General features: G+C 34.4%; 2 protein-coding genes and 1 non-coding gene across 3 annotated transcripts; 1 reads left to right on the plus strand and 2 right to left on the minus strand.

The window, feature by feature from the left end:
• Positions 1 to 2,874: 2,874 nt before the first annotated feature.
• LOC110661796 (uncharacterized) lies at positions 2,875 to 5,729 on the plus strand. Its single transcript, XM_021820558.2, has 4 exons — positions 2,875 to 3,114; positions 4,444 to 4,516; positions 4,594 to 4,649; positions 5,467 to 5,729. Exons 1-4 carry the CDS (start codon positions 3,056 to 3,058, stop codon positions 5,570 to 5,572), a joined length of 294 nt encoding a protein of 97 aa, XP_021676250.2. The 5' UTR covers positions 2,875 to 3,055; the 3' UTR covers positions 5,573 to 5,729.
• Positions 5,730 to 24,768: 19,039 nt separating this feature from the next.
• On the minus strand, positions 24,769 to 29,941 carry LOC110661797 (protein ABIL2). Its single transcript, XM_021820559.2, has 10 exons — positions 29,220 to 29,941; positions 28,513 to 28,633; positions 28,061 to 28,143; positions 27,813 to 27,963; positions 26,182 to 26,281; positions 25,965 to 26,057; positions 25,833 to 25,875; positions 25,666 to 25,754; positions 25,430 to 25,554; positions 24,769 to 25,250 (listed from the first exon to the last, which is right to left on the minus strand). Exons 2-10 carry the CDS (start codon positions 28,597 to 28,599, stop codon positions 25,080 to 25,082), a joined length of 942 nt encoding a protein of 313 aa, XP_021676251.2. The 5' UTR covers positions 28,600 to 28,633; positions 29,220 to 29,941; the 3' UTR covers positions 24,769 to 25,079.
• Positions 29,942 to 53,392: 23,451 nt separating this feature from the next.
• LOC131178033 (small nucleolar RNA R71) lies at positions 53,393 to 53,499 on the minus strand. Its single transcript, XR_009147164.1, has one exon. It is a non-coding gene; the product is annotated as a small nucleolar RNA R71 (small nucleolar RNA).
• Between the last annotated feature and the right edge of the window lie 18,590 nt (positions 53,500 to 72,089).

A 72,089-nucleotide genomic window follows, 5' to 3' on the forward strand; every position in this document is an offset into this window, starting at 1 on the left:
GGGAATTTAAGGGAATTAAAACTTGGGAGGGGAAATCAATGAGGGGAAGAAGTGGAAGAAGAAGAGAAAAAGAGAGGAGAGGGTGGTGGCCTCTTATGAAAAAAAAAAAAGAAATGAAGAAGACATTTGTCGTCTTATATATTTTATATATATCCCCAAAATTAGCTTATTAAAATTATAAATTTTAATTGTGTCATAAAGATAATTAAACTTAAATTTTTATTCCCTTTTTTTTTTTACATTTACAATTAATTTTTCTTTTTAATTAAATAATTAAATTTAACTATCAAAAGCCTATAAGTCTTTCATTTTAATTTTGTCATAATGGAAATGAAAGTTTAAGTTTTCATTTCTTAAATTTTCCCTTACATATTTTTACTTGAATTTTTCTTCAATTTTTATCCCATAATTCAATTCATTAATTTCATTTAATTTAATTGACATTTTGGTCAAAAGTCAACTCTTGAGGTGAATTGATCAAAATGCCCCTCATCGGGTCATAATCCTTCTTTTTATAATACCCGATGAGTCCTTAGTTTTTTTTTTTGTTTACTAGAATTTTTATTATGTCTATCTCAATTAATTTTCTATTTATTTTTTGGTCCTCAAGGTATCTTTGAATAGTATTAGTCACGGACCAAAAATGGTACTATTCATAACTCGGAGGTTCGGGGTGTTACAGGGCAGCATCACCTTCAACTCCCACTTCAATTCCCATGCATTCAATCAACTCCCAAACATACCAATTAACCAATTCAAGCCTCAATTAGGTCAAATTGCATCAATTTACTATTTCCCCAATTTTTTTCCCCAATTTCCCTAATGTCAAGAACCCTAATTTCCAGTAGCTTTAAATCATGAAATCAAAGTATATACAACACATTTACATACTAAATTAAACTTAAATACACTTTTAATTTCATCAAAATCCATCAAACCCTATACATACTCAAGGTGGCCAAATTTCCCTAGGTCCCATACATATTTAATTTTTCACTTTTCTTTACATAATTTCCTCAATTCACCACTCATTTAAAGAAAAGGATTAAATTAACTTACCTTATGTGGAGCTTTCACTCTTCTTAATTTCCACTTCTTTCCTTGATTTTCTTTCTCTAATCTTTCTTTCCAATGTCTAGTTAAGGGTTTTTAGTGGAGAATTTATGAAATTTAGGGTTAAGTTGGGAGTTTGGAAGCTTGATCAAGCTTGGCTATAGAGGAATTTTGAGAGAAATTTTAAAAGAGAGAGGGACAGCATAGATGTAGGAAGAAGATGACTAATTGTCTTCTTTTTAATTTTGTTTTTATCCCTTTTTAATTATCTCAAAATAGTTTAATTAATTAATAATTTCTTTATTGCATCATGCTTACCTAATGGGTGATGTCATAAAGCTTTTCATTTTTGAATTTTTCCTTTTCTTTTTCCTTTTCTTTTCCTCACCTCTTCTCTTTGAATTTAATTTTCAATATTTTAATTTCTTACATTTTGTTGGACATTTAGGCCAAAAGTCACCTCTAAAGGTGAATTGACCATTTTGCCCCTTACCGGTTTAATCCGTTTCTCCAATAGTATTTAATTGTTTCTAGAACCCTGGTTCAATTATTTGAACTGGTTCTTGGTTCTTTTCTGTGGTTTTCATAATACCCTTAGCTTCGCAATAATTCTTAGGCCTGGGGTGCCACAATGTCCCACTCGAAAATAGGACAGCGACTGACATCGTAGTCACTTCCTGTTTTGGTCACCCATCGCTGTGGCCTCGACTCATTTAACCCATCATGCCTAGTTTTCTTGATTTGCATTTAACCTTCATGTAATGGCCATAAATTTTTGTTCGTGACTTTTCTAGGTGACTTAAATATGGTTCTAAGCCCCTTGACTGTCCGGACAGACACCGGTCACCGAAATAGTAAAATATATAGGACTATGCATGTAGGGGTGTTACATATAATACTTATGCAAGAATGTTCTGTTACTCATGTTCTTAACAACTTAATAATAGAACATCCAACAAGGTATTAAAGGACCTTTTCAATTAAATATAAACAATTTATATTAATAGAAAAGAATATTTGTCTTTATTGAAGAATAAATATTTATAAGATACAAATAAATGATACGCTTTTTGGCATATTACTAATAATCTCCCACTTGCACTAGAGTCATTCATTACAATATCTAAGATCCATCTTCTCAAGATATCGGTCTAGTTGTGTTTGTTTCATGGCTTTTGTGAATGGATCAGCTTGTCAACTGATCCTATTTTCTGCATAGCTACATCGCCACGCATAACTATTTCTCTAATAACGTAGTAGCGCCTTGCTATGTATTTGAATTTTTGATGTTACAGATGCAGTATCACTTCAAAATACCTGAATGTACAGTTTGATTAACCAAATAATAAGTATCTTAAATAACTCTATCAGCTAAAAATAAGTATGCCACCTTATTCGAGATTATGAATCCATTTTAATCAGATTTTCTTTAATCGAATTCCACTTTAATTAGATTTTCTTTGTTAGATTTCTTTAAAGATAACAATCATCTAAAATCCCAACAAGTTTCTATCTAAGGAATTCAAGGAATTCAACCCTTTATAGTCGTATTTGTCATTTCTCTAATCAATTTTACACGCTTCTCTCACACCAACAATTATAATTTGTGCGTCAGATGGTTCTTACGAGGAATGACATTTGACCCATTTATTTACTATAGCTACAAAAGTGTTAAAAATTATTTGTTTATTATAATTAACCTTTAATTTCTGTCTATAAAAAAAAAAAAGAAACAAATTATAATTCGCATTTGTTTATAAGTTATAAATTATAATAATATTGAATTTAAAAAAAAAATGGACGATTTTAATACTATACCAATATGGTTAAAGCTGAGCTCCTTGAGCTTTTTATTGAAGTATCGGGATACCACAAAGGCGCTCGCTACAAACCGTGAACAGCTTAAGCCTACTTTGAAGCCACCACCGCCGTCGCCGTGGCCCGTGGTTGTGGTTCACCATTTTGAAGCAATCGTCGTTGTTTTTCACCGACCCAAGAAGTGATGGCTGCAGCTGTAGCTTCCAACTTGCCCAACAAACAAGCCCAATGGGATTTCAGCTGGTGACTCTATCTAATTTCACTGCTTTGTTCTTCTACGTGAATTTTCCTTTTAAGAGTTACTTGACATGGAGAAGTCATATATTTGGACAATATTATCTCTGTGATATAGGCATGTTTTCTTCATAATTTCTAATCAATTTTGCATTTGATATTTTTTTGTTGTTTTTCTAAAATTGATGTATAGGGCTACTGGATGAATAAGAGGTATCTTTCCATTTCTTGATTGAGAGAAATAATCTTTGATGATATGTTCTTCTTTATGAAGTAATTCTTACCAGTGAATTGTGTGTTACATCAAATGTTTAGGGCTGTTATAAGTTGCTCAGAAGGGCAGAATTTAAACTACAAATGTTATAAAATGTGTAATTTCAGTTTTCTGTCTTTGAGTTTTCCATTGTAATTGGGTGTCAGAAAGTTATCAGCGAATCAATCTTGTGGCTATTTGAATGATTTTAGGGTAAATCTTGAGGGTTTCAAGTAAAATAGATTTTGGAATGTTTACTGTGTAATAAAAATAATATTTGGTTTTAAATTTGTAGTTATCAGTGGTTTTTCTCCAAAGCATTCTGTCACATTTGAAGGGGGGAACAAATCCAAGAAGTTATGAAATCTCTTGACAGTGAGCTTTTTCATTTTCTCAAATTAAAAAAAAAATAAAAGAAAAAAAAAGAAAACCAAGTTTATTTTCCAGTGTACAGAGAAGTAAAAATACATTAAAGGGAGGTAGAAGAAACCTACTTATTTATTCAATTAGAATGATTATTTTTAGAATACTTAATGTTCTCTACATAGTTTAATTTTCAAGTGTGACAGCTGTAGAGGGATTATGAGGTAACCAACCAGTGCAGCCCTTGGACATTGTTAGAAGGGATTAGATATTCTTAGCATGCTTTAAGGTGTTATCAGCTACAATCTTAAGGCCTTGAATTTATTATATCAGAACTTCACTAAATTCTCGTAACAATTGTTGGATTCCAGTCTATTGTTTCCTTCAGATTTGCTGTTCAAAGATGGTTATTCAATCAGGCCAGAGATGTGAATTATCCTGTACTAAAATGATATAATGTTGCTGATTTTGAAAAATGAGCTAGCCTATATAGAATCTCTATGTTGAAAGTTCTAAAGCATATGGCAAGATGCCCTTGATTTCATAAGATTTGAATAATCCCAAAGAATTATATGAATATGGTGACCCTTTATTATTATCACCTTCCCTTTGACATTATATCTATTTAATTTACACAATACTACGATATTAAGATATATTTCTTTACCTAACAGAATTTCTTTATATGACATTGTTTGACATAAATAAATAATCACCTGCAGTGACTTGGAAGTAGATTTTGAGTCCGAGGAGAATGCTGCCATTGTCCATGCAGCCCTAGCAGTCGATAAGGAGGTGATTATTAAAATCTCTTTCTCCATTGATTGTTCTTTTGCTAGATTTTTCTTTTAAAAAAAAATCTTCTAATGCAGTTGCAGCCAGACAAAGTAAAAAGACACATGTCAATCTCTGGTGGGAAGTTATCAGTGTGAGTTTATTTCTGTAATGATTGATATATTTTCTATATTTGCTATTTAAATATAGTGACTAAATCTTCTGGATTTGCTTTCTAAAATAGTATTGAAGTTTGTGATTGGTATAATTTACCTTTATATCAAAACAATGAATACCCAAATTAAATTGAAAGGACTAAAAGAGAGAGAGAGAGAGAGAGACTACACATTGAATTTAACTTATTGTCAACCATGGTTTTAAGAGATTTAAATAACTTTATAAGTTGAAAAATTCTTGTTTGCTTCCATTTTGTCTAGTCATTACAGGTCATGTTTAAAGGAATATTTAAGGAAGCAACTGTAATTAGTTAAGATTTTCTTTTAGTAACTGAACTTGAAATGACCAACTACAACTAGTAGTTAACCATTTTAATGTAATGTCATGTGATAACTGACAGTGGCTGTGTATATCTGCTGATTATTACTCAATATTTCTAATCTATCTTGCCAAATATCTTTGAAAACTTGTTCTACGTCAAATAATTGACCTTATAAATTTTGGTTAGATGGTGCCTTTTTTTTTTCCTCCTTTTCCTTCCTTTCTTCTTTTGGTATACTGAAATTTGAATGAGCTAAACAATAAAGGACAGCTCTCCCATCTCACTTAGCTGGATTTTAACCTAAACCCTCCTGATAGACATTCCAAAATTCTTATAGCCGGGTTGACCCCTTGGAGTCTTGATTTTCGGTAGATCTGTGACTGTTCTATATTTAATTGGCAGTCAATCCAGTTAATTTGATAGTCTCCCACCTTCTAATTAATTTCTTTTTTTTTTTCCTCATTATTGACAGGCACTTTGAGGCAGTGGAGGCGAGATTTCTTCGAGCATCATTTTCTGCTTTCACGGACATCCTTACGCTTGCAACTAAAACAGTTGAAGAATTTGGGAAGGAATGAAATTGTAATATACAATTATTATCAACAAATTAGTTGTACTGTTATGTAATTGTAATTGATACCTGCCTTTCACTGATTTCTTAAAATATTAATATGCAGTTTTTTCAGTTCAAAAAAAAAGTATATATGCATTCCACTCTGATGGGACTTTTGTTTATTTGTGTTTCTGTTTCACATGCATTTGCACTGCTACTTCCAAGCCTGGCTGGAATTGGGTTGGTCCTAATCAGATCTAGGATTTTCACATTTGACCTAGGTCTGGTCTGATCCAAGTGTAAAAATGTATAATAAATTATTTTCTTAAACATATTTTCAATCAAATGGGGCTTCAAGAAAGACAATTACCAAGTTCTCCTTATTTCCTCACAAGATCACTTGCATTTTATTAGTTTGTATCATTTGCCAAAGTTTTATGATTATTTGCTAAATCAGACCACATTCTGATGTTTACACCAGACACACGATAGAATCTACTAAAGGGTGTAGGGCGTTCATCGAAAGCGACGCGCCATGCCAGCGCCCGGGTGCGGTGTTAAGTGAGCAAGAGTTCTGTAACACCCTCTCGGTAACCACTCCGTACATCCTACTGTTCCGGTGACCGGTGTCGGTCCGGACAGCTAGAACGTCCAGAAAAATATTTAAACTAAAGTCAGGAACCATAATTAACTCAAATATTAATAAGAAAAATTTAGTAAAAATTTTAGAAATAAAATACAACCAAGTTAAACTAGCCGGTGCCCTAGCGATGGGTAACCAGAGGGAAGTCGCGGTTCTCGCAACGAGGAGCCCTAGACCCGGGGAAAAATTTATAAAATAATTTTTGGGACTCCAGAGAAGGGTTATTGAGGTTCCCATGGCATTAGAATGCCAAGAAAATACCTAGAAAAATTTTTCAATCGGTACAGACAATTTTGACCCGTTAAGCCAAACGGAGGGCATTTTGGTCATTTTGCCTTCAGAGGTGATTTTTGGCCGACTTGTCCAATTGAGTAAATAATTAATATGACATAAAATATGAAGAAACATTACTAAAAATGAAATTGGAAATGAGTAGTGAAAGAAAAGAAAAGAAAATGCAAAATAATGCAAATAATGACATAGTATGATGTCATTTAAAATTACCAACCAATCACCATTAAGCAACTATTTGACTAACAAATAAAAGAAGTTAAAAGAAGACAAAAATAACAAAAAAAATGCAGCAGCCATCCCTCCTTTCCCATTGCAGCCGAAATCCCTTCACCATGCTCCTCCATTTTTGGTTCTTGAAAGCTTCAAATTTCCATGCTTCCTCACCCTAAAACCCATATGTCCCTTCATCAAAAATTAATCCCACACCTAGACAAAGCTTTTGGCAGCCAAGAAAAGGAAGAAAAGTGAAGTTTTGAGTTGGGAAAAATCTGCCCTATTCAAGGTTAGTGCACATATATACTTAAATCTCCTTTATTCCATGTTAAAGCCTTAAAGTGAGCAAGAATTTGTCACTTAAATGAATGAAATTTATGCTTATGCATGCCTTGAATTTCGGCAGCCCTAAGGAAGGAACAATAAGGGAGTGTTTTGATGGTTTTAATGGACTTAGCATGAATTGGAGATTATGTTTAAGTTATATATCTACATAGATGTTGAACTAGTGTGCTAATTGAGGTTTATGGGTAAATTGCATTGGACATTAGGGTTTTGAGGAATGAAAAATTAACTTGGCTTATCAAACTGTTAAAGAACACTCTAATGGTCAATAAGTGACCATTTGAGGTATGTTGACCACAATTTGGACTGAAAAATGGTATGGCAAAGTCAAGGTGTGAGCTGCCCTAGGGCGACAAAGAAATGGACTGAAATTTCAGTCAATTACACACCATAACTTTGTTGTGTTAGTCCAATTGGTGTTTGGCCAATTGGACATGAAACTAGGCTTATAATGGCACATTTTTGCTGAAGAAACCATGCCCAAAAGACCAAAGCAAGAGGACCAAAACTTGGCCCCAATCCGGATACCGCAATCGATTCTCAGAATTGACCAAATGAGCGATGAGCAAGAATCGCTCATTTGGCCATAACTCACTGTAGATTTGGTCAATTAACCTGAAATTCCCACAGCAATAGTGTCCAATGGAACAGTGAAGTTGACTCACAAAAACTGAAAATTCTGCTTGTGTTGGTTTAAACTTTGAAATGGTATAAACGCTTAATGCCAACAAGTTTGGAATGCCAAATGTGGTATGTTGGGAGTGCCAAAGTCAATGTACATATTTTTATTCTAAAAGTCAACATTTTTGTTGACCAATAAGATGAATAGTGACATTAAAAATTTGAAATTCACAAATTGAAGAATTTAAAAGTTTCAAATGCCCTAGTATACCTAACAAGATTGGTTTTGATAGTTTGGCATGCCAATAGGGTTCAGTTAGCAGTACTGCACATGGCAAAAATGCCATTTTGTGATTTCATGGCTTTTAGCCATTCTGACTTTGTATTGAGACTTGGCCTTGTGCCTGATACTATTTACAGCTTGTTAGCTATTCTGTTGCACACCGGGAGATGCATATGTGACCGATGGTGTGACGGCCCGAGGTACTAGGTACCCAAAGGCGCTACCCGTTATCCAGTCCAGTCGTCTAGTGTAGGTTACTTGGGGCAACCAAATGAATAAAAGTGAACAACGTTAACGAAATAATGGATATACCAATACCAAACAAAGAAAACATACACATTCTATACACATTCATTTTCTTGCTATTTTCTTCTATTATATTATTGCACCACTAAGTATTATTGCTTAGCGCGTTGCTTTTGCCACGCGTGTAACACCCCCGTTGTATAGCCTGGTATATTTCACTGTTCCGGTGACCCGTGTCAGTCCGAAAAATTAATGGGATTAGGGTCACACTTAAGACAATTTGAGAAGCCATAAACACAAATAATTAGTAATGTTTAATTAGTTAACTATAAATAAGAAAAACAGAACATAAGAGGTTAAACGAGCCGAGAGTCACAGCGATGAGTGACCTCCTGAACGCATCTGAAGTCGCTTTTAAACTCAAATTTCAACCGTAAAAGTGACGCTGCGGTCCTTAGGACCCTTATGAACACAAAGTGGAAAAGAGGAAATCACGAAAAGAACTGTTAAGTCACCAAATAATTAGGTCGTGAGCCTAAGAAATATTGGATTATTTGCAAACCGATGAACCTACGAGAGGCAATTTGGTCAATTGACCGAGAGTCGACTCGACCTAATCACAAATAAAATCGGAGAAAAGAAAATTTTGGAATCGAGAATTAAATTAAAGAACTAATAGAAAAAAAAAAATAAATAGAAAAAAAAAGATGGAAAAGTCAAAGTGATGACATCATGAATGATGTCATAAAGGCTTAATTAATTAATTAATTTATTTGGGATTTTTGTGGTCTTCTTTAAGCCAAAATTAGACAAAAAAAAAAAAGAAAAAGACTTCATCAAAAACGTGAACCATTCTCTCTTCCTCTCCTCACCAAAAAACTCCCATGAAAGCTTGATACAAGCTTGATTCCACCCACTTAACCTTATTTTGTCACTAAATTAATTCATAAAAACTTGTAAACTTCACTTGGGGAAGCATTTGAAGAAGAAAAGAAAAGGAAAAAGGGAGTGAAATTGAAGAATTAGAGCTAAAAATTCTGCTCACTTAAGGTTGGTACTCTTCCTTCATTCTCTCTTTGAATTTATATTTAAGTAGCTAAGTTACATTTGTAAGCAACAAATAAGTGAATAAAATCAAGCATGGTGGACCAAATAGAAGTGTGGGCAGCTAGGGTTTAGGTTTGAGGATGGATTATTTTGATACAAATTATGAATTTGTTTAGTGTGAATGAGTGTATAACTTCTAAGTATGCAATTAGAATTCAACAAGTGAGTTAAATGCATGAGATGAAGTAGTTAGGGTTTGAATGTTAGGTTAGTGAACCAAAATTTGGAGAAATGCATAAATGGCATGTTTGACCTATTATGAAGTGAAATAATGGTCAATTATGATCAAATGGATTGTGTGGGAATGGTAGGAAATTAAACCAAATTCGTAGGTTAATGGTCATGCTGCTGGCAGCATGACCAAACCTACTTTGAAGGACCAAAACTCAAATTTTACAAGCCTAATGGATATGCCACCAATTGGAGATGAAAATAGACATAAAAGAGCACAATTTTCATTAAGGAACCATTGCCAAAAACTGACCAAAACTTGGTGAAACAATTGACCAAAGTGAGTTGATAGCAGGCTGCCACTGCACTAAACTGACCAAATGAACAGTAACTGTTCATTTGGTCATAACTCGAGCTAGGTAGGTCAAATTGACCTGAAATTTTACCAGCAATTAGATATGATATAGACCTAAAACTTTCATGAAGAACACCAACCCAAATTAGGCCATTAACTCATTCAAATCATTGAGCAAAGTTAAAATTTCTGTACTGAAATTCTCCAGATTTTTAGTTGAGCAGCAAAGTTTGGATAGCTATAACTCTCTCTAGAAAACTCGGATTTAGGCGATTCTTGAACCGATGGAAACCTAAGACATAGTACAACATTTCATATGAAGAAAGTGAGACCAAATTATGAACTTAACTTGATCAAATAATTGACCAAAGTTGGACCAAAAACCTGCCAGCACCTAAATTGCAGTATGAACAGTGCACGTGAACAGTAAACTTATTTTGGCCATAACTTGAGCTACAAAACTCCGATTGAGGTGATCCAAAATTGAGAATACACTTAAGACAATAAGGAACATTTTCTATGAAGGAAGTTTTGTCAAATTCCAACAGTAGATCGACCAATGGAATAGTGCAACTTTGGAAAACCAAAACCGAAAATTGGCAATTTTGCCAAAATGACCTAAGCTTTAAACAAATGACCAAAACCAACAAGTTTGGTGACCAAAATGTGGTATGTGGGTGAAGTTGGAGTTCCCATACCTATTAAGCCTTAGAAAGTCAATAATTTGACTTGAATAGTGCAGTGAATAGTAACCCGAAACACAAAATTTCGAGAACGTCGAATTTAACACGTTAGAGTTAGGTAAATGTGAAGCTAAGTTTATTTTGAATTTATTTTAAGTTCTAGTACTGAAACATTGTAAAATTGTGTGTTTCAGTTGAAAAAATATCGAAGGAACCCGAGGAACCGAGTCGAGGCTAAAGGACGACTCGTTTGAGGTTTGTGCACAATATTACTATGCTTTAAAAAAAATTCATTGATTAAATGAATGAAATATGCATTTTATTGTTGCTTTGAATTGTTGAAAGTATTGTGACCTTACTTATGATGTTTTGATTCAAATTGTGAAATTTATTGTGTATATTTGAAATGACAATGTTTAGCAAATTGTTAAGATAAGTTTTAAAACCACAGTATCACGACCATATGTTTGAACACCTCACTAGCACGACTTGTGGGGGTAATTAGTTTCGAATTTTGATTCCTTCTCTGGAGAAGTGTTGAGTTGTGCCAAGAGAAGAGGATGTGAATGGATATTCATATATTTGAGCTAGCTAGCCTTGTGACATGATTTCTCTTTAGCCTCGGCTATCGAGATTCATGTGATTTCTCTTAGCCTCGCTATTGAGATTCTATTTGTTTCAATGGCATGATTTAACCGTGGGTTTTATGAATTGTGATTTGATACTTTGAAATAAACTTGGTTTACATGTTAAGTCTTACAATGCATGATTGTATTTAATTTTCATGTTTAGTCAAATTTTTGAATGAATGTGCTTTAAGTTTTGCATAAAGATTATTTTAGTATATTGTGCACCATCGAGTCTTAGTACTCAATGATAGCTTTATTCTTGCCGCAGATACAGAAATTAGAGGAGCAGCAGATCGAGTCACGAGGTGTGTGAAGTCATCACTGAAGTCTTCGGCATAATTTATACCCTAATCAGAATATTTCTTTTGATATATATATTGCACATAAATGTATGGACATGTACATGGGTCTTGAGCACTTGTACAAAGTTTGTATAAAAGTTGTAATAAATTTTAGTTTGGACTTCTGAATGTAAATTTTAGTATGATGAATATATAAATTGTTTATCTTGAATGGAATATGAATAAATGATATTGATGGATGATTTTGAAGAAATTATTGAACTTGTGAATTTGAGAAATTGTTTGAGATTGAGTTTGAAATTAAAGTAGTGGTTGAGAAAAACTTTTAGAAGTGCTTTTTACAGGTATTCGAAGAACGGTTTTCTCAAAATACAGAGGAAACTCTGTCAAAATTTTTATAAAATTTGCGGAAAACTAAAATGGCCAAAAATATTAATTAGTTTTAATTTCAACTAAATGTTTTAAATACTTATTTGAAATGCTCACCACTTGTCAAAGATAAGAAAATTGTTTTAAAATCCCTTGTAGGGTACTTAATGAGTTATCGGTAGGTGAAGTTCGGTAGTTCATTAGGTATTCTACGGGATCATGTTATGCCTTACAGAGGGGTAAGGTGTGACATGTTTTAGTGGTATCAGAGCAAGTTTTTGAATTATGTTTTCAATTGTGAATTTGTGTCTTTTCTTTGTTAAGTACAACTGCTCAATGTCCATATTTGTTACATACAAAGGCATTACATCATGAATATGAACTAACGGAGGGAAATCTCCTTGTGTTACTTGTTCAGAGATACCCTAACTTCACTGAAATGGAAGAAGGATCGCTCGATTGAGCGATCTGCTGAAGCCGAGGCACAAGGGGAAGCCCAGCTTTACCGAATGTCGTGGGTCAAGAAGACCAGCCCACAAATGCCGCAAATTCTCGCGATTCGCAGACAGATAGCGGCAATGTTTCAACAAATGGTCAGGTATGCCCGCTCAAGCTCCACCCCAACCACTGTGGCACAACCACCGCCTCCATGGACAATATGATAAATTATTGAAGTATGGGGCTAGAATTTAAGGGTACAGAGACCCACTTGAGGCAGAGCAATGGCTTGAAAGAATGGACAGAGTATTTAAGAAGTCAGACCGCCAAGATGAATTAAAGTTTGAGTATTCGTGGTCTCTACCGCAAGGGGATGCGTATGGATCGGTGGAAGACCATCCCCACACTGGCGTAACCACCGGTCGACACGGGATGACTTCATCAGAGAGTTTAGATGAAATACATCCCGGATGCATATGTTAATCAGAAATTGCAAGAATTTTTGAGCTTAAAACAAGGAAATCGATCAGTGGCGGAGTATGAGAGGGCGTTCTCCGCCTGAGTCACTATGCGAGAGTCTCCTTACTACCAGTAAGGCAAGGTGCAAGAGATTTGAAATGGGTTTGAAGCCCAAAGATACGGATGCAAGTTGTAGGATTTCGACACAAAGAACTTCTCGAGCTTATGTCTCAAGCACTTGAATTGGAGAGAGTTGAAGCGTATAAAACCAGTGAAGGAAAAGTCGAGAAATTAGAAAAAGACAAGGGGGAAAAATCAGTTGAGCAGAGTTCGTGCTACCTCCGGAAAGAAAAAGAAGTTTAGTGGACCCAGGGTCGAGGTGGCAGACGGCAGAGGCAGATTTTTCCGGTCGAGACCCCCTAGGTCCGGTCGCAGCCTGCTGTGGGTTCACATTCTGCCCGCCCCTGTGAGACTTGTGGCAAGATTCATGGGGGGGAATGCTATTGGGCCATCGGAGCCTGCTTTAACTGTGGAGGCAAGGGCCATGTAGCTAAAGACTGCATTAGTGCTCCATCTCTGAGATATGGTCCAGCTCCTACTACTGCTGAAGGATCTATTCAGAGTCCTGCTCCTAGAGGTTCACAGTCATTTGGCAGAGGAAGAGGCAGAGGTAGAGGCACTACTTCAGGCAGTCAGGGCACAGTTGGTCAATCAGCACAAGGAAGTGCTTCAACCAGAATCTACGCAATGAAACAGCGAGAAGAGGCTGAGACTTCTGATGTGGTAGCTGGTACATTCTCTATCTCTGGTCAAGATGTATTTGTATTGTTTGATCCGGGTTCAACCCATTCATATGTTAGTGCTAGCATAGTCAGTTCACTTGCTGTTCCATGTGTGCAAATGGATTTTGAAGTGCTAGTAACTAGTCCGTTAGGATAAGAAGTCCGAGTCAACAGAATCTATAGAGACTGTCCTTTGGTGATCCAAGGACATGTTTTCCTGTCAGACTTGATTGAAATGCCCTTTAGAGAGTATGATATCATCTTGGGCATGGATTGGTTAGCCAGGCATCATGCTATGATTGACTGTAGACTGAAGACAGTCACTTTTGGTCTCCCTTTGTACGGTGATGTGGTAATACACGGGGAGAGGCATTTACTGCCATCAAACATCATTTCGGCTGCACTAGCCAGAAGGATGATTAAAAAGGGGTGTGAAGCATACTTGGCACATGTGATAGACACCCAGGTGGGGAGTCCAGCACTAAGGGACATCCCTACGGTATGTGACTTTCCGGATGTATTTCCTGATGAATTGCCAGGATTACCTCCAGAAAGAGAGGTGCAGTTTGAAATTGATGTTATGCCTGGTGTGGACCCAATCTCCATAACGCCATATAGAATGGCACCTGCAGAATTGAAAGAGTTGAAAGTGCAGTTGCAAGAGTTGCTTGACAAGGGCTTTATCCGCCCTAGTGTGTCACCTTGGGGAGCGCCAGTATTGTTTGTAAAGAAGAAGGATGGCACTCTCCGGTTATGCATTGATTATCAGCAGTTGAATAAGGTGACAATAAAGAATAGATATCCATTTCACCGAATTGATGACTTGTTTGATCGGTTGAGGGTGCAACGTGTTCTCCAAAATTGACTCGAGATCGTTATTATCACCGAAAGTACAAGAGCAAAGTATTTCTAAAATCGCCTCGTAACCCGCTATGGCCATTATGAGTTCTTGGTCATGCCATTCGGTTAACTAATGCTCCTACGCTTTTATGGATCCGATGAACACTATTTTCGCACCATACCTCACCGCTTTGTTGTGGTATTCATAGATGATATATTGGTCTATTCGAGGAATGCGTAAGAGCATGATAGGCATCGCGGATTGTACTGCAGACTTTGAGAGAGAAACAACTATATGCCAAATTGTCGAAGTGTGAATTTTGGTGAAAGAAATATCTTTTTGGGGCATGTAGTATCGTAAGAGGGCATTAAGGTAGATCCAAGTAAGATTGAAGTCGCCTTAATTGGAGGCCACCTAAATGTCACAGAAATTCGTAGTTTTCTGGGTTTAGCTGGATACTACCGTAGATTTGTGAAGGGATTCTCCATGTTGGCATCTCCATTGACCAAGCTGCTTAGAAAAGATGTAAAATTTCAGTGGACGGATAAATGCCAGCAGAGTTTTGATGAATTGAAGAGATGTTTGATCAAGCTCCACCCTAACTTTACCCCGGGTAAAGAATATACAGTTTATAGTGATGCTTCTCACAATGGGTTAGGCTGTGTGTTGATGCAAGATCGAAATGTCATTGCCTATGCATCACGCCAGCTAAAACCGCATGAGAGGAATTATCCAACACATGATTTGGAGCTTGCAGCCATTGTGTTTGCTCTTAAGATCTGGAGACATTATTTGTATGGGGAGAAGTGCTACATCTACACAGATCATAAGAGTTTAAAGTATTTGGGCACCCAAAAAGAGCTGAATTTGAGACAGAGGAGATGGTTAGAGTTGATAAAAGACTATGATTGTCTGATAGACTATCAGCCAGGGAAAGCTAATGTTGTGGCTGATGCCTTAAGTCGCAAGACTATGGCAAGTCTACGGGTTACTCCTTTGTCTTTGGTACATGAGTTAAGATCATTGCATGCTAGTTTAGAGATTAGTGATGATGGGCAGACAGCAGTTGCATGGCATGTACAGCCAGTGTTGATTGATCAGATTAGAATGGCTACTCAGAATGATCAGAAGTATCAGAAGTTGATGGAAGAAGTCCGACAGGGCAAGAAACCAGAATTCTCAATCAGAGATGATGGTCTCATCGCTACACAGGCGTAATGTGTGTTCCTAATGATGTTGATTTGAGGCGATCATTTTGAAGGAAGCACATGAGTCTCCTTTGCCATGCACCACGGTGGAACAAAAATGTATAGAGGGCTAAAGGAGCATTACTGGTGGATGGGTATGAAGAGAGATGTGGCAGAGTTTGTGTCCAAATGCCTAACTTGTCAGCAAGTAAAGGCAGAGCATCAAGTACCCGCTGGGTTGTTACATCCACTACCAGTACCAGAGTGGAAATGGGAGAGAATAACGATGGATTTTGTGATGGGACTTCCGAGGACACAGAAGAGTCATGATGCAGTATGGGTCATTGTTGATAGATTGACTAAATCTGCTCATTTTCTGCCAGTCCGGATGGACTACAGTTTAGAAAGATTGGCCAAGTTATACATCGATGAGATTGTGAGATTGCATGGAGTGCCAAGATTCATCGTGACGCATGCAGATCCTAGGTTCACTTCTAGATTCTGGGGTAGTCTTCAGAGAGCCCTAGGAACTAGATTGAACTTCAGTACGGCATTCCACCCACAGACAGATGGCCAATCTGAGAGGGTAATTCAGATCTTGGAGGATATGCTACGGGCTTGTGTGATTGAGTTTGAGGGCAGTTGGGATACACACTTGCCTTTGATTGAGTTTGCTTACAACAACAGCTACCAATCAAGCATTGGGATGCCTCCATATGAAGCTTTATATGGCAGAAAATGTAGAACCCCGTTGTGTTGGGATGACGTGGGTGAAAGAAAGATGATTGGACCCGAAATTGTTCAACAGACTGAAGAGAAAATCCGGGTGATCAGAGATCGACTTAGAGCTGCATCAGATCGTCAGAAGTCCTACATTGATTTGAAGAGAAGGGATATTGAGTATGCAGTGGGTGAGAAAGTTTTCCTCAAAGTTTCTCCTTGGAAGAGAATTATGAGATTCGGCAGAAAGGGGAAACTAAGTCCTCGTTTCATTGGGCCATATGAGGTTCTGGAGAGAGTGGGTCCTTTGGCATATCGGTTGGCACTACCTCCAGAGTTGGAGAAGATACATAATGTCTTCCATGTGTCTATGTTGAGGAGGTATCGATCAGACCCATCTCATGTACTACCAGTAGAAGAAATAGAAGTGAATCCAGACCTCACATATGAAGAAGAACCCATAAAGATTCTGGCTTATGAGGTGAAGCAGCTACGGAATAAGCAGATACCGTTGGTAAAAGTGCTGTGGAACCATCATTCAGGCCAAGAAGCTACTTGGGAACGAGAGGAGGACATGAGGAGACAACATCCACAGCTGTTCAGAGATTGATACCAGGTAAAAATTTCGAGACGAAATTTATTTAAGGGGGGGAGAATTGTAACACCCCCGTTGTATAGCCTGGTATATTTCACTGTTCCGGTGACCGGTGTCGGTCCGGAAAATTAATGGGATTAGGGTCACACTTAAGACAATTTGAGAAGCCATAAACACAAATAATTAGTAATGTTTAATTAGTTAACTATAAATAAGAAAAACAGAACATAAGAGGTTAAACGAGCCGAGAGTCACAAATGATGAGTGACCTCCTGAACGCATCACGAAGTCGTTTTAAACTCAAATTTCGAACCGTAAAAAGTGACGCTGCGGTCCTTAGGACCCTTATGAACACAGTGGAAAAGAGGAAATCACGAAAAAGAACTGTTAAGTCAGTCAAATAATTAGGTCAGGGAGCCGGAAGAAATATTGGATTATTTGCAAACCGGGATGAACCGGCGAGGGGCAATTTGGTCAATTGACCCCGAGAGCTGACTCCTGACCTAACTGTCAAATAAAATCGGAGAAAAGAAAATTTTGGAATCGAGAATTAAATTAAAGAACTAATAGAAAAAAAAATAAATAGAAAAAAAAAAAAGATGGAAAAGTCAAAGTGATGACATCATGAATGATGTCATAAAGGCTTAATTAATTAATTAATTTATTTGGGATTTTTGTGGTCTTCTTTAAGCCAAAATTAGACAAAAAAAAAAAGAAAAAGACTTCATAAAAAACGTGAACCATTCTCTCTTCCTCTCCCTCACCAAAAAACTCCCATGAAAGCTTGATACAAGCTTGATTCCACCCACTTAACCTTATTTTGTCACTAAATTAATTCATAAAAACTTGTAAACCTCACTTGGGGAAGCATTTGAAGAAGAAAAGAAAAGGAAAAAGGGAGTGAAATTGAAGAATTAGAGCTAAAAATTCTGCTCACTTATGGTTGGTACTCTTCCTTCATTCTCTCTTTGAATTTATATTTAAGTAGCTAAGTTACATTTGTAAGCAACAAATAAGTGAATAAAATCAAGCATGGTGGACCAAATAGAAGTGTGGGCAGCTAGGGTTTAGGTTTGAGGATGGATTATTTTGATACAAATTATGAATTTGTTTAGTGTGAATGAGTGTATAACTTCTAAGTATGCAATTAGAATTCAACAAGTGAGTTAAATGCATGAGATGAAGTAGTTAGGGTTTGAATGTTAGGGTTAGTGAACCAAAATTTGGAGAAATGCATAAATGGCATGTTTGACCTATTATGAAGTGAAATAATGGTCAATTATGATCAAATGGATTGTGTGGGAATGGTAGGAAATTAAACCAAATTCGTAGGTTAATGGTCATGCTGCTGGCAGCATGACCAAACCTACTTTGAAGGACCAAAACTCAAATTTTACAAGCCTAATGGATATGCCACCAATTGGAGATGAAAATAGACATAAAAGAGCACAATTTTCATTAAGGAACCATTGCCAAAAACTGACTAAAACTTGGTGAAACAATTGACCAAAGTGAGTTGATAGCAGGCTGCCATCGCACTAAACTGACCAAATGAACAGTAACTGTTCATTTGGTCATAACTCGAGCTAGGTAGGTCAAATTGACCTGAAATTTTACCAGCAATTAGATATGATATAGACCTAAAACTTTCATGAAGAACACCAACCCAAATTAGGCCATTAACTCATTCAAATCATTGAGCAAAGTTAAAATTTCTGTACTGAAATTCTCCAGATTTTTAGTTGAGCAGCAAAGTTTGGATAGCTATAACTCTCTCTAGAAAACTCGGATTTAGGCGATTCTTGAACCGATGGAAACCTAAGACATAGTACAACATTTCATATGAAGAAAGTGAGACCAAATTATGAACTTAACTTGATCAAATAATTGACCAAAGTTGGACCAAAAACCTGCCAGCACCTAAATTGCAGTATGAACGATTGCACGTGAACAGTAAACTTATTTTGGCCATAACTTGAGCTACAAAACTCCGATTGAGGTGATCCAAAAATGAGAATACACTTAAGACAATAAGGAACATTTTCTATGAAGGAAGTTTTGTCAAATTCCAACAGTAGATCGACCAATGGAATAGTGCAACTTTGGAAAACCAAAACCGAAAATTGGCAATTTTGCCAAAATGACCTAAGCTTTAAACAAATGACCAAAACCAACAAGTTTGGTGACCAAAATGTGGTATGTGGGTGAAGTTGGAGTTCCCATACCTATTAAGCCTTAGAAAGTCAATAATTTGACTTGAATAGTGCAGTGAATAGTAACTAAACACAAAATTTCGAGAACGTCGAATTTAACACGTTAGAGTTAGGTAAATGTGAAGCTAAGTTTATTTTGAATTTATTTTAAGTTCTAGTACTGAAACATTGTAAAATTGTGTGTTTCAGTTGAAAAAAATATCGGGAAGGAACCCGAGGAACCGAGTCGAGGCTAAAGGACGACTCGTTTGAGGTTTGTGCACAATATTACTATGCTTTAAAAAAATTCATTGATTAAATGAATGAAATATGCATTTTATTGTTGCTTTGAATTGTTGAAAGTATTGTGACCTTACTTATGATGTTTTGATTCAAATTGTGAAATTTATTGTGTATATTTGAAATGACAATGTTTAGCAAATTGTTAAGATAAGTTTTAAAACCACAGTATCACGACCATATGTTTGAACACCTCACTAGCACGACTTGTGGGGGTAATTAGTTTCGAATTTTGATTCCTTCTCTGGAGAAGTGTTGAGGTGTACCAGTAGAAGAGGATGTGAATGGATATCCATATATTTGAGCTAGCTAGCCTTGTGACATGAGTTCTCTTTAGCCTCTGGCTATCGAGATTCATGTGATTTCTCTTAGCCTCTGGCTATTGAGATTCTATTTGTTTCGAATGGCATGATTTAACTGTGGGTTTTATGAAATGTGTTTTGATACTTTGAAATAAACTTGGTTTACATGTAAAGTCTTACAATGCATGATTGTATTTAATTTTCATGTTTAGTCAAATTTTTGAATGAATGTGCTTTAAGTTTTGCATAAAGATTATTTTAGTATATTGTGCACCACTGAGTCTTAGTACTCAATGATAGCTTTATTCTTGCCGCAGATCTGAGAAATTAGAGGAGCAGCAGTGAAATTCTTGAGGTGTGTGAAGTCATCAGCTTGAAGTCTTCGGGTATAATTTATACCCTAACTGTAAATATTTCTTTTGATGTATATATTGCACATAAATGTATGGACATGTACATGGGTCTTGAGCAGCTTGTACAAAGTTTGTATAAAAGTTGTAATAAATTTTAGTTTGGACTTCCTGAATGTAAATTTTAGTATGATGAATATATAAATTGTTTATCTTGAATGGAATATGAATAAATGATATTGATGGACAGTATTTTGAAGAAATTATTGAACTTGTGAATTTGAGAAATTGTTTGAGATTGAGTTTGAAATTAAAGTAGTGGTTGAGAAAAACTTTTAGAAGTGCTTTTTACAGGTATTCGAAGAACGGTTTTCTCAAAATACAGAGGAAACTCTGTCAAAATTTTTATAAAATTTGCGGAAAACTAAAATGGCCAAAAATATTAATTAGTTTTAATTTCAACTAAATGTTTTAAATACTTATTTGAAATGCTCACCACTTGTCAAAGATAAGAAAATTGTTTTAAAATCCCTTGTAGGGTACTTAATGAGTTATCGGTAGGTGAAGTTCGGTAGTTCATTAGGTATTCTACGGGATCATGTTATGCCTTACAGAGGGGTAAGGTGTGACAACGCGTAGGTACTGGAGATTCCGATCGTGAGCCCAGTAGACCACAGACTGGGTGAGTCCATCCTGCAGTTCTGCACAGTGTCCTTGTCACCTCAACTTCTGCAGTGCATTGGTAGGACATTAGGTGTCATTTTGACATTTTGTAACTTAACTTTGTTTTTCTCCTATGTAATTAAACTTGTGTAATGTATATTGATGTTTATGTAAATTATGAAAATTGTACTTGTGAATGGAAAAGTAAATGTTTACTTGTGATTTATATGTGATCATCACATGTGATGGATGATTGAGAACTGGAATTGAAATGTTGTTGAGATCTTAATATTGAAATTTTGTTGATAATTGAAGTTGGGATTGTTTGGAAATTATTTGGAAGTGTTTTTAACAGGTTCTGAAGAACTGTTTTCTCCATTTTTAGCCGGTACTCCGCCGGATTTTCTATAAAATTTTCGGAACCTCAAATAAATAATACTTTTGATAAATGGCTAAAATAAATTATATTTCATAAATTATATTCACAAGCATGGTATAAATTAATTAAGGTATATTAGAATGTGCCGGTATACCGTGTGGCATTACTTACTCAGGTATACTGTACACGGGTACGGGGTGTCACAAGTTCCCACATCATGGACGGGTGTGGGTAAAGAAGTTAGTCCATAGGACAGATAGTAGAATAAATAGTAGAACAGAACACAAGATAGACATAGAAAACAATAGAAGATATCATAGAAGGAGACCAATTAGGAAGGAGCAGGATAGGAGGAGGATTAGGGTTGGTACTTGGAATGTTGGATCACTTACAGGAAAATTAATGGAGCTTGTGCATACCTTGAAAAGGAGAAGGGTGAATATTGCTTGCATTCAGGAGACTAAATGGGTAGGAGAGAAAAGTAAGGAAGTGGGTAATTCAGGGTACAAACTGTGGTTTACCGGAAAGGAAAGAAATAAGAACGGAGTGGGCATAATCATAGACAGGATAATGAAAGATGCAGTAATAGCTGTGAAAAGAGTAGGAGATAGAATTATACTAGTAAAGCTAGTACTAGAAGGAGAAACAATAAATATAGTTAGTGCTTATGCTTCGCAAATAGGACTAGACAGTGAGAGTAAACAAAGGTTTTGAGAAGATATAGATGATTAAATGCAAAGCATACCGAATGAAGAGAATGTTTTCATTGGTGGAGATTTGAATGGGCATGTAGGAAGTGATAGACAAGGTTATGAGAATGTTCATGGAGGTTTTGGTTTTGGCAGTCGAAATGAGGAGGGAAAAAGCATCCTGGATTTTGCTATGGCATACGACCTAATACTAGCAAATACCTACTTTATAAAAAGAGAGTCACATTTAGTGACTTTCAAAAGTGGGCAACATAGAAGCCAAATCGACTTCCTCTTAACTAGGAAGACAAATAGAGCTCTATGCAAGGATTGCAAGGTCATTCCAGGAGAGGTTTTAACAAGTCAACATCGGTTGGTGGTCTTGGATGTTAAGTTTAGGAACAATTCAAGTAAGGTCAAAAGAAATAGTGTAGCTCGAACAAAGTGGTGGGAGTTCAAAGGAGTAAAGCAAGTGAAGTTCAAAAATGAGCTTCTCGAGTCCGAAGTATGGAAGCTGGATATGGAGGCCAATGATATGTGGATACAGATGGCATCAAAGATTAGAGAAGTAGCTAGAAAAGTACTTGGAGAGTCTAAAGGACATGGACCACCCTCAAAAGAGAGATGGTGGTGGAATGAGAAAGTACAAAAGGCAGTGAAGAGAAAAAGGGAATGGTATAAGAAATTACCTAAATGTGATAATAATGAGGCATATGAACAGTACAAGATAGCAAAGAAAGAGGCAAAAAAGGCAGTTAGTCTAGCAAGAACACAGGCCTTTGAAAAGTTATATAAGAAACTTGGAACTAAAGAAGGGGAGAAAGATATTTATAGATTAGCAAGGAGGAGAGAAAGGAAATGTCAAGATCTCAATCAAGTTAGGTGCATTAAGGATAAAGAAGGAAAAGTGTTGGTGAAAGATGAGGACATTAATAGTCAAAATGGTAATAGCATGAATATAGATTATAGAACAATAGAAAAGAATGTAAATTATACTAGAAGGATTAGATCTTTAGAAGTAAAGGAAGAACTTAAGAGAATGAAAGTGGGTAAAGCCTGTGGACCCGATGAAATACCAATTGAAGTGTGAAAGCATTTGGGAGATATGGGAGTGGCATGGTTAACTAAATTATTTAATAAGATTATAAACTCAAAGAAAATGTCTAATGAATGGAGAAAGAGTATTTTAGTATCTATTTTTAAAAATAAAGGAGACATACAGAGTTGCTCAAACTATAAGGGAATTAAATTAAACTCATGAGTCATACTATGAAGTTGTGGGAGAGAGTTGTGGAGCATCGACTATGTCATGATACTTCTATCTCTCTCAATCAATTTGGTTTCATGCCTAGTCGTTCAACTATAGAAGCGATCTTTCTCATTAGAAGCTTGACGAAGAAATATAGAGATGTGAAAAAAGATCTACACATGGTTTTTATTGATTTGAAGAAGGCTTATGATAGTGTTCCAAGAGAGGTCTTATGGAATGTGTTAGAACAAAAGAGGGTATCTATTAGGTACATACAAGTATTGAAAGATATGTATGAAGGAGCAACTACTATTGTGCGTACAGTGGGAGGGGACACAAGAGATTTTCCGATCTCAATTGGATTACACCAAGGATCAGCCATAAGCCCTTACCTTTCTACATTAGTTTTAGATGAACTGACGAAACATATACAAGAGAGTATTCCTTGGTGCATGATGTTTGCGGATGATATTATTCTGATAGATGAGACACGAGAAGGAGTCAATAGAAAGCTAGAACTTTGGAGAAGTACTCTAGAGTCAAAGGGTTTTAAGTTAAGTAGAACGAAGACAGAATACATGCATTGCAAGTTCAGTGAAGGCAAAACTAGTGATAGGGAAAGAGTTAGTTTGAATGGAGTGATACTGCCCCAAAGTAATCACTTTAAATATCTAGGCTCAGTCTTTCAAGTAGATGGAGGATGTGAGGAGGATGTTAGTCATAGGATTAAAGCCGAATGGTTGAAGTGGAGACGTGCCACGGGAGTTTTATGTGATCGTAAGATTCCCAATAAATTAAAAAGAAAATTTTTCCGTACAGTCATACGACCAGCTATGTTATATGGTAGTGAGTGTTGGGCACTGAAAGAGTCGTATGCATCTAAGATAAGAGTTGCAGAGATGAGAATGTTAAGGTGGATAAGTGGCCATATTAGACTAGATAAAGTCCGTAATGAGAGTATTAAAGAAAAGGTAGGATTGGTGCCAATTGAAGATAAGTTGAGATAAGGGAGATTGAGCTTGTTTGGTCATGTGAAGCGTAGACATACGAAGGCTCCAGTTAGACAAGTAGAGCACATTAGGTTAGAGGATAGAAAGAAAAAAAAAGGAGTAGGCCTAAATTGACTTAGAGGAGAGTAGTACAACATGACCTAGAAGCATTACACATTTCTGAGGATTTAACCCAAAATCGTTTAAAGTGGAGAAAGCGAATCCATATAGCCGACACCAAATTTTTGGGATAAAGGCTTATTTGAGTTGAGTTAAGTTTCACGGAAAATTATGAATTTTTCTTTTTAACAGAGAATTTCATTGATAAACTGAGCAGAGCCCCACTGAGAAGCATGCAAATCATAAGACAAAGAAAGAAGAGACATGGAAAATTATGATTGACAAAATAAGATTTAGATATTACTTTATTATATTCAAGGGGTGACCAACTTTGAAGATGATCCATGATTTTTCTTCTTGTAAATACACTATGATGTTCAATTCACACCTATCATGGTATTCTTAGTCAGCAAATGGACTAGCTCTATAATTAAACGGTTTAACATATAAGCATGCTTACCATTTCTTTTTATCTACAATCATTGCTCACCATTTGTAGAACTAGAATGTACTATAGTACAGTTTTCGCCTAATGGGTATGAACTAGGGATGGGTCCTTAAACTTCATTTCATTTGTCTATATTTGACTGCAGGATAATGCCAACAGGTGACTCATTTTTTTAACAGCAAACACGCATATAGATTGAAATTAATACTATGATTTTTCAACAAAAATATAAAATTTTAATTATCACCACTGCAACATGCAGGTCTAACACTAGTATATTATATGTAGAACTAATTACAAACAGGCAGAATTTCAATAAAGGAATAAATTAACATTCCTTGACATAATTTCAAATCAAAATATGCATTACTATAGAGCACTTGTGGAATGGTGCACTTTCGCAAACAATACTACTGCACCTGAGGAAAAATTAACCTTACATGATAAATAGCTACTGCTCAAAAAATATATATATTTAAATGGCTGAATGAAGAGAAAATCAGGAAATCCAATTTCACAGTTGTTCCCTGCAACCTTAGCTACTTTGATATTAGCATCACCTTTTTCTTCAGTATTCATCCAAATAAGTATACAGCATATCATCTTTCTTGGATTTGCGCCGGCTTAGCAAGGCCTTGAGAAGACGTTTACTTTTGCTGGGGTATTGCTCAATGTCTTTAGAATTTTCAGTTTCAGCTTGGATACGCATTGAAGCTGATTTTCGAGGCTCCGAAGGATACTGGCAGAAACATTAAAAAGTTCCAAATATTCAGCAAACATGTTTATGCTAAAAATAGATAAATGAAACTATTTTAAAATATTTAAAAAGTTAATAATATTTCACAGCAATCCTTTTGTGCAGATCTATCTGCAATATCTCAACTTATAGCATGATGGTTAAAGTTAATCCATGCTCACCCGTCTTCTTGCAGCAGCTGCCGAACTTGGAGTGGTAGGCCTACTGCTAGTTGGGGTTGTTGACCTACTTGACACGGACCCAGAACGCAATAATGGAAAACGAAGAGGTGAAACTGTGCGCTTCTCTGGCTTGCGAGGAATTATCAGTTGAAAAACAATAGTCCAAAATAAGAAGTTTCAGAAACTACAGGGAAAGGAGTTGAAAACAAATTATTAACAAGGCAAGTCTACACAACCTAATTGTTTTTTGGGCACAGTGGATGTAAAGGAAAAGGTTGCAGATCGCTGCGGGTGTCGTGGAGAAGGTGAAGGGGAACGCCCTTTTCTACATTGAACATAAACTCAAGTAAAATTATAATCCCCCTTAACCATCATTAAGGCACAAAAGATGCAGCAATCTTACCTGACTGAAGATGTTGGGGTTTCTGTGATCGTAGCTCGAACAGCTTTGGTAACAGATTAGATAAAGAATCAAATTCTGATAGTCTTGACCAAGACACAAGAAACTGATACAAACCAGGAGGAATTCCCTTACCATCCCGGAATTGATTCCAATCATCTTCATCATCTAGACTGCAACCCAGGTATTTTGATTTTGTGCGGAGGGCTCCATGCATGGTCTCACCAACTGAACACGACATGAATTGGCACATTGTAATAATCCAAACTTTTGTATTGCAAAAGAAAAGCAAACACTAAATTTGATTAATAATGTCACAGTAATAGTGATGGAAACAAGAAAGCATAATTACCAGGCAAGATGTATCGCTTATGGTACTTCGGAGTATTTATCATCAGTGATTGTTGGGTGAGGCCCTCATGATCAATATATTCTCGGCATGTCCGTAGTCTCTAACAAACCATAACAAGGGAAAATATTAGAAAGACTCAATAACCAGTGAATATGGCCATCCTCCAGTTAGAGCCACCTATAAATATTTTAAATCCAGTGTAGTCCATCAGTAATCTAGTCTCAAGTATTATCTATAACCAGGACAGATCTAGGGTGGGGGCAGTGAAGACGATTGCCCCACTGTCCCCCAAAATTTTCTTTTTCATGTAATAATTTGAGTTTGCCCCCACTTCTGGATATGTATCTTTGCCCACACTTGGATACACACCTCCATAAAAACTTTTTTTCTACTTAATATCATCCACTTCCATAAAATTAGATTGTTCATGCATTAAATTTGAAATACATTAATTTGTGCTTGAGTGAAGAGTCACAAATTAGCTTGAGTGAAGAGTGTAGGTTTGAAATACTTTATAAAAAGATGATATCCAATTTAAATGAGTTATCAAATACATTATAAGTCAACTTTTATTAAAATAAATCATTAAAAATAAATCTAAATCTCATATTTCAAATCATTTCATATATATACACACAAACCCGCATGCCTGCAAAAGAGACAATGAGAAAGAGGGTACAGATTTACTTGTATTTATAATGCCTTGCTACCTAAAATTTCTAGATCTGTCCCTATCTATAATTGAAATGGAACCACTGATAGAATAAGTGCCCTTCCAGCCATAATGCATGATACATGACATGCTCCAAAATATTGAGTTGCAATGTCAATTATTAATGTCATTCCCCATATGGCACATGTAAGGGTCTCCCAGTATGTTGCTAATAAAGAAACAGCCACAGAATCCAAGAAGAGGGCATTCAACCATCATCAAAATGTAATTAAGAGATACCGTTTTCAGATTCAATCAGTTAACATCATCAAGACCTTGCAAAATAATGCTTAATATGGAATAAAAGCTTATTTTCTATGTTTATTACTAGACTCTTCTTCCTCTATGGTGAATTACTTTCAACACAACTCCTCATCTGTGCAATTTAATATTTCATGATTCAAGCTTGTTCAAGCTATCAACTTCAAATTTGAGGTAGAATCATTGCCATTGCCTCAATAATTTTTATACGATACTCATATCATAGATGGTACTTGATGCGGTATTGAAAAAGGACAACTTAGGATTATATTCATTGTATAATTAAAAAGTTTAAGAATTTTATTAGGTATCTTTTAGGTTCATTATTATTTAGGAAATAGAATTTTAATTGTTTAGAAAAATTAAGTTTGTTTAGGACTCCTAATTAGTATTTGATTAGGGTTTCTTAATTTTAATTATAGTAGGATTGCTAGTCTATAAATACCTATGCAATTTGGGTATTTTTCTTAGAGATTATTATTATGACTATCACTAAGAATTAGTTTCTCTAAAGAGTTTGTTTCTTGTGTCTTGAGAATTTATTTATCTTGATTACTTCTTGTTCTTCATTGGCACTTCTTCCACACTATCTCACATCATATTCATAAAAGGACCTACACTTCAAACATTAACTAAACAATGAGAATTACAGGCATACCTGTTCAATGCAAGACACACGGAACTCTGTTCCAGAAACTTCATCAACCTTCTCATCCAAGAGATCATTAACCTTATATGTCACGGAACCCAAATGGTCCACTGTATTCACAAGAGCTTTAATGGCATAATCTTTCAATGTCTCCACCACTCTGCATAGACATGAGATTAGGAACAGAGTACAAAGAAAACACCACTCCCCATTGTCATAAATACAATTCATGACAACTCCCAACAAAGGCAACTCACATCTGTTTTTGGTCATCATCTGTGTAGGATAGTTCGAAATACTCAGCTGCTGAGTATAACTGCGTTCTCAGATTCTTCAAATCCTGAAAATGTATAGATGCAATGAAAAAAATTATTACCACAAAAAACCAATTTAAACAGCCTTAGTGCAAGACACAAAAATTCTATCAATTTCGAATGAAGGATAGCAAAATACTAAGGGTGAATCCATGTGAAAGGATACTTATCAAATACAAGGTTAACGAAAGATTTTGAGAGAATGAGTCCAAAGTCAGATTTTAATTCAAGTATGCCAACAACCAATCACAAGCAGCTGTAGAGACCAACAGTACATTGGAAATACTAATCTTTTAACATGAAATCCGAAAATAGAAATTTCAGTCAGAATAGCAAGCTTAAATGACAGATTTGACTTATGAGGATACAGCAAATAAAAATTTAAGCAGAAGTACCTTAAGACTATCAGAGAATAGCAGACTCTGTTGCATAGAAACCTCATCATAATTTGATGCCTCTCTAGAGACAGAAGACGCAGTCATCGAACCCTTAATGGAGCACTCAGAATCCCTTATCCTGCAGGAATGTCAACAACCAAAATTAGAACACAATAATAAAAATACAAGCACACACACATACACACAAATACATGGAAAGAAAACAATCTAGTATTGATCCTCTGATGAAAATTTATTTTACAATTCCTCAGAGTATTGAAGTACTTTCTTCTATGAACACAAATCTGGAAACCCACTAAATATTTTAGGAATTATAAAATGAAAACGCCTCCTAAAGAATTAATGGTAGCAATGACAACAGCAGCAAACGTCTTGAGCGTGAGAGCACATCTCACACAGAGAGGGAGAGTTTATACCCAAAATCAAATCATCAAAATTCTATTTGAACAGAGACAGTCTTTCTTAACAAATTACAACTAAAAAGAAACTAAAAGCGCCTATTTGAAACCAGATTAGCATATTAAGCCAGACAGTAGTTTACCAGTTGCCAACTTCTGCAACCACTCAGAAAAGCAAAAATATATGGCGAATTAGAGTGGACACACAAAATCCTAAACTACTGCAATCTGCAACACTTGCAATTAACCTTTTTCTTTAATGAATCTTCATCAATACTCTAATTATATCAAATAAAATAAACATACCAGAAAAGTAAGTCTAAACCAATACTTAAAAAGCACCAAAAGCTGGGAAATTTCCAGTTTCCTCTCTCTGGTTGCGCAGGAAATGAATAGAAGATCCTATTACCCTCAGCAGAACCAAGCAGTCCCTTTGGACAGAGCTCAGTGAAGGTCGCTACTTTACTGGGTTATTTTTAACTTAGCTCCTCCGATAAGAATAGGCAGTAGATGAAAAGAACTGCGTATGCAAGTGAAATTGAAGGGGACTAATCTGATCCTCCTATTTAGCACAAACTTGGGTTATTTTGGCACAAGCTCAGACTATAGGCCAGGTCCCATACTTCCCAATTCAAAATTTAATCACTAGGCTGTGTGAAACCCAGGTGGAGAAAACAGGCCAAATGCCAAATAAAGGGCAGAAACAAGCAGGCCGAAATGAACAGACGGAGGAAAGTGTATGTTTGGCGTAAAGATTATTGACTAAACAAAAAACGACAAACATTAATGGCATCAACTATCAATTAGTTTAAGAAGCTACATAAGCAACCATAAAAGCAAACAACAGACTTAATGAGAGAGAAGAAGAAGAAGAAAAAAAAAGTAGGTGATTAGAGAGAGAAAGAAGGAGAGCGGATGAAGGAAGAGGAGGAGGTGGAGGAGAAGAAGAGGAGACGGGCATTAAGGTTGGCACGTCTTGTATGGGGAGTCAAAAGCTATTTTGAGAGGAAAAAGTAGGGAAATTGGTGGTGCTCTTGCTCAATGTTCACGTTTCACTTATTTTTTTGTATGGATTAAAAATCAAATCGGTCCCTGTATTTTTTATTTTTGTTCAAATACATTCAAAATGAGTTTTTTTGTGTCAACGGGACCATTACTTTTTGATTTAAGGTCAATTAAGCTCAATTTTTAATAGAAAATAAGTGTAAAAAGAAAATTGATTTGAAAAGTGCATAAAAATTTTTATTTAAAAAAATAAATGTAAAATTTATTAATTATATTTATTTTTTAGCTTATAAAATTAAAATATAAATATCAAAATGTGAAGAACATGATTATTTCCCATAACAAACAAATCTAAAAATCTAAATCATCAAATTCCCAAACACTCACAGAGAATTTGTTTTAAATTTCTAATTTTTATTTTCTCTCGGCCTCTGCTACCAGTCACACTCATGCAAACAGAGCCCTTCACTTTGCTTCTGGTTCTCTTTCTTCTTTTTCTCCTCAAATCCCCAAACTTACTCTTGAAGGAGAATTATACTCGACGGGCATGATAGTTGTAGCAACTCTTAAGATCGGAGTAAGGACTTCAATTGGAGTAGCGTGGGACTGGGATTCGAAGATCAGTAACTAAGGGCACTATGGTTGCCTTAATGTTCAAGGGATATCAGTCCAATATCTAACACTGAGACAAATATCTATCAAATTGAGTCTCCATTGTCGTCGATTTCAACTTTTAGGCAGGAGACTTTTGGCGTTAAAGGCTTTTTGGATGGCAAAATTCTATTTACCTTCTTATCATAGTCAATTATACATAATTAAAATATTTTAAATAACTATCTTATTTTATCTTTAATGTTTAGGTGGATATAATAATTCCTAATCTTAACTATTTTAAAATAAAAATTAATTAATTAAAAAATTCAAAATAAAGTTATCTAGGCATCATGAAAAAAATAAATTTAAGGGCAAATTCAAACTTTGTTCTATTTTTATAAAAATGGTGTATTCTATTATTTCCGGCAAAGTATATCCCTTTGGGATGCAAAAACTGACCACTGCAACTCCGCTCATCATTTGGCCCATTTTTGTGGAACCCACCTTTTTTCTTTTTTCTTTTTTTAATTATTTTTATCATGGTGAAAATCAATAGAATATAATAGGGGGAAAAAGACATTTTTATCCCTAATATTTTATTCTTTTAATGTTGAGATTTTATTATTTAATTATTTATTTTTTAAATATTAATTACATAAATAAAGACAGAATTTCATGAAAATTTTGTTAATAACAAATTCAAAATATTAAAATAGCAAATTTATCTTTCAAAACGAAAAAGATATAAATTATCATTAAGAGTGAACATAGTTAAATTTGAATTAAAAAACACTTTATTAAATATATTAATTAAAAAATTTAAAAATTAATTAAAAATAAATTTAATTTATTTTAATCATAATAATACTAAAAAAAAGAGTTTTTGAATAACTTTTAGTACTTAAAATAGTTTTTTGTCAGGGATAGAACTAAAAATTTATTTTTGAGGTTAAATATAAATATTAAAAAGAAATTAAATGAAATTTTTAGTAAAAATATAGAAATTAAAATAAAAATATGAAATACTAAGAGATGAAAATTGAAAAATATTAAAAAATATGAATGAAATTTATATAAAAATATAAGGACCAAAAGAAAAATAAACTATTAAAGGGCCAAACAATCATTTAAAAAAAATAGTTAAATTTTAATTTAAAATTTCTTTGAAGGACAAACAGTAATTTTTTTCAAAAAATTAAAATTTGAGTAAATTTTTAATTTTGAAAATTTTTGAGGAAGCCAAACCCCTCAAGCCTTCATCTAATTCCGTCCTAATTTTTTTTTATATAAATCGCATTTTAAGTCTAAAATACAATGTCAAATGGGATATACAAGCACTTATATAGTTATATGAAAATATGTTTTTATTTTAAGTATATGATTTGCACCAATCAAGGTGTGTAATTATAAATATGGTTCAAAGTTTTAATATTTAATTAATACAATTAACTCTAATTACACAAAATTTTGGAAATAATCTCAATAAAATTATGGCAAAACTCATTGTTTCAAATTTTTAATTTTTATCTTTTGAAAAATCAAATTTTTAATATTTATTTGACGAAACATTGATTTTCTCTCCGTACATGAATGGCAACAAACGGAGAAAAGCTTTTCCCCATTCCCACTCATCACGGAGAGAAGTGAGGGTTTGATTTTAACCGCTTGATAATAACCCATCAACCATCAAAATTATAGGCAATACAGGTTAAAAAAAAAAAAAAAAAAGTGTCCGTGCCCTTATAAGGCAAGCGAGGCTGCTTTCCTCGCCACCCCACTGCACGAAGTCCCCACGCGCCCCAATTCTTCCACAGCAACATTATTTTATTAAGCATTCTAAAAGAATACTATGCAAGTATACAATTGCACACTTAAATTCTTATCAAAACAATTTTGTGACACTTAAATTTTTAAAATATCCAATGATATATCTTAATTCCCATAAACATCTATAATATATTTTTTGTAAATTAGATTAAGATAAGTTTTGAATCATAATTAGCACAACGCCATATCAGCAGACTAAAAAGTATTTTAATTTCACTTTATAAAAGTTGAGATATATCATGAGACATTAATAAAAATTGAGGTATATCATGAAACGTTTTGAAAGTTTGGAGTGCCATAAGGGTTTTTGTTTTATGAAATTCAGATGTGAACCTATGTATTTTGCCAAATATTATATCATTAACTTTAAATACATAAATTGTTAATAAGTTTTAAATAGTATTAGAATAGTTTTTTAAGATATAAAGTTTCCGAGTTTGAATTTTAATAAAAATCAATTGTATCACAAATTAATATTTAAATTTTATTGCACACTTATTTTTTGTTATAAGCTATTTAGCTTTTATAATTTGGTCATTTTTATCATATACATGCTAATATAATAAAATTATTGACAATTGGTGATCTCTCTCCTTTTTTATATTTTTTTTCATTTTTTTATTGATTATTGAGAAAATGACTATGGAGAGAATGAAAAATCATATTGATTCAATAACATGCTAGTGTTTATGTACGGATAAATTTTAACAACTATCTCTAAACTTATATGGTTATAATATTACAGTCCTTCAACTTTAAAATATAACATAAAACCCCCTAAACTTTCAAATTTACACAGTAAAATCTCTCTGATTTTTAATTACTGATTTTCCAGTTAGAAACTGGCGAGAATAGCTCCCATATGATGCTTAGTCAATATTTCTCTCTCTTCTCTCATGTAAAGTGTAAAATTATTCTCTCTATACGTGAAAAATTATTCTGTCTACAAAAAGGAGAATGATTCAATTTACACATGGCTTGGGAGAGAAAAGAGAAATACTGACTAAGTTTTATACTAGAACTGTCAAGGTCAACGTCTAACTAAAAAACTAATAATTGGAAGTTAGAGGGATTTTACTATGTAACATTTGAAAATTAATAGAGTTTTATGTTATATTTTTAAGTTAAGGGACTGCAATATTACAACTAGATAAGTTCAGGGATAATTGTCAAAATTTATTTGTTTATATACAGCATGCATAACAGTAAGCCATCACAAACAAATTCTATAATTGCCATCACAAACAAATTCTATAATTGCTTTGGCTCCAGCTTAGCTTCTAACTACCTAACAATAACAACTTTCTCCCTCCAATTACAACTTAAATATATTCTACATCCCCCTCAAAATGGAGATGGGTTTATGGAAACCAATCCCATCTTAGACAAGAATTTGTGAAACAGAGGAGTGGTGACAGCCTTAGTGAATAGGTCAGTTAGTTGTTCTTTGGCTGAAATGCGAGTTGTGCGAATAAAGTTGTTTTGAACTTGTAGTTTAACGACATGATAATCTATATCCAAATGCTTTGTACGTTCATGAAATACTGAATTTTTGAAAATATGCACAGTAGCTTTATTGTCATACAACAAGTGGATGGGAAGAACAATTAGAAGCTAAAGATCTTACAACAAGTAAGGTATCCACTGAAGCTCACAAACTGTCATGGCCATGCTTCGACATTCGGCTTTGGCGGATGACTTGCTAACCGTAGATTACTTCTTTGATTTCCATGAACCAATGACTGTCCAAGAAAAATACAATGCCTTGTCATTGATTTCCTTGTCATAAAGCATGTAGCCCAATCTACATCACAAAATGCGCGAACATTGAACTTTGTGTTAGTAGGGAAAAATAGCCCTTTAGCTAGCGTTCCCTTCAAGTGCATAGAAAAGCTTGTAGAGCATCCTATTGTGACTTTCATGGATGTTGGAGAAATTGATTGAGATTTTGGACAACGTACGAAATGTCAGGGCGTATGAGGTTCAAGTAAAACAAACGACTAATAATCCATCGATATACCTCCGAATTGGAAATGGATTCTCTAGATTCATCATCAAGCTTCAAGTTTTTAGCCAAAGGGAATTCCTTAGACTTGCAATTCAATAAGCCAGTATTAGAAAGGATATTTAAAATGTATTTCCACTAATTCAAAAATAATCCAGAAGTAGAATGAGTAATTTCATTGCTAAGGAAATACTTGGCATAGCCAAGATCCTTGATAGTAAAGGATTGATGCAGTTAGTCCTTGACACAATTGTCATGTGTAAATTGAGTAAAATAATAAGAGCAGAGTTTAAAAGTCAACTCCTTATTCCACTGCTGGCTAGTTTGTTTAAGACCATAAAGCAATTTACATAAGCGACAAACGTGCCCCTGCTGAGCTTTAGAATAGCCATCAGGTGGTTTTACGTACAATTCTTCATCACAACATGCAAATACGCATTATTAATATCTAACTTATGTATGACCCAATTTCGAGCAGCTGCAATAGCCAAGCATGGCCATTATAGCCATATCATTCCCTATATCTACACTATTCTGATACACTTCTCTTTTCTTCTCCACTCACAAGGTCATGGAGGAAGCCATGTTAGCATTCGGTAAAGGATCAGTGAGCAAAATTTGGATCTTCACATTATCATAGTGTTCACCAAGTTCCATTAAGAACTGAATTAATTTGTCATCGTTATCGTATTCAGCCATGGCTTTCCATAAGTGCATATTGGAAATGGCTTCAAACACTGTAATTCATCTCATAGTTTCTTCAACTTAGTAAAATACACAACCAAAGACATGTTACCCTATGAAAAAGAATAGATCTCACACTTTATGTTTTATAGTAATGGATCATTACTACTGAAACGCTGCTTTAGCTCAGTCCATTGATCTTTCACACTATTCACATACAAAAATGCTCCTGCCAATTCCATTGAAATGGCATTCAAGATCCAAGCAATCACCATACAATCCATAAGCTTCCATTTATCATACAACGAAGATTTTTCATTAGGTTTTTCAATTTTTTCTGCAACAAACCCTAATTTATCTTTTGCACATAATGCTATTATCATAGATCTACTCCATGCCAAATAGTTTGATCCATAGAGAGATGCACTTACCAAATTCATGCCAGGATTGTTAGAACTTAGTAAGCGCAATGCCTCCTCCATCGACTAATCTGCCGTTGTTCTACTTGAACTTTCCAACTCCATTATCAAGATTCATTGTAACTTTTAGAAATAGAAAACAGTAAGAAAGGAAATATCTACACAGGGAAAATATACTCTGATACCATGTTAAGTATACATAAAATAGTTATTGAGAGAATGAAAAATCACATTGATTTAGTAACTTGCTAGTGTTTATATACAACATGCGTAACAGGGAGCCATAACAAACAAACTCTAAAACTGCGTTGGCTTTAATTTAGCTTCTAACTAATTAACAATAACAACTTTCTCCCGCCAATTATAACTTAAATATATTCTACATTTTTCTCTATATTAAATAGTAATTTCTACCTATATTAGTATTTTTAAGATGTCATTGATTTATTTTTACAAAACTAAAAATTGAGATATTTAACATGTTAAAAACAAAAGTTTGTGAACGTTATTAAATTTTTTTATGAAAATATGAAAAATAATTTGTATTTGATTTAATATTAATTTTCAGATGTTAGCAAATTTACAATAAATTATCTACATATTTTTTATTGTAATTGGTAGGAATGTAATTATTTTGCTTTATATTGCAGTTTTACATATTTTATAAATGCAACTAATAAATAATTTTTTTTAAGCTCATAAGAATAAAATTTGATGGTTTTCACAATAAATTATTTAATTTTTATAAAAAATGTCTTAAATATTTTAATGTCATGATAGATGTAAATTTTAGAAAATAAAAACAAAAAATTAATTCACACTTTAGATGAAAAATATTATATGTTATGACAAACATTTAACGCAAGCAGGCATGTCAGGATAAATGTCACTTTTCTCTAGTTGTGAAGCACCGAAAATTTCATCTTAAATGAATAAATTTATAATATTTATATTCAATTTGAGTATCATTTCTTTAACTTAATATTGAAAATGAGGAGCAAGCAATTCAATAACTTCATATTATTTCATTACAAATAATTTTATATTATTTTATTATAAATATGAACACGATAATAAAGCGGTGAGATATAAGAGATTCGTTAGTGAATTGAGTGTATTTAGGAATTAGTTCATTGAGATTCTATATTAGATATAAAATGATTCTATATTAGATATAGAAAAAAATTATGTAATTTTTATATAAAATGAGCGATTTTGATAAAATTATTATTATTTTATTAAAATACTGGATATATGTACCTTGTATTATTAAAAAAAATAAAAGTTTTGGACCGTGAGTTCCACTCTCTGTGAAGAAGAGTGGGGTAAACTCTTATCCACTGTTAGAAGAAAGAATACAAGTAATGAAAGAAAGGATTGTATATTTGTCTGTGTCTTTGTCTGTTCCTTATTTACAGAGATATTACATCTATTTATACATGAGAATATGAGCTAATTTAGACAACAATAATAATTGCTATAATTATGCTATAAATCTCCTATAATCATATTAATTACTGTAATTATGCTAATTGCTATAATTATGCTAACACCCCCCCTCAAACTCAAGGTGGTAACACAGGTGCCAACTTGAGTTTGCTTAAGAGATCCTGAAAGCGAGCGGGAGGATGCATTTGGTGAATATATCAGCGGTTTGGCTGACAGAGGAGACAAGAATCAAACTGGACAGGTAGAACGACGAAGAGTAGTGCTAGGAGCAGATGCAAAGTGTGCATCTTGGATCAACAACTGGTGCAGATTCAACAGAAACAGGTAAACTGGACGGGTAGAACTACGAAGAGTAGTGCTAGGAGCAGATGCAGGCGCAGGTACTGGATCAACAACTGGTGCAGATTCAACAGAGACAAGTAAACTGGATAGGTAGAACTACGAAGAGTAGTGCTAGGAGCAGATGCAGGCGCAAGTACTGGATCAACAACTAGTGCAGATTCAACAGAGGCAGTTAAACTGGACGGGTATTAATTACTGTAATTATGCTAATTGCTATAATTATGCTAACATCCACAAAACGTGACCTTAGTGTCACTCATTGTTTGGTCGAGCACCTTATGGTATCATTGCAATTGGACTTGGAACCCTCCAAAACAACTCCCTAAAATCACAATTTTCATACTCTAGCCTATTCAATTAAAAAAAAGAAAATTTTACAACTAATCCTGTTATATGGCAGAATTTATGGATTAGTTTTTGATATGTTTTTAGTAATAACTTAATCTTTAAAATTTAACAACATTAATAAATTAGTTACTATTGTCTAAATTGATCATTAATTATATTTTAATTTAAAATAATTTAGTCAATAAACTTTATTTTATTGACAAAACACCTAAATTTTATATTTAAGTGATTATTTATTTTATAATTAATAATAATATATTAAGTGATTATTATTATTAATTATAAAATAAATAATCACTTAATATATTATTATTAATTATAAAATAAATAAATATTTAAATATAAAATTTAGATGTATAGACTATTTTATTAATAAAAAATTTTATATATTAAATTATTTTAAATTAAAAAGTGATTAATAGTAGTGATTAATTTTTTTAATAAAATTAAACCTTAAAGATTAAATATTTACAAAAAAAATATAAAAATTAATATGTGGGTTTTGTTATACTTGAGATAATAAATTGTAAATTGCCCTAAAAAAAATTTTAGTTGTTTTGTTCTCTATATATCTAATAGATGTTTCAAAATATGTGTAAGTGTGAAAGTATAATATTTTTTTATAGCATTTGTAATAAGTCTATTTGTATATATATATTTACTATTAAAAAATATTTTTAAAAATAATAAATAAAAAAATTGATTTTTATAAAAATAATTTATTTTTCTAAAAAAATATTTTCACATAAAATATTTATCACATATAAAATATTTTGTATGAAACAAATGGAACTTTAAATAGGAGGAATTCAAATACTAATTGAGATTTTTTTTTTTTTTTTTACAGATTATTCTTGTAGTTGTTTACTTTTCTTGTTATGTGTTAAAAAGCAACATTTTCTTTTTTATAATTCTGGGATTTTATGTAATTTGTAATTGTATTTAACTAGGATTTGAATTTAGTGGCATAGGACTTATTTTCTACTAGTAGAAGAAAGCAAACAAAACCGAATAAAATCAACTGAGAAAATATAAGTATTTCACAATGTAATCAATGATATATGACAAAATTATAATTTATTATTATTTTATTTTTTATATTTATTGTGTAATGAATATTACTATTAATAAAATAGTTGTTTTATTAAAGTTCATCATTAATAATTATAATCAAAGCAATTAATTCAAATTTTAGGGTTAAATTATTATAAATATTAAAATTATATAAATTAAACTATTACAAAAGTAAAATGTTATTGGTTAACTATTATAACTTTTAACTTGTTAATGGTAAATTTTAATAGAATGATTATTTTATTAATATAAATATATTTAAAGGATTAACTTATTTTTTATAAAAATAAAGTGGATAAATTATATATATATATATATATATATATATATATATATATATATATAAATTAAATTATAAACTACTCTAAAAAGTAATAGTTGTCTATCTTACTTTAGTCTAGTGGTAAAGAACATATTATTGTGTCAAGTTTTTGTACTCTCCCAATCACCCTATAAAAAAAATCTATCAATTCAGTTTTTGTTATTTTTTAATATTTTTATTTTCTTTTCAATTTCCAAAAAAAAAAATCTCATTTTAATGTACCCTACAATGTCTAGTGCTTTAAGCATGATTTGTCTTGCATTTCAAACCTATGTTGGTTGTCCTAGTGGAATTTAAGTTTTACTTTCTTTTGGAGATGATAATTTTTATATTTTATATTTTTATTGAATATATATATGCAAAATGAGTGCCGCGATTAGCGACAATGCGGGCGAATCGACAGAAAAAGTGGAATGATTGTTTCTGCCCACAAATACTTTTCCTTATTCGAATCTTCCTCTCCTTTCTAGTTTCCATCATGATTTTGTTGGGGGCTCAAGAACAGCTATGATGTTTGTTTGGTCCGGTGGTAACTGTTAGCTATTTATAATAATCAATTATAATAATTTTAAAATATTTGATAATTCAATAACTAAAATTATAATTTAATTATAAAATTATTAATATTATTTTTATATATTATATGATGAATTTTATTTATTCTAAAATGATTATTTAAATGAATTTTAATGTTATACACCTATATAAAATTATTTCCTTTTATATTTTTTTTTATAGTTTTAATGAATTAATATATTCATATATATATGTAGCCAATTAATTGTATATATATATGTTGAATTTTAGAAATATTATATAGAAATAAATCTTACTCGTTTACTATTGCATTATGTAGAAAGTTTTAAATTTTCAATTACCATTTCTGTTATTTTTTATATCTATTATTTTTTTATGAAAATTAATTTTTTTATTTTCTCAAAATTAAATTAATAAAATTAAAATTTTAATGAAAAAATGGAGATGGTTAAGCACAATTAGTGACGAAAATGAATTGAATATTTTTGAAACTGATCCTAATTATAATTTAATAATTATTATCATTTAAATATTTTTATGTAAAATTTAAAAATACCCTTAAAATAGATATAAGTATTAATATTTAAATTAAAAATTAATTAATCAAAATATTTAATTATATTATAAATATTATATTTAATTATATATATTTAATTAATTTTTAATAGTGAACTAAAAACTTCAATAGCTTGAATCCGAAATTTCTTATTTATTCAGTGATTGAAGGCCAAGGCCCCTTTAGGGTTGCATTCAAATGTAAAAAAGCTGGAACACTTTTGATTAAGTAGTGAGACTGAGTTTAGCCCACTCTAAATCAAAATTTTTTAAAAGCATCAAAATTGATGCTTTTTCAAAACTGATGTTTTGCAAGGACCGGGCAGCAGTTTTAATAATTTTCGTTGTAGAAAAATATCCTCAACACTTTGAAGTAATCACGAAAATACCAACGTATAACATTCAATTTGTGAGGAAATCTGGATCTCTCTCCTCTTCTTGATCTCCCTCTGAGTCGTTCTCTTCTTCCTACGCTCTTTTCCTTTCTCTTTGTCTTTCAATTTCTTCCTATGTTACTAGTAACCCTCCACCAAAACCATAAATAAATGATTGGTCTAAGGTATATTCTTATTAAAGTTTGGATGTAATTTTTAAACTGTAGAGTAAAGTCTAAAATTTATATGCTGTAAATTAACCATATAAATTCAATTTTAATTAGAACTACTTTATATATTAATGTGATGATTAAGAATTTTAAAAATATATTTATAATTAAAAAATATAAATTTATTTTATATGAAATATTTTTTAATAAACTTATAGAAAATTAAATTAAAAGAAAATTTAAAAAATATTTATAAAAGAATTCATATATTTAGCTAAAAAAATTAATTTTTGTTCTTATTCTTTTATGTAAGTTCAAATATATTTGTTTTAAAATATTTTTATATAAATAATTATAAGATATAGATAGAAATCTATTAGGATTTATTAAAAAATATTATTTATATAAATAAAATATTTTATTATTTTTATAAATAATATAAATCATGAATGTATTTTTATAAGATTTATTTTAAATTATATTATAATAAAAATTTAATTAAGTAGAATTTAAATAAAATAAGACTAAAAATTTTATTTTTATATAAACTCAAATTACATAGACAATTAAATTTTAAGTAATAAGAATTTTAAATTTATATAAATTATAAAATTAAATTAAATAATAAAAAAATAATTATAAATATTATAAATAATAAAGGATAATTTGAGTAAAGCTAATGTTTCATTCTTTCACCCATTTATATATTACTAATTTTTTAATTAACATGCATTACCCGTTATTTTTACTCGCTATATATTTATTATTTTTTTTATGTGTAATTTTTTTTATTATATTTTTATATATGATATAATGTAATAGACCGTTGGCTTTAAAAAATATAAGAAAATAATTGATATGATATAAGTAATAATATAAAATAATATAATTTCACATTCAATTTTATATATATGTATATATATTTTTTTATGATGATACTGTCGCATCAAAATTTGTTGGCTACAGAATACAAATTAATTACAATATTTAAACCATTAATATAATGCATATGCGTAGTTTTATATATTTTTTCATTATAGTTATTTTATTTTTTAAAATAATATCTAATTGTATGACACATAAATCTATGAAAATTTATAAATAATAAAATTATTTAATATAAAGAAAATTTGAATTATTATTATTATTATTATTATTATTATGCTATTCAGCAGAGGAAAGATTTTATTTTTTTTTATTTCTAGTATTTTTAATTAGTTAATAGTGACTTGAAATATTTAGAGATCCAAATAATTATATTAACTGTCACGACCCAACCTATGGCCGGACCGACACTAGGACTTGGGCCAGCCTAAAGCCCCTGAGGTCCATAGTAAGTCTAACTATTCCTCAACCCAACTTTAAGGCCCATTTGGGTCCAATTTCAAGAATTCAACCAGACAGAGTACGGCTATAAAATAAACCATTTAACAGGGAGTTTTTGACTCACCCGACCTGTAAACACAATATATAATCATCTGGGGAGCTCAGCTCACCCTCAACATAATCAAATGTCATAAAACTAAATGGGAGCTCGGCTCCCTCATCAAATCTAACCATACATGCTTTTAATAAGTTTACCGGTCCAACATGATAATTATATTACAGACCCAATCAAATAAATATTTCTAACATATGCGGAAATTCTAGGAGTTAAAAGAATTATACAAATATTAATAAACGACCTGCAAAGAAGAAAAACAGGTTAACCACAATAATAATCCTCCTGTAGCTTGGAAAAAATAATGAATAGGAGTGAGCGTTCGACTTAGAGAGTAAAATATCAATTTAACTATAATCTATATAGCTATCTAAAGCTAATGCACCCTGTGGAGTGAAATGCAAGACCGTCAAAAATTTCATACAAATCACATCAAAAAGGCAATTTGGAGCACTCACACACCCGATAATGTCAAACAATACATATACTGGAGCTGATCCCCTATACAGCCCTTTTAATTCAACCTCTGCCAGCGAAGATCTCAAGTCGGACTTTTGCTTAATAAACCAAATACGGGGTCCCAGCGAAGAACTCAAGCCGTGTCTATCCTGAAGGATCGGGTCCCAGCGAAGAACTCAAGCCGTGTCTATCCTGAAGGATCGGGTCCCAGCGAAGATCTAAAGCCTTGTCTATCCGTCCTGTCCATATCCAACACCGTACCACACGCACGCCAACGCATGCACACTGCTCCAAATTGCCACAACAACATCCATGGCACTTTAACAGTTGTGAATGCAACTTAAAACGTGCCTAAAGTTTAACTATATAGATACATATTTATAAGCGATGCATGGGCATGCTTGAACATATAATAATATCGAAATTACAATTAAAATTAATATTTTACTCACAGATTTAACTGCAGTCACAGTGGCAGTTGGGAGGAGGAGGAAGGCTGTCCCGGCTCACCTGACAATTTTATTACAATTATTTAGTACATTTGACTCAATACAAGCTAAGAAAAGATCAAAGATGTCCTAAGTCGTACCGAAAATCCAGCAGAATCTCCCCTATACCTAGAACCTATCCAACCTGCAAAATGGCTCAAAACGCACTTCTATATCTACAAATCATATACTCACAACTCAATCACATCACATAACCCCTCCTAGGCCCATCCAAACAGTCATCAATCACAATATGTAAAATTATAGTTTAGTCCTTATAATTTAACCCTTTAGCAAAAACTACCCAAATGAGTTTTAAAAATTCTAAAACTTTGCCCTGCGGTCCTTAGCATCATTACTAAGCTAATGCAAAAGGAATTATAATTTTCTGAGCTACCACGAATATTTTATGAATTTTTAATCTAATTTAAGCACTAGAAAATTATGAAAAAGCAAGGTTCGGGTTTACCTATGCTGATTCCGACTCCGGGGACGTGCTCGGGACGTCTGACAATGGTGAGGTGGCCAAAATCTCGACCCAATTCCAAGCCTTTTTCAGTAGCCTGTCTGTCTGGCCGGAAATTCATAGATCCGGGCAACTGTCTAATTTCCATGAATTGAAGGTACCTACACGAAGTCCACAACACGGGGGTTAGTACATAATTTTTATAGAATTTTCTAAGATCATTTAGTGCTCGGAAAAATACTACGAAGTTTCGTGGGACCCACCGAAAAACAGTGTCGAAAAATTTCGAAATTTATATTGCCATGAAGCTCTGGACGAGTGGAGCGCTCCGGTACTCTTGATTTTCTCGTGCGGTTCATGATTTACGAGAAATCTAGCCAAAAAATTGAAATGGGCTAAAACTTCCCAGACAAAAATTGGGTAAACCACTCTATGAATTTTGGTGTTCTTGGTGTCTATGGAAAGCTCTAGAAGTGTAGATGAGTTTAGACACAAGACCCGGCCCAAACGGTTATCTTTTCATTTATTTCCTTTGTCTTATCCAAAATAGAACTTGACTATTCTATCCCTGGTTCCATTCTTCTTCCTAACATGATAACTGCACTTGCTAACTATATCTTTCAGAGTCTCTACCGTGTTACCACATGTCTGTGCTACTCAGATTTGGTCCTTTGACCACTCTAGCTAGTACTTCCACTGGCATTTAGATTATATTGCATCTGCAATCAATTGTCCAAACTTTCATTCTGCACTTTCTCTATCCATTGTTCTTCTGTGATTTATCTTCGCTAATTTATTACTCTGAACACTATTATAATTAGATTATACTATTGTTTTGAACAATATGAAGTTAGAAAGAAACTCAGGAAATTGCAGTCACACATTTATTGTATGATCTCTATTCTCATCTTTTAGTTTACATAATACCCTTGCTACCTCGAGAACTGATTCTGCAGAAATTTTATTTATTTGTTATTATTATTATTATTATTATTATTATTATTATTATTATTATTATTATTATTATTATTATTATTATTATTATTATTATTATTATTATTATTCTTCTTCTTCTTCTTCTTCTTCTTCTTCTTTTTCCATGTTTACTCAATTAGCCAAAACTTAAGATACCGGGCACCCAAACCCGTCATCCAATTCAAAGAATTTACATCCATCATGATCTGATTATATATGATTCCTATAATGGAACTTGTATCCTCTCCAGGATACCCAAGCCAACTACTCTCTATCACACTCTACAGTCCCATCTGGGGCACTATTTTGTTGGTCACTATTATTAGTAATAAACTTCGATCCCTTCTGAAAAGATAGGACTATACCCTAACTTACTGCAACAAAGGTACTACATTTACCACATTGCCAAAACCATGTCAAATTAATGACTCTCCCATCATAACATAGCTCTGTAAATCATCAATTCATAGTTTTGACCTTCTCTAGGTAGTAGGGTTGTACTTTATACCTTACTAATACACACAAGGTATACTATTCTCACTAAGCTCTAAGCAAAACGTCTGTCGTACTGCAAAAACCATCCAAAATTCCATACCGAAGACCATATGGTCTCACTCTATAGATGTCACCTTTACTTTGCAACTAATCTGCAACCTCTGGTCTGATGGCAACTCTTGATATAACTTTAGCTCATGCTAGGGTAACCGAGCCACTGACTCTAGTTATCACCCAACTGTGACCTTTCAATATTCTAACTCTGGACTCTTAACCAAGAGTTTCCAATTCCTCTGCAGATATAAAACTCTGTTCTGGCATAATTGTACCAAAACAAAGGCCATCCGCAAACACCCTCATTACGAAGCACCATGGGGATGCACGCAGCTCTACACAATAATCTCATGTCGGTACTGTAATCTGCAGCTTACAGAGCAGACATCGAGAATATTGTATAATTACTACAATACATCCTGACAGACTAGGTCTCCTAATCTCTTATCTCTCTTGAATCTACTATTATCATAAACTTACTCTGACTAGGTCATCCACTAACTGGGGTGGCGCGGTGGGGAGGGCTGGGTGGTGGCGACGCAGCGTGGGGAGGAGGGAGGAGAGAGAAAACGGGAGAGAGAGGAAGAGGGGTCGGGAACGAGCGTGGAGAAAGAAGAAAAGGAGTTGACCGATTCGATTCGATTGGTCCGATCTAATTCAGCCGGTCCGATTCAAGATACAAAATTTTAAATTTTTACTCTGCCTTGGGACCGAAAACGAGGCCCAAAAATTCCAAAAAAAATTCTAAGAAACTCAGAAAAATTTGTAGAGTCCAAATATATTTTTAGTTTTACCACATGGTCTTTAAATTAATTTTTTAAAAATTATCAAAGTTTTATATTTTCGGAAAATCCAACCCGATTTCTAAAATCCGAAAAATTTCAAATAATTTTCTAAAATTTAAATAAAATAAAATATTAATATTTACTCACAAAATAATAAATTTAAAAATTTGAGGTGTTACATTAACAATATAATTATTTTTTATTTGTTTAAACTTATTATTTAATTAAAAAATAATATTAATAAATATAATAATACATAGCTCGTGCATTTCTAAAAAGATATTTTAAAATATGAATCTATCAATTTTAATATAAATTATATATTTCTAATTTAATTATAAAAATAAAATGCATAAAAAAATCGAGTAGTAAGGGAATGTGGTTATACACATATATATATATATATATATATAAAATGTGATGCCATTTAATTACAAGAATATAAAAGTATATATATAAAATGTAGTTTGGTTTAGTTAAGCAAGAAATCCAAGATATTAATTTTCTTTGGCTTTTGTTCAGTTAATTTTCTTAACCCAAAAACTTGAACATATTTTATATTAGTATTCAAATTTTTTAAATTTTTTTAATAATTCTTATTTCAAAAACTTCAATATGTTGACATCCCAAATTCTGAAAATTTTTTTTATTAGAATTATGACTCAAAATCCTAATGGGATTTGGAGAGAGATATTTTCCTAATTTAAGTGAGAGAAATATTCCTCAACAGGATGGAGAAATATTTTCTATAATGAGTAGAACTCTTATTTTAGTATTATTCCTAAATTGAGTAGGACTTCTAATCAGATAAGGATTGAGAAAATTAACACTATAAATAGAAGAATGATGGAAAAAGTTATTTGGCTTTTGCCTATTGAAGAGAGTGGCTTTCAGTCTATGAAGTGAGGCTATCACCCATTGTAAAGAGGGGCTTTGCCAATTGCTGAGGATTTGGCTCTGCCCATTGATGAGGGGCATTTGCTCATTACAGTGGAGAGAGGCTTCGGAATTTTAAAAACAATTTTAAAAACAAAAATATTGGTTGACCATAATGTAAGCGAAACTGAAGCCAAAACATATGTCCACAAACGGAACATGAACATTCACTTTATCCAATTTCAAACAATCAAGTCATTGTGCCTTCAAAATATAAGGCCACATCATTGAAAGTTAAAACAAATATAAAAAAGGTGAAATAAAGAAATTTATTCCCAACTCATACTCAAATTTTATCATACCTTTATTCATTGTTGGTGGGACGGCAAATTACAGAAGAAAAATAAACTAATACAAGGGATCTCAATGCACCAGACCAAAATGTATTGCACTTTTTATTGTGATAATGCCCAAAAGAGACAGGAACTGTTAATATTCCACCTATAAGTGTAAACCCAATTCTTAACCCTTTTAAAACTTGATTTACAGTATTCAGCATCCACCATGTATACATGATTTTACTGTTATCATTATATCTTTCTTAAATAACTTATTCTAACTACAGTTCAAATGCAAGTTAAATGAAGAAGTTAAATACAATTAGGAATATATATATTCTCAATAGCAACCATATACAATGGGAATAGTCATTCCCTGCTTATATTTGAAGTATAATAGCAAACGAAAAATTTGATTACAAGATTCTTCTTTCTGTGTACCTTTTAGATATAGGCCATGTTTGCTTTGAGTAACTTAGTTACGAGATTTTTTCTGAGAAAGTTGAGGAGCCAACTTCCTTTTCCTAGGGGAAGAAACTTCTTAAACCTAAGCCATGAAAATTTACTGGGTATAACAATTTTTTCTTCTAACTTTACCTATATCTTATTTTTTTCTCTATGAAAAAGTAAAATAATAATATTTTTTTCTCTATGCATTCACATAAAAAAAATTAATTAAATTAAATCAAAGAATTTTTATTAAATTTTTTGATAAAATTTTTTATTATATTTTGTGTATTATTATGTGAGTTAAATGTTTGGACAATATGGAATATGTTTTATTGAATTGAATTATATTTACTGCATGGATATTTATGTAATTTCCATTGTCACTTTTCATTAATGCACTTTCTTCCTAGAAATGTAAGATACTAACCAAACACATTCAAAATATACTTCTTGAAAATAACTTCTTAAAAATTAACTTCCTGAGACCATTTTGAACCAAATGATGGCTTAGAATAATATAATTGCTAAGTGGAAAGTTAAAGGAATATTGAAGTTACATTCACCGTCGAACATTTTTTTTTAACAAATTATACATAAAAGCTATAACCTAAAATTGCAATATATTACTTTGTTACTTTATAAAAAAAAAAAAAAATTCTCTGCTCCCTAATTTTTTTTTAAATAGATATATTGTAACTCTATAATAATAATAATAATAATAATAATAATAATAATAATAATAATAATAATAATAATTATTATTATTATTATTATTATTATTATTATTATAATAATAAGGTATGAATATTTATTTGGAATATTTTAGAAATAAAAATATAAAAAATAAAGATATAAAAAAAAAGACAATAGAAAATGATGAGGAAAAAAAAGAGCTAAAATGATGCATATTTTAAAATCTGTGTAACTCTTGTACTCACCCTTACTTGTTGGTTAAAGTATATGCTCTTTGATCTCTCTTTACTTGATTTGATTTTTAATCCAATTCTCAGAGTCCATGATTTTTTTGTAATAATATTGAAGAAGAATTTTTCTTTGAACCCTTGCTAATATAATTTGAAAACGAAATTGCTGAAAAATTTTACTATGGATCACTTATAAATGATTTTCATGAATTAAAATAGTGATGCACTCCTTTTTAACATATTAAATATGATAGTAAAGGTACAATGTTAGTAAGTGTTTAATACCATGTTATCAGATACTGAGAATTGGTCAAAATTTTTTTAGGTTATTTTGGATTGTAATTTTTTTTTTATATATATATCTTAAGGTAATAAGGATGTTCATACACTAGTAAGAGCGATTTATCATATGCTAGTCCCACATTTTGAAAGAAGCCTCTAAACTTCTTATGTCATATTTTGTATTATGATCTCTTTATACCATAATTTTTTACTTAATATTTTAGATCATAAGTTGAGTATATGAGAAGGGTCTACCAACCTGACTGTAAATAAAATTTATGATTTATATAAAAAAAATGAATGTAGATTATTGTCTGATAAAATTATAATTTATAAATTTTTATTAATTATAATAATTATATGACTATTTAAATTTTGGCCTTCCACTATATTTAATGCTGCGTTTGTCCTTGGTTATGTTTGACCACTTAACTAATTAACTTCCTAATTAAGGTAAAGTATAATCGAGATTTAAATTAGAGAATATCAACACAAATATATATATATATATATATATATGGTTCATAGTTGCTTATCAGAGCCATGATTTTTCAAGAGGACTGTATGAATAAGGTTTAGTTTGTAACATTCTTATTTTAGGTAGTTCCATATATTCTGCTGTTCCGATGACTAATATTTATTTGGACGGTTAAAATATCTAAAACCACACTTAAATGAGAGTGAGGAGTCATAAAATGGTTAAATAAAGATCAAGTAAAGTTGAAGAAAAATAAAAGAAGTGGAGTGTATGTAACACTCCCTTACAGAGTTTACAGTGTAGCCGAGTAAGGCATGCTACATTCGGTCCTGAAGCACCCTATCTTATCTTACTTTATTTTTTTATTAATTTTGTTCTCGTTATATTTTAAAAATAATTTATATTTCTAAGGAGAAACTGATGGAGTTTCTCTTATTTTATTACCGTTTGGCGTGTTTTACTATTTACCTGTTTAAAAATTCCAACAACATTTTCCATACAATAATTTCATTCATATTTTCGTCATAATCATCTCATCATTTCAAATAACATGTATACATTTCCATTCCATATTCAATTCCATACATGTCTAGTCATGCTTAATTCATATATAAGAATACTCAAATTTTATTAATTTATATGATTTACAAACTAATTATCTAAATTCATAATTTACATAATATACAAATTAATTACACATGAAAGAGCCAATTTATTAATTTACATCACATATATATTGAATACATTTTTCATAATTTACATTACAATATAGGAAATATTTATGATGTGTAGAATACATTACTATGACCTGCATGGGTCTCATCTACATGCATTGCTAAGGAGGTGACAACCTGAACACTTTTGTAGATCTGGACTCTAAAATCTCAGTCTAATGTCCACTAAGCTTTATCTTCAGTACTTACACGAGGGAAACAATCCATCGCTCTAAGCATTTCTGCTTAGTGGTGTAATAATATAACAAGGAAATAATATATACGAATAAAGATAAAAATGGAGTATAATTTGTGCAATTAAGACTTATTTTGATCTCATATGAAATTTCTAATATTAACTATTTTTTATCCCTTTCGTTCCTCTTTGGAAGTGCTTAGTTCATAAATTTACAGCGTAACCCCTTCACTGTAGGTAGTCTGTATGTTCTACTATTCCGACGACTAACGTCTATTTGGACAGTCAGAATGTCTGAAACTACACTTAAACTAGGGTGAGGAGACATAAATTAATGAAATAAAGACCAAGAAAAATTAAGGAAAAATAAAAGAAATGAAATGTAACTAGGTTAAAGGAGCCGTAACCACAACGATGGGTGACTATATTGGAAAGTCACTGCATAGACAGTTGATGACCCCAGACTCATGAAGAACCCTAGGAAATAATTTTTGAGACTTAATTAAAGGTTTACTGAGGTATAAATGATATTGAAAATGTCAAAGAAAATTTAGTTAATTGGTATAGGTAAAAATAAAAATGAAATAGACAGTATAAAAATTAAAGAAACCGTCGGGTCAGGAATTTAGTCGGTATTACCGAAAAAGTTTGACTGTTACCCGAAGAGTGGCATTTTGGTCATTTGGTGTAACACCCTCACTTTAGCTAGTCCGTGCATTCGACTGTTTCGGTGACTAATGTCAGTTCGGACAGTCGGAATTTCTAGAACTATATGTAAACTAGAGTGAGGAGTCATAAATAAACCAAAAAATAATAAAAAAAAATTTAGAAAAAATTTTAGAAATAAAATACAACCAAGTTAAATGAGCCGATGCCCTAGCGATGGGTAACCCAGTGGGAAGTTGCGATTTTCGGAACTAGAAGCCCGAAACCCGAGAGAAATATCATGAAATAATTTTTGGGACTCCAGGGAAGAGTCATTGAGGTTTCGATGGCATTAGAATGCCAAGAAAATACTGATAGATACATTTTGCATAGTCATTTAGGTTTAATTTCATAGCCATTTTATTTGATTATTAGTCACTTTTAGCTAATTTCATTAGTTATTTAGATAGTTTTTCATAATCGCCAATTTTGGATTAATTTGTAATTTTTACTTTGTTTTGTAGGAAAAATGGTGTTTTTGAGGGACTAAAAAGAAATTTTGCCATTGAGGAGTGATTTCTACAGCCAGAGATGTCAAAAACAAGTTTCAAAGTTGAAGTATGCATTGGCTAAATTGCGCATAACTTACCGCATAAGTTGTGTAGTTCTGCATAAGGAGAAGAAACAATGTCCCAAACCTGCCGAAATCTGCATAAGTTGCAGCATAACTTATGCAGATTCGTGCCTTGCTTATGCGACCTCGCAAAAAACTGCATAACTTATGTAGTCTTGCACCCTGCTCATGCAGCTTCGCACAGAAAGCCAGAAACCAACTGAAAACTGCATAAGGGACTGCATAACTTATGCAGTCCACTTATACAGTTCCATAAAGTCTCCATAATGAGCTGGCAGAAGATTCCCTCATAAAAACACACCTCAAACACACCATTTTAGGGCTCTTTGTCAGAGAAAAAGATATAAATAGGCCTTATCCCATTTTAGAAGAAAGAAGAAAAAGGAAAAGAAGAGGAGCAGCAGCTGAAGAGTAAAAAAGGAGCAAAAAAAACGTCACCCCTCCATTTCCAGACAGATTTGGAGTTTTCTTTCCTTTCTTGTATTGGGTTTCTTAGTTCTTAGCTTAGATTAAGGTTTTATTTCCATATTAACTCAGAATATCTTGTAAATATTATGGATAGTGAGTAGTTTTTATTAGATTCTGGAGTTGGGATGTAATATTTGAGATATTTTATGGATTTTGATTGGGTAATCCATATTTTGTGGTCTTAATGAGTTTTATTCATTTCTTGTGTGCTCAATGACATGCTTAGTGTAGGATCCTATTAAGTGATGTTCTTAATCCATGGTTGAGGCACCGAAAGGAGAAAGCCTTGTGATAGATAATCAAGAAATTGGACTTAATTAACTTAGATCTAGAAATAGACTAAGGATTAAGAGGATTTATAGATTAATTAAGGAACTTAATGGGTCTTGATTAACTTTAACTCCACAAAAGTAGGATTAGATTGATTAAGACACTCTTTGTCCCACTCAAAAGGGTATTCAAAGATTTAAGAATTAATCTCCTTAAAGCCCGTAAGTTCCACAAGATTGGATAACCAATTTAAAAATCCCAAAATAGCTTGAATATGAATTCCCGAACTCCGGAATCGCTTCTTTTATTATTGTTAATTTCTAATTGAATTTAATTACTTGCCATTTTAAATCTTGCCATATTTCAATTTGCTTATTTTAAATTTGATGCAAATTTAGTTAACATTACATTGTTGAATAGATTATTAATTTTACACATATAGATTTCATACTTCAATATCTATCAATTTGTTGCTTTAATTTCAAAAATAGTTTAAATAAGTCAAATTTTTATATCAAAAATTCAATCATTAACACAACTCCTCGTGGGAATGATATATTTTCTATATTACTTGTACGACTCGTGCACTTGCGGTTGGGCCTCATCAAGTTTTTGGCGCCGTTGCCGGGGAGTTGTTTGTTTAAGATTGAATTCTTGATTATTTTAGTTGTTTATAGTTTTATCTTTGTTATCTTTTCATTTTGTGTTTGTTTGTTTTTTTTTAGGTACTCTTAATCTTTTATGAGAAGAGCTAGAAGCACAAGTGACACATCCTTATTGTTTAATCCTGAAATTCAGAAATTTTGTAGAGCCAACAAGAAAGAAACCAGAAAAAGGAAAGAAGCCTTGAGAGAAACTGAAATTGAAGCAAACATGGCTGATGAAAGAATTAGAATTGGTGGTAATGCTGGAAATGATCGAAACAATGAAAATGTAGCCCAAGGTGAAGAGGTTGTAAATGTTAATGTGCCTAGGGGAAGTATGATGGATCATGCTTTTCCTCGTTTTGATGACTTGAGAGAAAGTATAGCAAGACCAAGAATTGATGCAAATAGCTATAAGATGGATTTTGCGGTTCTTCAAATGATTCCAAATTCCCAATTTGGGGGACATCCTTCTGAAAATCCGCACACACATCTAAAGAAGTTTACTATGATTTGTGATATGCAAAAACAACCTGGAGTATCTGATGATGCAGCAAGATTGAAGCTATTCCCATTCTCTTTGAAGGATAGAGCATTGGATTGGCTTCATTCTTTACCTCACAACTCCATTACAAATTGGAAGTAACTCACTGATGCATTTCTTGCATAATATTTTCCACCTGGAAAAACTCAAGAATTGAGGAATCAAATGACAGCTTTTAGACCAAGAGAAGATGAGACTCTTTATGAATCATGGATGAGATGGAAGGAATTAGAGAGACAATGCCCACATCATGCCTTTCTAAAATGGATGATAAACCATAATTTTTACACCAATGTTACTCCTGCAATTAGAGGGATAATTGATGCTCAAACAGGAGGAGAATTTATTATGAAGCATGAAGATGAAGCTTATGAGCTATTAGAGAAAATTGCAAAGAATAGTCATTTTTAGAGTAGTCCATGTCACACCTCACCCCTCCGTAAGGCATAACATGATCCCATAGAATTGTGACACCCCTTACCCATGTACAGTATACCCGAGCAAGCAATGTCACACGGTGTATCGGCACACTCTAATATACCTTAATTAATTTTTATCATGCTTTTGAATATAACTTGTGAAATATAATATATTTGAGCCATTTATAGAAATTGTAAATTATTTGAGGTTCCGAAAATTTTAAAGAAAATCCGGCAGAGTACCGGCTAAAAATGGAGAAAACAGTTCTTCGGAACCTGTTAAAAACACTTCCAATATTCATATCTCATCACTCTCAAACTCCAATATCAAAATCTCAACATTTTTCAATTTCATTTCTCAATCATTCATCTCATGTGATAATCAAGTATAAATCACAAATAAACATTCTCTTTTCCATTCATAAACACAATTCTCATTATTTACATGATTATCAAAATACATTTCATAAATTCAACTACATATGAGAGAATGAAAATTTAATTACAAAATACCAAAATGACACCTAGTGTCCTACCAATGCACTGTAGAGGTTGAGGTGACACGGACACTGTGCAGAGCTGCAGGATGGACTCACCCAGTCTGCGGTCTACTGGGCTCACGTTCAGTATCTCCAGTACCTACGCGTGGCAAAAGCAACGCGCTAAGCAATGATGCTTAGTGGTGCAATAATAAAATAAAAGAAAATAGTAGAAAATAAATATGTATTTAATGTATATGTCTTATTTGTTTTGTATCTGTTATATTCATTTATTTCTTTAACTTTGTCCATTTTCATTCATTTGGTTGCCCAAGTAACCTATACTGAACGACTGGACTGGATAAATGGGTAAACTGGCACTGGGTATCTAGTACCTCGGGCTGTCACACCATCGGTCACATATGCATCTCCCGGTGTGAAACAGAACAGCTAACAAGCTGTAAATAGTATTAGGCACGAGGCCAAGTCTCAACACAATATCAAAATGGCTAAAAGCCATAAAATCACAGAATGGCATAATGCCATGTGCAGTACTGCTAACTGAATCCTATTGGCATGCCAATAGGGTTCAGTTAGCTATCCAAACCAATCTTGTTAGGTATACTAGGGCATTTGATACTTTTGAGTTCTTCAAATTTTGAATTTCAAGTTTTGGTGTCACTATTCACCTCATTGGTCAACAAAAATGTTGACTTTTTGATAGAAAATAGGTACATTGGTTTTGGCACTCCCAACATACCACATTTTGCATTTAAAACTTGTTGGCATTAAGCATTAATACCATTTCTAAGCATTAAACCAAAGGAGCAAAATTTTCAGATTTTGTACCATAACTTTACTGTTCTATTAGGGACTGTTACAGTGGAAATTTGAGGAATTGGTAAACATAAAAGTTGTTCCTTATTTTGTCTAGTTGAATTTCTTTTTTTGAATCAGTCCATTTGGAGTTTTGTAGCTCCAGATATGGTCCAAAAACCACAGCTGGCCGGATTGGAAAAACTGCAGAATTACCAAATCTACAGTACCATGAACAGTGACTGTGACTGCCATTTGGGTTAGGTTCTGGTCATAATTTGGGGTAGGTTTCTTCATGAAAGTTGTTTGTCTATGTCTTAACTTGTTGATGTAAAAATTGCAGGTCAATGGACCATATCTACAGTGAGTTATGGCTAAATGAACAGTTACTGTTCATTTGGTCATTTCTGCAGGTGCTGTTGCAGGGTATCCGGATTGGGGCCAACTTTTGGTCCACTTACTTTTGTCTTTTGGGCATGGTTTCTTCAGCAAAAATGTGCCCTTATAAGTCTAGTTTCATGTACAATTGGCCAAACACCAATTGGACCTACACAGCCAAAGTTATGGCTGTCTAAGTGGGCTGGAATCACAGCCACCCTTGCTACTGTCCCTAGGCAGCATACTCATTCACTTTGCCATGCTATATTTCAGTCCAAATTATGGTCAACTTACCTAAAATGGTCACTAATTGACCATTAAAATGTTCTCTAACAATTTCCTAAGCCAAGCCAAATTTTCACTTCTCAAAACCCTAATTCCCACATGAGTTTTCACAACATGCTTTAATTAACTAACTAATCCATTATACTTATATTTACATACTTTAAACATAATCTCTAGTGCACTCCAAGTCCATCAAAACACTCAATCTTGTTCCTTACTTAGGGGCAGCCGAAATCCATGGGCTACATACACTTAACTTTTGTTCATTTAAGTCACAAGTTCATGTTGATTTCAAGTCCCTAACATAGAAAATAAGAGTTTTAAATAGATAGGTGCACTAACCTTTAAGTGGCAGAATTTTCCCCAAGCTTAATTTCACTTTCCTTCCTTTTCTAGGCTGCCAAACACTTCCCCAAGAGGTGTGATCAAGTTTTAATGAAAGGGGTTTAGGGTTTAGTGGTGTAACAAAGGGAGAAATGAAGCTTTTTGGTTGAACATCAATGGAGGGAGAAGAGGGAGAGGTTTCGGCTGGTAAGAGGGAAGAGGATGGCTGCTGTATTTTTTTTATTTCTTTGGTCATATTTGTCTCTTTTTATTAGTTAGTTAATTGGTTGTTTGAATGCAATTGGTTGTAACTTTTAATGACATCACATTATGTCATAATTTGCTTTTTATTTCATTTTTCTTTTCTTTTCATCACTACTCATTTTCAATTTAATTTTTAGTAATGTTTATTCATATTTTATGTTATAATAATTATTTACTCAACTGGACAAGTTGGCCAAAAATCACCTCTGAAGGCGAAATGACCAAAATGCCCTCCGTTTGGCTTAACGGGTCAAAATTGTCTGTACCGATTGAAAATTTTTCTAAATATTTTCTTGGCATTCTAATGCCATAGGAACCTCAATGACCCTTCTCTGGAGTCCCAAAAATTATTTTATGAATTTTCTCTCGGGTCTAGGGCTCCTAGTTGCGAGAACCGCAACTTCTCTCTAGGTTACCCATCACTTGGGCACCGGCTCGTTTAACTTGATTGTATTTTATTTCTAAAATTTTTCCTAAATTTTTCTTATTAATATTTGAGTTAATTATGGTTCCTCACTTTAGTTTAAATATTTTTCCGAATATTCTAGCTGTCCGGACCGACACCGGTCACCGGAACAGTAGAATGTACGGAGTAGTTACCGGGAGGGTGTTACAACTCTTCCCCTCTAATTTAAATTTCGTCCTCGAAATTTACCTGATGCAAACAGTTGAGGGAACTATTGCCTCATCGTCTCTTCACTTTCCCAAGTTGCCTCCTCGGTGTTGTGGTGCCTCCAAAGCACTTTCACCAGTGGAATCCGTTTGTTCCTCAATTCTTTTACTTCCTGAGCCAGGATCCGTAGAGGTTCTTCTTCATATGTCAAATCCGATTGTATTTCAATTTCTTCCCTGGAGATGACATGTGAAGGATCTGAGCGGTATCTTCTGAGCATGGATACGTGAAACACATTGTGGATCTTGTCCAGCTCTGGAGGTAAAGCTAGCCTATAGGCCACTGGACCCACACGTTCAATGACTTCATATGGGCCAATGAACCTAGGGCTCAGCTTACCTTTTCTTCCAAATCTCAATACCTTCTTCCACGGTGACACCTTGAGGAACACTTTGTCGCCAACCACATATTCTATTTCTTTTCTCTTCAAGTCGACATAGGATTTCTGTCTATCTGAGGCAACCTTCAGATTAGCTTTGATTAGTTTTACCTTCTCCTCGATCTGCTTTCACTGTGTCCGGCCCTACCAGTTTGTCTTCGCCCAATTCAGTCCAGCACACTGGAGTTCTACATTTCCTCCCATACAGTGCTTCATATGGAGCCATTTGGATGCTAGCTTGGTAGCTATTGTTGTATGCAAATTCTGCCAGTGGGAGATATCTATCCCAACTTCCCTCAAACTCAATGACACAACTCCTCAGCATATCCTCAAGAACCTGACATATATTTCATGTTATTGTTATCATTTCAATTCAATATTCGTATCAATTCCATTGGTTTCAATTATTTACCTGGATTACTCTTTCTGATTGCCCATCTGTCTGAGGATGGAAAGCTGTGCTGAAGTGGAGATGTGTACCCAAGGACTCATGCAACTTCTTCCAAAATCTCGATGTAAACCTTGGATCTCGATCAGATATGATGGAAAGTGGAATTCCATGCAGTCTAACTATCTCACTGATATACAATTCTGCTAATTTCTCCAGTGAGTAGTCACCCTAATCGGCGTAAAGTGTCTCGACTTAGTCAATCTATCAACTATCACCCATCTTGCATCATGTTTCTTCCAGTGAGAGGTAGACCACTTACAAAATCCATGGTGACCGATCCCATTTCCATTCGGTATGCGTATAGGTCGTAGCAAACCCGATGGAACTTGATGTTCTGCCTTGACTTGGCGACATGTCAAGCATTTAGTCACGTAGTCGGCTATGTCTTTCTTCATACCGTGCCACCAATATCAAGCTTGGATCATGATACATCTTTGTACTTCCTGGGTGCATAGCATATGCACTGGTGAGTGCCTCTTTTAGAATACTGGCCTTCAATTCCCCATCATCTGGTACACACAATCTTCCTTTGTAATACAGACACCCATCTGCTTTCACCTCATAGTCAGTTGCTTTTCCCTCTGAGATTTTGCTCATAATAGCCATTAACTTTTCATCTATCTTTTGCCCATCTAAAATCTGCTGTAGCAGGTTTGGCCTCACTTGCAACTTAGCCAAAATAGCTCCATCTCGAATCAAAGTTGGACGGGCATTCAATGATCTCAAAGCTGTGATGGACTTTTCTGCTCAAAGCATCAGCAACTACATTTGCCTTCCCAGGATGGTAGTCAATTACACAATCATAATCCTTCAGGAACTCAATCCATCGTCTCTGTCTAAGGTTGAGCTCTTTCTGGGTTGGCAAGTATTTCAGGCTTTTGTGGTCTGTGTAAATGTAGCACTTTTCACCATACAAGTAATGCCTCCATATCTTCAGTGCGAAGATAATTGCTGCAAGCTCTAGATCATGGGTAGGGTAATTTTGTTCATGTGGCCTTAGCTGCCTGGAAGCATAGGCGACCACCTCCCCCTCTTGCATCAATACACACCCTAACCCATTATGAGAGGCATCACTATAGACCATAAAGTCCTTTCCTGACACTGGCTGTGTTAACACTGGTGCCTCTGTCAACATAGCCTTCAACTTCTCAAAACTGGTCTGACACTTGTTATTCCAGTCAAATCTGACATTCTTGTGTAACAACTTGGTCATTGGAGCAGCTATTAAGGAAAATCCCTTCACAAATCTCCTGTAATACCCAGCTAGCCCCAAGAAGCTTCGGACCTCAGTTGTATTTCTGGGAGGCTTCCATTCCATCACTGCTTCTATTTTCTTGGGATCCACCCTAATCCCATCAGCCGACACTATGTGTCCAAGGAATGCAATCTCATTTAACCAGAAGTCACACTTGGACAACTTAGCATACAGCTTCTTTTCTCTCAGGGTTTGCAGAACAATCCTCAAATGCTCATCATGTTCTTCCCTGGTCTTGGAATACACCAAAATATCATCAATAAAGACCACTATGAACCGATCTAAGTGTGAATGGAAGATACGGTTCATAAGGTCCATAAATGCCGCTAGTGCATTTGTTAGGCCAAAGGGCATCACTAGAAACTCATAATGCCCATATCGGGTCCTGAATGCAGTCTTGGCACTTCTGCTTCCTTCACCCTCAACTGATGATACCCTGATCTGAGATCAATCTTAGAAAATACTCCTGCTCCCTTCAACTGATCAAACAGATCATCAATTCTAGGCAACGGATATTTGTTCTTCACAGTCACTTTATTCAACTGCCGGTAATCAATGCAAAGCCTCAAAGTCCCATCCTTCTTTTTCACAAACAGCACTGGAGCTCCCCATGGTGACACACTAGGGCGTATAAACCCCTTATCAAGCAACTCTTGCAACTGAGTTTTCAACTCCCTCAATTCCGTGGGTGCCATCCTATAAGGAGCAATGGAAATGGGTGCTATACCCGGCAGTGTCTCAATAGCAAATTCAACTTCCCTTTCTGGTGGCAAGCCAGGCAACTCTTCAGGAAATACTTCTGGGAAGTCTCTTACTGTGGGTATGTCACTCAGGTTTGGCTTAGCCTGCCTAGTATCCACCACATGTGCTAGGTAAGCTTCACAGCCTTTTCTCATCATTCTTCTTGCAACTGTGGCTGAGATGACATTGGACAAGAAATCTGTCCTTTCCCCCACAACAGTGATCTCATTACCCTCAGGAGTTTTCAAAAAAATTCTCTTCAATTTGCAATCAACTATTGCCTGATGACGTGACAAACAGTCCATTCCCAAAATCACGTCAAACTCGTGGAAGGGCAACTCAATCAAGTCTGCCAAGAATTCATACCCCTGAATCCTTAACGGGCAACCCTTATATACTTTGTTCACCACTACACTGTGGCCCAATGGATTAGTGACCAAAATGTCTTGGTCACTCTCCCCTACTAGTATCCCCCTTTCTACGGGTAGGTTGATGCAGATGTATGAATGGGTGGATCCTGGATCCACCAATGCATGCACAGGTGTATTGTAGAGGGAGAACGTACCCCTGATGACGTCCGGGGCATCTTGCTCCTCCTGAGCTCTAATGGCATAAGCTCTTGCAGGTGGTCTGCTGTTAGGCCTCTCTGCAAGCTCAGATGCTGGCCTCTGTGATGGTCCCACAGCCTCAGATTTGCCAGATTTCCTACCCCTTTGTGGTGCAGGAGCAGTGCATGTCGCTTGTGTTGGAGCCGCCAGAGTAGTTCTGCGTGACGCTTCTTCAACTGATGCTCTGTTGACCCACACCTTAAGCAGGCACCAGTTACTCTCCAACACTCCCCCTTATGCCATTTCAAACAGTGTGGACATGCAGAAGATGCTGGGGCTGGTCCCCTGAACCCCATCCCCGGAGAGCTGCCCACTGATGGTGTGGACTGACCTCTCTAGGGGTAAACTGTGGCCTGGGCCCCTAAGACTGACCCTGACCTTGTGGCTGGCCTGAACTCTGTGCAGGTGGACCCTTGAACCTCTTCCTAGATGCAGGAGCTGAAGTAGACTGACCTGGGCCCCTCTTCTGCTGTCTTTCCCTTCTAGTCTGCTCACCGATTCTTACTTTCTCCACTTTTAATGCAGCTTCCACTAACTTGGTGAAGTCAGTGATTCCCAAGGCGGTGATCTGGATCTTTATGTTGTCATTTAGTCCCTCTTCAAATCTCTTGCACCTTTCAGCTTCATTAGGGACTATCTCCCTTCCATAGCGGCTCAATCTAACGAATTCCTTCTCATACTCGGCCACTGACAGCTGTCTCTGCCTCAGGTTAATGAATTCCCTTCTTCTCTCTTCTAGGTATACAGTACCCACATATTTCTTCTTGAATTCGGAGAGGAAGAAGTCCCAAGTTACTATTTCTGGCTGTACTTCACTGGACACAGTATCCCACCATTCATATGCATCGTCTTGCAGCAAAGATACAGCAGATTCCAAGTTTTGCTCTGGAGCAGTGGAGTTGTTTTAAAACTCACTGCTCTGCATTCAACCAATTTTCTACGCAATGTAATCATCTTCTCTCTTGCCAAAGAAGTCCATTGCTCCAAATTTTCTTAGTCTTTCCAGGTGTGATTTCTGCTGTGGAGCTGGTGGTGGTGGTGGTGGTGGTGGTGCTGGCATTACTCCGGCCATTTGTCTAAAGAAATCGGCCATTTGCTGGAACATGGCCTGTGGAGGCTGAGCAGGCTCTGCTTGAGCTAGCGGAGCAGGTTCTCCCATGCCCCCAGTCTCAGCTGCTGCAGGTGGAGCATGACTCTCCACTTCCTCCTCGACTGCTCTTTGAGATGAAGGGTCCATATCCTATTTAACAAAGAAAGACAAACAGATCTGCATTAGTGTCACCTCGACTCTTACAAATGCAATGCATGGTATGGACTCAATCTAGGCCCAGAAACGCCTAAACCGTGCTCTGATACCACTAAATGTGACACCCCTTACCCGTGTCCAGTATACCCGAGTAAGCAATGTCACATGGTGTATCAGCACACTCTAATATACCTTAATTAATTTTTATCATGCTTTTGAATATAACTTGTGAAATATAATATGTTTGAGCCATTTATCGAAATTGTAAATTATTTGAGGTTCCGAAAATTTTAAAGAAAATCCGACAGAGTACCGGCTAAAAATTGAGAAAACAGTTCTTCGGAACCTGTTAAAAACACTTCCAATATTCATATCTCATCACTCTCAAACTCCAATATCAAAATCTCAACATTTTTCAATTTCATTTCTCAATCATTCATCTCATGTGATAATCAAGTATAAATCACAAATAAACATTCTCTTTTCCATTCATAAACACAATTCTCATTATTTACATGATTATCAAAATACATTTCATAAATTCAACTACATATGAGAGAATGAAAATTTAATTACAAAATACCAAAATGACACCTAGTGTCCTACCAATGCACTGTAGAGGTTGATGTGACACGGACACTGTGCAGAGCTGCAGGATGGACTCACCCAGTCTGCGGTCTACTGGGCTCACGTTCAGTATCTCCAGTACCTACGCGTGGCAAAAGCAATGCGCTAAGCAATGATGCTTAGTGGTGCAATAATAAAATAAAAGAAAATAGCAGAAAATAAATATGTATTTAATGTATATGTCTTATTTGTTTTGTATCTGTTATATTCATTTATTTCTTTAACTTTGTCCATTTTCATTCATTTGGTTTCCCAAGTAACCTATACTGAACGACTGGACTGGATAAACGGGTAAACTGGCACTGGGTATCTAGTACCTCGGGCCGTCACACCATCGGTCACATATGCATCTCCCGGTGTGCAACAGAACAGCTAACAAGCTGTAAATAGTATTAGGCACGAGGCCAAGTCTCAACACAATATCAAAATGGCTAAAAGCCATAAAATCACAGAATGGCATAGTGCCATGTGCAGTACTGCTAACTGAACCCTATTGGCATGCCAAACTATCCAAACCAATCTTGTTAGGTATACTAGGGCATTTGATACTTTTGAGTTCTTCAAATTTTAAATTTCAAGTTTTGGTGTCACTATTCACCTCATTGGTCAACAAAAATGTTGACTTTTTGATAGAAAATAGGTACATTGGTTTTGGCACTCCCAACATACCACATTTTGCATTTAAAACTTGTTGGCATTAAGCATTAATACCATTTCTAAGCATTAAACCAAAGGAGCAGAATTTTCAGATTTTGTACCATAACTTTACTGTTCCATTAGGGACTGTTACAGTGGAAATTTGAGGAATTGGTAAACATAAAAGTTGTTCCTTATTTTGTCTAGTTGAATTTCTTTTTTTGGATCACTCCATTTGGAGTTTTGTAGCTCCAGATATGGTCCAAAAACCACAGCTGGCTGGATTGGAAAAACTGCAGAATTACCAAATCTACAGTACCATAAATAGTGGCTGTGACTGCCATTTGGGTTAGGTTCTGGTCATAATTTGGGGTAGGTTTCTTCATGAAAGTTGTTTGTCTATGTCTTAACTTGTTGCTGTAAAACGTTCAGGTCAATTGACCATATCTATAGTGAGTTATGGCCAAATGAACAGTTACTATTCATTTGGTCATTTCTGCAGGTGCTGTTGCAGGGTATCCGGATTGGGGCCAACTTTTGGTCCACTTACTTTGGTCTTTTGGGCATGGTTTCTTCAGCAAAAATGTGCCCTTATAAGTCTAGTTTCATGTCCAATTGGCCAAACACCAATTGGACCTACACAGCCAAAGTTATGGCTGTCTAAGTGGGCTGGAATCACAGCCACCCTTGCTGCTGTCCCTAGGCAGCATACTCATTCACTTTGCCATGCTATATTTCAGTCCAAATTATGGTCAACTTACCTAAAATGGTCACTAATTGACCATTAAAATGTTCTCTAATAATTTCCTAAGCCAAGCCAAATTTTCACTTCTCAAAACCCTAATTCCCACATGAGTTTTCACAACATGCTTTAATTAACTAACTAATCCATTATACTTATATTTACATACTTTAAACATAATCTCTAGTGCACTCCAAGTCCATCAAAACACTCAATCTTGTTCCTTACTTAGGGGCAGCCGAAATCCATGGGCTACATACACTTAACTTTTGTTCATTTAAGTCACAAGTTCATGTTGATTTCAAGTCCCTAACATAGAAAATAAGAGTTTTAAATAGATAGGTGCACTAACCTTTAAGTGGCAGAATTTTCCCCAAGCTTAATTTCACTTTCCTTCCTTTTCTAGGCTGCCAAAAACTTCCCCAAGAGGTGTGATCAAGTTTTAATGAACGGGGTTTAGGGTTTAGTGGTGTAACAAAGGGAGAAATGAAGCTTTTTGGTTGAACATCAATGGAGGGAGAAGAGGGAGAGGTTTCGGTTGGTAAGAGGGAAGAGGATGGCTGCTGTATTTTTTTTTTTATTTCTTTGGTCATATTTATCTCTTTTTATTAGTTAGTTAATTGGTTGTTTGAATGCAATTGGTTGTAACTTTTAATGACATCACATTATGTCATAATTTGCTTTTTATTTCATTTTTCTTTTCTTTTCATCACTACTCATTTTCAATTTAATTTTTAGTAATGTTTATTCATATTTTATGTTATAATAATTATTTACTCAACTGGACAAGTTAGCCAAAAATCACCTCTGAAGGCGAAATGACCAAAATGCCCTCCGTTTGGCTTAACGGGTCAAAATTGTCTGTACCGATTGACAAATTTTTCTAAATATTTTCTTGGCATTCTAATGCCATAGGAACCTCAATGACCCTTCTCTGGAGTCCCAAAAATTATTTTATGAATTTTCTCTCAGGTCTAGGGCTCCTAGTTGCGAGAACCGCAACTTCTCTCTGGGTTACCCATCACTTGGGCACCGGCTCGTTTAACTTGGTTGTATTTTATTTCTAAAATTTTTCCTAAATTTTTCTTATTAATATTTGAGTTAATTATGGTTCCTCACTTTAGTTTAAATATTTTTCCGAACATTCTAGCTGTCCGGACCGACATCGGTCACTGGAACAGTAGAATGTACGGAGTAGTTACCAGGAGGGTGTTACAAGAATACTTAATGAACTACCGAACGTCACCTACCGATAACCCATTAAGTACCCTACAAGGGATTTTAAAACGATTTTCTTACATTTTGGAAGTGGTGAGCATTTTAGTGAGAATTAAAAACCATTTATTCAAAACTTAAATACTAGTAAAAATTTTGTCCATTTTAAATTTTGCCGCAAATTTTATAAAAATTTTGATAGAGTTCCGTTTGTTTTTGGAGAAAACCGTTCCTCAAATACCTAAGAAAAACACTTCTAAAAATGTTTCACAACTCCCAACCTCCAATAATTCACAATTCAACTCAAATCAATTCATTCCAAAACAGTTCCACAATCCAAATCAAATTTGTCAACTCAGAATATTTAATAATTCCATTCACAAAACATAAAGTAGGAAATTCATATGTACAAATATTAAATTTACACAAGAAAATCCAAAATAATATTATTACAATTTATTTACAACTGCTCGACTTTATATTGATACATACAACATTTTCATATTTACATCAAAATTTATCTACAAGGGCATTAAATAATACCCGTACAAAAGATCAATGTAATCCTTGATTTAATCGCAGCTCACTCTGCTGCTTTTTCCTTGCTCTTATCTGCGACAGCAAAATAAGCCATCGCTGAGTATAAAAATACTCAGTGGTGCACAATAAAAATTTAAAATGCAATAAATAAATCATTCATTGCCAAACACAATTCAAATGTTTCTCAATCACATTTCAATAATGATCAAAGTTCATAATAACACCATTTTGTCAAATAATCTATTAAACACAGTTTAGTCAAACAATTTCATAAACACAGTATTGCCAAAGTCATGCACAACTTAAGCCATGAAACAAAATTTCCGATCAATGCCGCGTTGTACACCACGACAAAGCAATCTCAACCCCATTAATCGAAATCAATGAGGGAGGTGGCTAGCTAGCTAATGAGTACTCATTCGATCTACAACCTCAACTGGCAAGTCAGAGAGGGAGGAAAATAAACGATCTCAACCCCATAAATGGAGGAGGAATAATAAGTAACTGTCATGCTAAGTGTGAATCAAAAATCCATTTCAAACATTTCATTCAAATATTGCATACAAAAATCAAATCAATTTCCAAAGTTACAATTTGATCACAAGGTGGCAACACAAAAGTTCATAAATTCATAATGCATGCTAAATCAATTTTTCAAGGGTAAAATGCTTAAATAAGGTTTATTGTGCACAAACCTCAAACGAGTCGTCCCTTAGCCTCGACTCGGTTCCTCGGGTTCCTTCCCGATATTCTTTTCAACTAAAACACACAATTTTACAATGTTTCAGTACTAGAACTTAACATAAATCCAAAATAAATTTAGCTTCACAATTACCTAGCTCTAACGTGCTAAATTCGACGTTCTTTAAATTTTGTGTTTCGAGTTACTATTCACTGCACTATTCAAGTCAAATAGTTGACTTTCTAAGGCTTAATAGGTATGGGAACTCCAACTTCACCCACATACCACATTTTGGTTATTAAACTTGTTGGTTTTGGTTATTTTCTCAAAGCTTAGGTCATTTTGGCAAAATTGCCAATTTTCGGTTTTGGAGCTCCGAAGTTGCACTATTCCATTGGTCAATCTACTGTTAGAATTGGGAAAAACTTCCTTCATAGAAAATGTTCCTTATTGTCTTAAGTGTATTCTTATTTTTGGATCACCCCAATCGGAGTTTTGTAGCTCAAGTTATAGCCAAAATACAATTACTGTTCACATGCACTGTTCATACTGCAACTATGGTTCTAGCAGGTTTTTGATCCAACTTTGTTCAGTAATTTGATCAAGTTAAGTTCATAATTTGGTCTATCTTTCTTCATATGAAATGTTCTACTATGTCTTAGGTTTCCATCGGTTTAAGAATCACCTAAATCAGAGTTTTCTAGACAGAGTTATAGCCATTGGAACTTTACTGCTCAATGGCAATTCTGCAGAGTTGCAGGTTCAATAACTCAACTTTGCTCAATAATTTGAATGGGTTAATGGCATAATTTGGGTTGGTGTTATTCATGAAAGTTTTAGATCTATATCTTATCTAATGTCTTGTAAAATTTCAGGTCAATTTGACCTGTCTAGCTCGAATTATGACCAAATGAACAGTTACTGTTCATTTGGTCAGTTTTGTGCAGTGGCAGCCTGCTCTCATTTCACTTTGGTCAATTGTTTCACTAAGTTTTGGTCAGTTTTTGGGCATGGTTCTTTAATGAAAATTGTGCCCTTTTATGTCTTATTTCATCCCCAATTGGTGGCATATCAATTGGACTTGTAAAATTTCCGTTTTGGTCCTTCAAATTTGGTTTGATCATGCTGCCAGCAGCATGACCAATTGACCTACGAATTTATCTTCCATTCTAACAATTCCCATACATTTCCTTTAGTCATTATTGACCATTTTTCAGTCCACAATTGGTCAAAGATATCATTTATGCATTTCTCCAAAATTTGGTTCACAAACACTAACATTCAAACCCTAATCTCACTAATTCATTGTATTTAACTACATTAATGGTTTTAATGCTAATCATTCAACTAATTAAGGTTTCTACACTCATTCAAACTCATTTAATTCATGCAATTCATACTCCCTTCAACCAGGCCGAAATTTCAGCATGGGTCCTTCCCCCATATTTGTTTCATTTAATCAAGTTCCAAGCTCATTTCAAACACTAATTATGCATTTAAATGGAAAAATAAGGAGTTAACATACTAACCTTAACTTAAAGCTTCAATCTCTAGCTTTAGCCCTTCTTTCTTCTTATACTCTTCTTCCTAAGTTGAGATTACAAGTTCTAGTGAGGTATTTAAGGGAGTTATGAAGGTTAAGTGAAGAGAATTAAGCTTAAGTGTAAGCTTAAAGGAAGAAAATTCCATGGAGATTCATGGAGGAAGTGGGGCGGCAACCAAGGGAAAGGAAGAAGACAATTCTAATTTTTTTTTGTTTTATTTTCTTTAGTCTTATCATTTTTTTTAAGATAAAAAATCCCATTTAATAAATAATTTAATTAATCCTTTATGACATCATGCATGATGTCATCACCTTTGACTTTTCCATCTTTTTTTTTTCTATTTATTTTTTTTTTCTATTAGTTCTTTAATTTAATTATCGATTCCGAAATTTTCTTTTCTCCGATTTTATTTGACAGTTAGGTCAGGAGTCAGCTCTCGGGGTCAATTGACCAAATTGCCCCTCGCCGGTTCATCCTGGTTTGCAAATAATTCCATATTTCTTCCAGCTCCCTGACCTAATTATTTGACTGGCTTAACAGTTCTTTTTCATAATTTTCTCTTTTCCATTGTGTTCATAAGGGTCCTAAGGACCGCGGCGTCACATTTTACGGTTCGAAATTTGAGTTTAAAATGACTTCGCAGTCGTTCCTGAGGAGGTCACTCATCGCTGTGACTTTCGGCTCGTTTAACCTCTTATGTTCTGTTTTTCTTGTTTATACTTAACTAATTGAACATTACTAATTATTTGTGTTTATGGCTTCTCTAGTTGTCTTAAGTATGGTTCTAATCCCCTTAATTTTCCGGACCGACACCGGTCACCGGAACAGTGAAATCTACCAGGCTATGCAAACGGGGGTGTTACAATTCTCCCCCCCTTAAAATAAATTTCGTCTCGAAATTTTACCTGGTGTCAATCTCTGAACAGCTGTGGGTGTTGTCTCCTCATGTCCTCCTCTCGTTCCCAAGTAGCCTCCTGGCCCGAATGATGGTTCCACATCACTTTTACCAACGGTATCTGCTTGTTCCGTAGCTGCTTCACCTCATAAGCCAGAATCTTTATGGTTTCTTCTTCATATGTGAGGTCTGGATTTACTTCAATTTCTTCTACTGGTAGTACATGAGATGGGTCTGATCGATTCCTCCTCAACATCGATACATGGAAGACGTTTTGCATCTTCTCTAACTCTGGAGGTGGTGCCAAACGATAAGCCAAAGGACCCACTCTTTCCAATACCTCATATGGCCCGATAAAACGAGGACTTAGTTTCCCCTTCCTGCCGAATCTCATAATCCTCTTCCAAGGAGAAACCTTGAGGAAAACTTTCTCACCCACTGCATACTCAATATCCCTTCTTTTCAAATCAATATAGGACTTTTGACGGTCTGATGCAGCTTTAAGTCGATCTCTAATTATCCTGATCTTCTCTTCAGTCTGTTGAACGATTTCAGGTCCAATCATCTTTCTTTCACTAATGTCATCCCAACACAATGGGGTTCTACATTTCCTGCCATACAAAGCTTCATATGGAGGCATCCCAATGCTTGATTGGTAGCTATTGTTGTAAGAAAACTCAATCAAAGGCAAGTGTGTATCCCAACTACCCTCAAACTCAATCACACAAGCCCGTAGCATGTCCTTCAAGATCTGAATTACCCTCTCGGGTGGCCATCCATGCATGCGTGGGTGGAATGCGATCTTGAAGTTCAATCTAGTTCCTAGGGCTCTCTGAAGACTACCCCGAGAATCTAGAAGTGAACCTAGGATCTGCATGCGTCGATGAATCGGCACTCCATGCAGTCTCACAATCTCATCGATGTACAATTTGGCCAATCTGTCTAAACTGTAGTCCATTTGGACTGGCAAAAAATGAGCAGACTTAGTCAGTCTATCAACAATGACCCATACTGCATCATGACCCTTCTGTGTCTTTGGAAGTCCCATCACAAAATCCATTGTTATTCTTTCCCATTTCCATTTTGGCACTGATAGTGGATGTAATAACCCAGTTGGCACTTGATGCTCTGCCTTTACTTGCTGACAAGTTAGGCATTTGGATACAAACTCTGCCACATCTCTCTTCATACCCATCCACCAGTAATGCTCCTTCAGCCCTCTATACATTTTTGTACCACCAGGGTGCATAGCAAAAGGAGACTCATGTGCTTCCTTCAAAATGATCTGCCTCAAATTAACATCATTAGGAACACACATTCTGCCCTGGTGTAGCAGTAAACCATCATCTCTGATTGAGAACTCTGGTTTCTTGCCCTGCCAGACTTCTTCCAACGACCGACACTTTTCATCATTCGGCGACCATTCGACCGATCATTTAACACTGGTTGTACATGCCATGCAACTGCTGTCTGCCCCTCATCATTAATCTCTAGACTGGCATGTAATGATCTCAACTCATGTACCAAAGACAAAGGAGTAACTTGGAGACTTGCCATAGTCTTGCGACTTAAGGCATCAGCCACAACATTCGCTTTCCCTGGCTGATAGTCTATCAGACAATCATAGTCTTTTATCAACTCTAACCACCTCCTCTGTCTCAAATTCAGCTCTTTTTGGGTGCCCAAGTACTTCAAACTCTTATGATCTGTATAGATGTAACACTTCTCCCCATACAAATAATGTCTCCAGATCTTAAGAGTAAACACAATGGCTGCAAGCTCCAAATCATGTGTTGGATAATTCCTCTCATGCGATTTTAGATGGCGTGATGCATAGGCAATGACATTTCGATCTTGCATCAACACACAACCTAACCCGTTGTGAGAAGCATCGCTGTAAACTGTATATTCTTTACCCGGTGTGGGTAAAGTCGACTGAGCCTCACAAACATCTTTTCAATTCATCAAAACTTTGCTGGCATTTGTTCGTGCACTGAAATTTCACATCCTTTCTAAGTAGCTTGGTCAATGGAGATGCCAACATGGAGAATCCCTTCACAAATCGACGGTAGTATCCAGCTAAACCCAGAAAACTGTGAATCTCTGTGACATTTCTGGGTGGCTTCCAATTAAGGAAAGCTTCAATTTTGCTAGGATCTACCTTAATACCCTCTTCTGATACTACATGCCCCAAAAAGGATATCTCCTTCAGCCAAAATTCACATTTCGACAATTTGGCATTTAGCTGTTTCTCTCTCAAAGTCTGCAGTACAATCCGCAGATGTCTATCATGCTCTTTTACATTCCTCGAATAGACCAATATATCATCTATGAATACCACAACAAACTGGTCGAGGTATGGTCTGAAGATAGTGTTCATCAGATCCATAAAAGCAGCCGGAGCATTAGTTAACCCGAATGGCATGACTAGGAATTCATAATGGCCATAGCGGGTTCTGAAGGCAGTTTTAGCAATACTCTGCTCTTGTACTTTCAGCTGATAATAACCTGATCTCAGGTTAATTTTGGAGAACACACACAGCTGCACCCCTCAACTGATCAAACAAATCATCAATGCGGGGCAATGGATATCTATGCTTTATTGTCACCTTATTCAACTGCCGATAGTCAATGCATAACTGGAGAGTGCCATCCTTCTTCTTAACAAACAATACTGGCGCTCCCCAAGGTGACACACTAGGGCGGATAAAGCCCTTATCAAGCAATTCTTGCAATTGCACTTTCAACTCCTTCAATTCTGCAGGTGCCATTCTATATGGTGTTATAGAGATTGGGTCCACACCAGGCATAACATCAATTTCAAACTGCACCTCTCTTTCTGGAGGTAATCCTGGCAATTCATTAGGAAACACATCCGGAAAGTCACATATAGTAGGAATGTCCCTCAGTGCTGGACTCCCCATTTGGGTGTCTATCACATGAGCCAAGTACGCCTCACACCCTTTTCTAATCAATTTTCTGGCCAGTGCAGCTGAAATGATGTTTGAAGGTAATAACTGCCTCTCCCCATGTATTACTACATCGCCATACTGAGGGAGACCAAAAGCGACTGTCTTCAGTCTACAGTCAATCATAGCATGATGCCTGGCTAACCAATCCATGCCCAAGATAATGTCATAATCTCTGAAGGGCATTTCAATTAAATTAGATAGAAAAGGATGTCCTTGGATCACCAAAGGACAGTCCCTATATAGCCTATTTACCCTGACCTCCTGGCCTAATGGACTAGTTACTAGCACATCATAGTCCATTGGTACACACTGAATAGCAGTAGAGCACATCACACTAGCACTAACATATGAATGTGTGGAGCCAGGATCAAATAACACATACACATCTTGGTCAAGGATGGAGAAAATACCAGTTACAACGTCTGATGTTTCAGCTTCTTCCCTCTGACGCATGGTATACACTCTGATTGGTGCACCACCGGTGCCGGTGGTTAATGTTGCTTTGACTTCCAGGAGTGTTACGGGACCCTACCGCCTCTACCTCTAGCAACTGACGGTGACCCTCTAGGTGCAGAGACTTGGGTTGATCCTTCAGATGTGGCAAAAGATCCAGACCGGCGCGGACTAGTGCAATCCTTAGCGAAATGTCCGCTTCCTCCACAGTTAAAACATGCAC

Source organism: Hevea brasiliensis, chromosome 2, assembly GCF_030052815.1.
Source record: "Hevea brasiliensis isolate MT/VB/25A 57/8 chromosome 2, ASM3005281v1, whole genome shotgun sequence".
NCBI classification, from domain to species: Eukaryota; Viridiplantae; Streptophyta; class Magnoliopsida; order Malpighiales; family Euphorbiaceae; genus Hevea; species Hevea brasiliensis.

Excerpts from the sequence above, each read along its gene's own strand:
- LOC110661797 (XM_021820559.2), bottom strand. The coding sequence starts at position 28,599 with ATGACTGCGTCTTCTGTCTCTAGAGAGGCATCAAATTATGATGAGGTT. Across the intron at positions 26,282-27,812 it reads GTGTGTCTTGCATTGAACAG|AGACTACGGACATGCCGAGA; the intron begins GTATGCCTGTAA and ends ATGGTTTGTTAG. Across the intron at positions 25,555-25,665 it reads TGTGCCCAAAAAACAATTAG|AGAAGCGCACAGTTTCACCT; the intron begins GTTGTGTAGACT and ends CTCGCAAGCCAG.
- LOC110661796 (XM_021820558.2), top strand. The coding sequence starts at position 3,056 with ATGGCTGCAGCTGTAGCTTCCAACTTGCCCAACAAACAAGCCCAATGG. Across the intron at positions 3,115-4,443 it reads GCCCAATGGGATTTCAGCTG|TGACTTGGAAGTAGATTTTG; the intron begins GTGACTCTATCT and ends AATCACCTGCAG. Across the intron at positions 4,517-4,593 it reads CCCTAGCAGTCGATAAGGAG|TTGCAGCCAGACAAAGTAAA; the intron begins GTGATTATTAAA and ends CTTCTAATGCAG.